Here is a 60,948-nt window from a genome sequence, read left to right as displayed (position 1 = left end):
ATAGAGAATTGGCTGGCTAACAGAAAGCAGAGAGTCGGGATAAATGGGTCCTTTTTGGGTTGGAAATTGGTGGTTAGTGGCGTGCCAGAGGGATGTTTACAATATACATAGATGCCCTGGAAGAGGGGACAGAGTGTAGTGTAACAAAATTTGCAGATGACACAAAGATTCGTGGGAAAGTGGGTTGTGTAGAGGACACAGAGAGGCTGCAAAGAGATTTAGATAGCTAAGCGAATGGGCCAAGGTTTGGCAGATGGAATACAATGTCGGAAAATGTGAGGTCATCCACCTTGGAAAAAATAACAGTAAAAGGGAATATTATTTGAATGGGGAGAAATTACAACATGCTGCGGTGCAGAGGGACCTGGGGGTCCTTGTGCAGGAAACGCTTTTAGAGTCTACCTGCAAAACATAAAACATTAAACCGTGCCACCCGACCTGGGTGACACACCAGACATTACAAGGCCCTTTTTTTCCTTTTTTTTTTTGTGTTTTTCTTTTTTTTTTTGTTTTTTTTTGGGCACTAAAATCACAATTTTCCAGTGCCCCCTATAAAAGGGAAGGGGACACTAAAAGCACAGGCATTTAAAACAAATTAAACTTTAAAACGTAAAATCAAATTAAAATTTGGTTGCCGGGCGTGATGATGCACTCCAGTCCCTCCGGTGCCCACCTCTCGCGGAAGGCCGCGAGCGTACCGGTGGACACCGCGTGCTCCATCTCCAAGGACACCCTGGACTGGACGTAAGAGCAGAAGAGAGGCAGGCAGTCAGGTTGAACGATCCCCTCGACCGCCCGCTGCCTGGACCGGCTGATGGTCCTTGTGCAGGAAACTCTTTTTGGAGTTTATCTGCAAAACAAAACACATTAAACCGTGCCACCCGACCTGGGTGACACACCAGACATTTACAAGGCCCTTTTTTTCCTTTTTTTGGTTTTTTTTTTCTTTTCTTTTTTTTGGTTTTTTTTTGGGCACTAAAATCACAATTTTTCCCCAGTGCCCCCTATAAAAGGGAAGGGGACACTAAAAACACCGGCAATTAAAACAAATTAAACTTTAAAACGTAAAATCAAATTAAAATTTGGTTGCCGGGCGTGATGATGCACTCCAGTCCCTCCGGTGCCCACCTCTCGCGGAAGGCCGCGAGCGTACCGGTGGACACCGCGTGCTCCATCTCCAAGGACACCCTGGACCGGATGTAAGAGCGGAAGAGAGGCAGGCAGTCAGGTTGAACGACCCCCTCGACCGCCCGCTGCCTGGACCGGCTGATGGTCCTTGTGCAGGAAACTCTTTTTGGAGTTCACCTGCAAAACATAAAACATTAAACGGTGCCACCCGACCTGGGTGACACTCCAGACATTTACAAGGCCCTTTTTTTTCCCCCCTTTTTTTTTGTGTTTTTCTTTTTTTTTGGCACTAAAATCACAATTTTTCCCCAGTGCCCCCTATAAAAGGGAAGGGGACACTAAAAGCACCGGCAATTAAAACAAATTAACTTTAAAACGTAAAATCAAATTAAAATTTGGTTGCCGGGCGTGATGATGCACTCCAGTCCCTCCGGTGCCCACCTCTCGCGGAAGGCCGCGAGCGTACCGGTGGACACCGCGTGCTCCATCTCCAAGGACACCCTGGACCGGATGTAAGAGCGGAAGAGAGGCAGGCAGTCAGGTTGAACGACCCCCTCGACCGCCCGCTGCCTGGACCGGCTGATGGTCCTTGTGCAGGAAACTCTTTTAGAGTCTACCTGCAAAACATAAACATTAAACTGTGCCACCCGACCTGGGTGACACTCCAGACATTTACAAGGCCCTTTTTTCCCCCCCTTTTTTTTTTTTTTTTTTTTTTTTTTGTGTTTTTTCTTTTTTTTTTGTTTTTTTTTGGGCACTAAAATCACAATTTTTCCCCAGTGCCCCCTATAAAAGGGAAGGGGACACTAAAAGCACCGGCAATTAAAACAAATTAAACTTAAAAAACGTAAAATCAAATTAAAATTTGGTTGCCGGGCGTGATGATGCACTCCAGTCCCTCCGGTGCCCACCTCTCGCGGAAGGCCGCGAGCGTACCGGTGGACACCGCGTGCTCCATCTCCAAGGACACCCTGGACCGGATGTAAGAGCGGAAGAGAGGCAGGCAGTCAGGTTGAACGATCCCCTCGACCGCCCGCTGCCTGGACCGGCTGATGGTCCTTGTGCAGGAATCCCAAAAAGTTAGTTTGCAGGTGCAGCAGATAATCAGGAAGGCGAATTGAATGTTGGCCTTCATTGCGAGAGGGATGGAGTACAAAAGCAGGGAGGTCCTGCTGCAACTGTACAGGGTATTGGTGAGGCCGCACCTGGAGTACTGCGTGCAGTTTTGGTCACCTTTCTTAAGGAAGGATATACTAGCTTTGGAGGGGGTACAGAGATGATTCACTAGGCTGATTCCGGAGATGAGGGGGTTACCTTATGATGATAGATTGAGTAGACTGGGTCTTTACTCGTTGGAGTTCAGAAGGATGAGGGGTGATCTTATAGAAATATTTAAAATAATGAAAGGGATCGACAAGATAGAGGCAGAGAGGTTGTTTCCACTGGTCGGGGAGACTAGAACTAGGGGGCACAGCCCCAAAATACGGGGGAGCCAATTTAAAACCGAGTTGAGAAGGAATTTCTTCTCCCAGAGGGTTGTGAATCTGTGGAATTCTCTGCCCAAGGAAGCAGTTGAGGCTAGCTCATTGAATGTATTCAAATCAGATAGATAGATTTTTAACCAATAAGGGAATTAGGGGTTATGGGGAGCGGGCGGGTAAGTGGAGCTGAGTCCACGGCCAGATCAGCCATGATCTTGTTGCATGGCAAGCAGGCTCGAGGGGCTAGATGGCCTACTCCTGTTCCTAATTCTTATGTTCTTATTTTTATGTTTATTCGCAGCTTCCTCTTCTTTGTCCTTGTTAGTGTTTATTGTAAAACACACAAGAGATTTGGGAGTGGGAAAGGTTCCTCCACTGGCGGGCAGCTTCCTCTTTGTGGTGGTTGTTGTTTATTGTGAAGTAGATTTGGGAGTGGGAAAGAAACATAGAAACATAGAAAATAGGTGCAGGAGTAGGTCAATTGGACCTTCGAGCTTGCACCACCATTCAATAAGATAATGGCTGATCTTTCCACAAGGTTCTGTGCTGGGGCCCCAGCTGTTTACACTGTACATTAATGATTTAGACGAGGGGATTAAATGTAGTATCTCCAAATTTGCGGATGACACTAAGTTGGGTGGCAGTGTGAGCTGCAAGGAGGATTCTATGAGGCTGCAGAGCGACTTGGATAGGTTAGGTGAGTGGGCAAATGCATGGCAGATGAAGTATAATGTGGATAAATGTGAGGTTATCCACTTTGGTGGTAAAAACAGAGAGACAGACTATTATCTGAATGGTGACAGATTAGGAAAAGGGGAGGTGCAAAGAGACCTGGGTGTCATGGTACATCAGTCATTGAAGGTTGGCATGCAGGTGCAGCAGGCGGTTAAGAAAGCAAATGGCATGTTGGCCTTCATAGCAAGGGGATTTGAGTACAGGGGCAGGGAGGTGTTGCTACAGTTGTACAGGGCCTTGGTGAGGCCACACCTGGAGTATTGTGTACAGTTTTGGTCTCCTAACTTGAGGAAGGACATTCTTGCTATTGAGGGAGTGCAGCGAAGGTTCACCAGACTGATTCCCGGGATGGCGGGACTGACCTATCAAGAAAGACTGGATCAACTGGGCTTGTATTCACTGGAGTTCAGAAGAATGAGAGGGGACCTCATAGAAACGTTTAAAATTCTGACGGGGTTAGACAGGTTAGATGCAGGAAGAATGTTCCCAATGTTGGGGAAGTCCAGAACCAGGGGACACAGTCTAAGGATAAGGGGGAAGCCATTTAGGACCGAGATGAGGAGGAATTTCTTCACCCAGAGAGTGGTGAACCTGTGGAATTCTCTACCACAGAAAGTTGTTGAGGCCAATTCACTAAATATATTCAAAAAGGAGTTAGATGAAGTCCTTACTACTAGGGGAATCAAGGGGTATGGTGAGAAAGCAGGAATGGGGTACTGAAGTTGCATGTTCAGCCATGAACTCATTGAATGGCGGTGCAGGCTAGAAGGGCCGAATGGCCTACTCCTGCACCTATTTTCTATGTTTCTATGTACCCCTTTCTCGCTTTCTCTCCATACCCCTTGATCCCTTTAGTCATAAGGGCCACATCTAACTCCCTCTTCAATATATCCAAAGAACTGGCATCAACAACTCTGCGGTTGGGAATTTCACAGGTTAACAATTCTCTGAGTGAAGAAGTTTAACATAGAAACATAGAAAATAGGTGCAGGAGTAGGCCATTCGGCCCTTCGAGCTTGCACCGCCATTCAATGAGTTCAAGGCTGAACATGCAACCTCAGTACCCCATTCCTGCTTTCTCGCCATACCCCTTGATCCCCCTAGTAGTAAGGACTATATCTAACTCCTTTTTGAATATATTTAGTGAATTGGCCTCAACAACTTTCTGTGGTAGAGAATTCCACAGGTTCACCACTCTCTGGGTGAAGAAGTTTCTCCTCATCTCAGTCCTAAATGGCTCACCCCTTATCCTTAGACTGTGACCCCTGGTTCTGGACTTCCCCAACATCAGGAACATTCTTCCTGCATCTAACCTGTCCCATCCCGTCAGAATTTTATATGTTTCTATGAGATCCCCTCTCATTCTTCTAAACTCCAGTGAATATAGGGCCCAGTCGATCCAGTCTCTCCTCATATGTTGCTGTACTGGCGGGCAGCTTGCTCTTGGTGTTTATTGTGAAGGAGATTTGGGAGGGGGGAAAAGGCTCCTGGAGGGGCGGAACCTTCAGCCGGAGCCCAGGGCGCAGCAGAGAGCGAGCGGAGCGCTGTGGAGGGACGGATCCGGAGGCGAGGGGGGAGGGGGACCGGTCGGGACAGACGGAACTTCCGGCGGACACGCAGACGGTAAAAAAAAAACCCGGTGAACGAGCTAAAATAATAATAATGATGTTAATTGTAAATATAATGACAGAAAGAGGAGAGAGGGGGAGCGGCGGGTTAACGCTGAGCGGTGTCCCTCCTTCCTCAGTCAGCGCCGCTCTCACACCGGGGCTCGTTCAGCAAACTCACAACTCGCCATTCATCCCCCTTGCATGGAGCGCAATCCTCCCTTGTTGAGTTTATTAATCCGTTGGATGTATTCGCCGCCTCTTTCACTCCAAGCCTTTCATTCCTCTTCTACATTTTTTTTATTTCACTTTAAATTTGCTCCTTTTTTCCATTTTCTCCCATTCTCTCTCTCTCTATTTCTCTCTCTCTCTCTCTTGCTCTGAAATGAACTCCCAAAGTCACAGTGGGATGCATTCTCCCTTAACCTCGTCCGAAGGATGCGTCCCCTTCATCATTTCAAACTTGAGGCTTTGGCTGAGTGGATTGCCTCTCTTTTTTGCCCGACCAGCTTCTGGATTTTTTATTTTTTTGCTATTTTACCCTCTCCCCACGTTTATGCTGCTGAATTTCATAAAGGTTTTAACGTCACTGGGCTTGCAAGGAGTGTGATTTGTGGTGATACGGAGTGAGGTAGTTAATTAGTTTATTTCCTCCTCTTACTTCCCTCCCTCCCCCGTGCAAAGATTCATATTTTATACATCAAAGTAGGAGAACGGTTTTAAACCTAATCATGGGAGAATTTTGCAGGGCTATGGAGAACGAGCAGGGGAGTGGTACTAATTAGATAGCTCTGTCAAAGAGCCGGCACAATGGCCTTCGTCTGTGCTGTAAGATTCTATGAATCTCACTGTAAATGCGCAAAACTCCTCTGCATGTTCCTGGTGCATCCCCTGTCCTCGTGCTGTTAACAACAAGGAAGTGTCCGAAACGAAATAGAATCAAAGTGCTGGAAACCCACAAGAGGCAAATTAGCATTTGAAAGAACCTTTTCTTTTTCACCTTGATTAATTTGTTTGCTCTTTAATAATTGTAATCACAAAGGGCGAAGCAGGTTATAAAATCGATTGAAGCAAATTGTATTTATTTTTCATGAAGTTATAAAATAGAAAGACATGGAAGTTCGACTATATAATTTTTGAAAGTGTGGGTTGATGAAGCTTTTTTTAAACAAAGGCCAATAACATTTTGTAATTTATAAATACTGGTGTAGATTGAAATAATAGAAAAAAAACAACTTGCATTTATATAGCGCCTTTTATAACCACCGGATGTCTCAAAGCGGTGGTCAATGAAGTACTTTTGGAGTGTGGTCACTGTTGTAAGTTGGAAAAGCAGCAGCCAATTTGCGTACAGTAATATGATAATGACCAGATAATCTGTTTCTGTTATGTTGATTGAGGGATAAATAATATTGGTTAGGACACCGGGGATAACTCCCCTAATTTTCTTCGAAATAGTGCATGAGATCTTTACATCCGCCTGAGAGAACAGACAGTTTAATGTCTCATCCGAAAGACGTCACCTCTGACAGTGCAGCACTCCCTCAGTATTGTACTAGTGTGTCACCTAGATTTTTGTGCTCAAGTTTCTGGAGTGGGACTTGAACCCACAACCTTCTGACTTGGAGGCGAGTGTGCTACCCACTGAGTCACAGCTGACACCGTGTAATGGTAAATTTTGTAAGGAAATGGTTTGGCCACAGTTAGAAAACTATGTGCAGTTTTGGCACCTCATTATAGAAAGTGTATAAAAGCCATTGAAAGCATACAGTGTAGATTCCCCAGGGTAATAGCAGGGAAAATAAACTAGTTATGAAGAGAGATATGAGGTATTGGGAGTATTTCCACTGGACTAGAGGAAGCTAAGAGGAGATTTAACAGGTTTGTAAAATTAAGAAGGGTTTTGATAGTGAATAGGAATAGGCTGTTTCTCTGGTTGAGTAATGAAGGGTCATTAATTTAAAATTGATGCTGGGAGAAATGTATGCAGAGTTGTTGGAGCATGGAATGCATTGCCACAGAGAATAGTTGAAGCAGCTCCAAAAGTCACTAAACATTTGCAGAATGATACAGGACTACATGGAGAGAGGAGGGCAGTGGAATTAGTTTTGGATTATTCTGACAGAGTTGCACTAGGACATTGGACCGAATGGCTGCTTTCAGTTTTGTAAACTTGGACGGTTTTATGTAATCTTCCAATAGAGTAGTGCATCAGGGTTTGAGCATGTGCAGACTTACAAGCCTCAGTACATTGATAAAATTTTGATTCAACAGCAACAACATGCATTTATATAGCGCCTTTAACTTAGTAAAATATTTCATGGCACTCCATAGAAGTGTTATGACAAAAAAATGTTTTTACACCGAGCCAGATAAGAAGAAATTACGGCAGAAACTTGGTCAAAGAGGTAGGTTTTAAGAAGCATCTTAAAGGAGGAAAGAGAGATAGAGAAGCGGAGAGGTTTAGGGAGGGAGTTCAGAGCTTAGGGCCTTGACAGCTGAAGGCACAGCCACCAATGGTTGAGCGCTTATAATCAGGGATGCTCAAGGGGGCAGAATTTGAGGAGTGTAGATATCTCGTATGGAGGGGGGGTTGTGGGGCTGAAGGAGGTTACAGAAATCGAGAGGGGCGATCCCATGGAGGGATTTGTAAATGAGGATGAGAATTTTGAAATCGAGGCATTGCTTAACTGGGAGCCAATGTAGGACAGCGAGCGCAGGGGTGATGGGTGAGCGGGACTTGGTGCTAGTTTTGGCTGACCTCAAGTTTACATAGGGTAGAATGTGGGAGCTCAGCCAGGACTGCATTGGATTAGTCAAGTCTAGCGGTAACAAAGGCATGGATGAGGGTCACAGCAACAAGTGAGCTGAGGCAGGGCGGAGATGGGCAATGTTACGGAGGTGGAAATAAGCGGTTTTAGTTATGCTGTGGATATGTGGTTCAGCTTGACTTTGTTGGGAGGCGAATCATTGCAGTGTGTCTGAGTGACTTACTTTAAGGGATACTGCAGATTCTACCAATATGCCTCTTGTCTCCTCTCCCGGGTACTATTCTTCATATATCAGCCAGTGCAGAGTGTTGGACAAGTCTTTCAATTGTCGGATGCGTCACACACAAACCCAGTCTGGCCTCGCCCACCATCCACAGCTGTGAATTTCGCAGCAGTACTGCTGGACAGTGATCATATTTTTCTCTCCCTTGTGTTCTTATTAATTTTTTTTGATACTATAGTAATCAAGGGATATGGGGATAGAGCGGGAAGGTGCAGTTGAGTAGAATTGAATTGCAGAGCAGGCTCGAAGAGCCGAAATGCTTACTCCTGCTCCTATTTTCGTATACATCCATCCCCCCAACCCCTGTCCTGTCAGGTCCTGGGGTACATTTGTAACACCCAGTGTTAGCTGGACTAAAATGAGCAAATCAACACAGACCAGGGACCTCACTGATTGGTATGTTTATAAGCAAGTGTAAAAACAAGTTTCAATTAAATAGTTTTGAAATATAATCACTATCCCCTGCATGGGGAAAGCTTGAGAGCTTGAGACCCTGGACATGGATATAAATGATTGAGCTATGGTAGCTTCTGACAATTCAAGTCAAGCTCAACCATAATTGTGGAGCATTGACTTATAAGTAGATCCAATTTCATGTGGCCCCGATTTGAGTCCTGTTTATGTATGCGAGGGAAGCAAAGTTTTCTGTACAGTTGTAAAATGTGTATTTAAGCACACTGCAGCTTCAAGTTTCAAATTGAGCAGTTGCATCGTGAATCCAGTCAGGTATGGGCCTGATTCCAAGCAAAGTGAAGTTAGGTGTCCTTGTCCAGTGAGTCTCACTCCACTGAAGATAGGTTGGGTTCAAAGACTTGCATTTATATAGCGCCTTTCACAACCATGGGGCGTTCCAAAGTGCTTTCCAGCTAATTAAGTACTTTTTGGAATTATAGTTGTAATGTGGGAAACGCAGCAGCCAATTTGCGCACAAAAAGCTCCCACAAACAGTAATGTGAGAATGACCAACTAATCTGTTTTTCAATGATGTTGATTGAGGGATAAATACTGGCTCGGACACTGGGGAGAACCAACCTGCTCTTCTTTGAAACAGAAGGGGAGGCCTTGGTTTAACGCTCATCTGAAAGAAGGCACCTCTGGCAATGTTGCGCTCCTTCAATAATGCGCTGGAGTGTCAAGCCTAGATTTTTGTGCTGAAGTCTCTGGAGTGGGACTTGAACCCACAACTTTCTGACTCGGTCAAGAGTGCTACCCACTGAACCACAGCTGACACCGTGACAAACTCCAGAATTATACTGCAATTATAGCATCAATGTGAAGTAAAGCTACATCATGTGCTCTGATAATGTAAATACATTCTATTGTTCCAGAAGTAGCTACGCTTTGATTCAACCTGTGTGTTTAAAAACCAGAACCGTATAACTTAAAAGCGCAGCAGGAAGAAGATTGGTGCTTGGATGCTTTTGAAAGCTCTGATGTAGCAAAAAGAAATGGTCTTTAACTTCTGCTCATCTCACCATTTATGTTCTGGGAAATCACTGGGAATTCAGTAAGATGTGATGGTTTGTGTGTGCCATTTCGCTACATGAATGGAGAAAAGTAGCCAGCGGGTACGGTTGCAGAATCATTTTTCCCAAAGAACATTTGGATAAAGCCAGTTGTTCTCCACTTACCCACCCTTCTGTTCAAATGCTAGAATTTTCACAAGGCATAGCTTCATTGCACAGCCCACTGACTGTCATGAATGCACCACACAGCCCAAGAATGATTAAATGCAGTTAGCGCGTTGCAGTGTACTCTGATTCTTTGTCCCAAGCGTAGTACAGTACCATTTTTTTTGATCAAAATTGGGACACTCGATTATCTGCTGGTTTCCATTATCTACCGAGGTTCTACTGTGTACAAGACCTGTTGATTACAGGCTGTCACTTGTGGTAGTCGTGGGATCAGATTGAGGCAACGAATTAAATATGGCACAGAATTTGAAACAAATTTCTACCCCCACCAATCCCAATTATGTATTGGAGTATGCTAAATGAACCCAATATTGGGAAATAATCTTTTTCCTGTTACCTTGGTCTATGGGCCTAGAATTTCCTTTTTTGCGAGGGAACTCTATGTATTCCATTATCAATGATTAGTTTTCACGATCCTGCGATCAATTCACATTGAGAAACATTGAGTAGTAAGGTTGTGAATTTCAATTAATTTAAGAAGAAATGAATTCTTGGGATGTAAACGTTGCTGGCAATTGCTGTCCATCCTTCGTTGCCCTTGAGAAGATGGCGGTGGAACAACTTCTTGAACCACTGCAGTCTGTGTACGAAGTGCTCTCAATGTTGCTTTGTCATGGTTTGATATAACTGAGTGGCTTACTAGATCACTTCAGTGTGTAGTTAATGGTCAACCTCATTGGTAATGGCAGGTTTTCATCACCAAAGGATATCGGTGAACCAGTTGGGTTTTTAGATCATTCTGACAACATCATGTCACTTTTACTGGCACCAGATTTATTTTTGTTTCTAGATGGTTTAATCTGAATTTTCAAACTGCCATAATGGGATTTGAACTTGCGTTCTCTAGATTATTAGTCCAGGCCTCTGCATTACTCGTCTAGTAATTTAACTATTATGCGACCATCGTTATCATAGGCAGTCCCTCGAAATCGAGGAAAATTTGCTTCCACTCTAAAAGTGAGTTCTCAGTTGGCTGTACAGTCCAATACGGGAATTACAGTCTCTGTCACAGGTGGGACAGATAGTCATTGGAGGAAAGGGTGGGTGGGGAGTCTGGTTTGCCGTGCGCTCCTTTCGCTGCCTGCGCTTGTTTTCTGCATGCTCTCGGCGACGAGACTCGAGGTGCTCAGCACCCTCCCGGATGCTCTTCCTCCACTTAGGGCGGTCTTTGGCCAGGGATTCCCAGGTGTCGGTGGGGATGTTGCACTTTTATCAAGGAGGCTTTGAGGGTGTCCTTAAAACGTTTCCTCTGCCCACCTGGGGACTGTCTGCCGTGTAGGAGTTCTGAGTCGAGCACTTGCTTTGGGAGTCTTGTGTCGGGCATGGGGACAATGTGGCCCGCTCAACAGAGCTGGTCGAGCTACCGTACCCAATTCTGGAATGATGTGTGGAATCACATCTTTGCCCTTCCACCCTCAGTAGAGATGCTCAATATAATCGCTGTGCTACAAGTTCTCGAGCAATGTATCTGTTTACAGTGGACATATACAATTATATATTGGTTTAAGATTAAGTTTTTATGGAACAGACCCAGAAGTATAGGGCATCCACTTATCCAGAGTCCATGAAACATTAGAAACACTCAGTTGTATTTGGTTGGTTTATGCAAAACCAGGCCCTGGCTCCACAAAAGTTCTTCCAGATATTCGAAGTTCTATGATATATTTTCTTTGAACAGCTCGTTTTTATTTTTACTGCATAATAGTCTTTGAAATGCATTTCAGAATTTAGAATGAAAATTTTGATGCGCTCAAATTAATATTTTTAACTTTTTTTTATTCATTCTATAGTAAAGCTTAACCTTGCCTGTGAGGATGTCCATATCAATTATAATAAAGTGGAGTGGGCAGGAATATCCAGTGACAAAACTGACAGAAGAGGATACGGTGCTGGACTTGAAGGAGACGATTAAAACTCTAACCGGGGTGCTTCCGGAACGCCAGAAGTTACTCGGCCTGAAAATCAAAGGTAGTGTTTGTGCGTGTTTACGTTCAAGTGCAGCTGGATTCAGCTCTGGTAGAATGCAAACGTTGTCAATGTTGAGTGAATCCAGCTTTTAACAAATGCTTCCTAAGCCTAACCCGAGTTTGTTCCAATTCGAGTTGGGAATAAATTGGAAAGCATCACTGCAGAGTGAAAGGGGCAAAAGGTTTCAGGGAATGTGAGACAAAGGACAGCAAAAACATAAATTACCGAAAGCCAGCGGAGAATAAAACCTTTTTTGTGAGATGGTCGGTGTGAAGCACTCGATTTTCAGAGGTATTGTGGAGCCTTCCTTTTATTAAAACAATAATAATTGGAGAGCATTTGATATTGAGTTCTAATCAATGGCTGTGAATGAGAAGTGGTTTATGTTGGGATTGCCCTCTGATCAAGTATATTATCCACTTATTCCATTACCGTTTGCTGTTTCTGTAATGTGCAGTGAAGTATGAGTTTCAGAGCAAAGTAGTGATATTACAAATCAAGATCTTTCGTAGATATCTTTTCAGGTTCATAGAAACATAGAAAATAGGTGCAGGAGTAGGCCATTCGGCCCTTCGAGCCTGCATCGCCATTCAACAAGATCATGGCTGATCACCCACCCCAGCACATCCCCCCCCCCCCCCCCCCCCATACCTCCCCGAACCCCCCAGCCGCGAGAACCACATCCAACTCCCTCCTGAACACACCCAATGAACTGGCATCAACAACTCTCCGAGGCAGGGAACCCCACAGGCCAACAACTCCCCGAGTGAAGAAGTCTCTCCCAATCCCAGCCCCAAACAGCCCACCCCCCCCATCCCAAGAGCCTGCCACCCCCCCCCGGCTCCGGTACCACCCAACACCAGGAACACTCCCCCCGCACCCAACCAGCCCTGTCCTGTCAGAATCCTTCCCAAATGCCAAACACCCCCGGATGTCGAGCCCCTGGAGCCACGCCCCCGCGACGCCAACCACACCACATCCACCAACCGCCATCTGCGCAGTCAACCCGTCCACCCCACTCCCCGCACCGAGGCACAGAGCCCCCAGGCCTGCCCCTCCAACACACTACACCCCCCCCCAGACCTTCGCTGCAATGTGGCCCCTCCTGTCCCCTGCCCTGGGTTTCTCCACCCCCCCACCTCCACCACTCTCCCCTCCATCCCCCGCCCTCATCTTCCCTCTGCCTCCCCACACAGGCTCCCATCTTGGGGGCAGTAACCTTCTTGGGCAGGGAATTTTAGCCCCCAGCGTGGAAGTCCTGCTCCTGCCGCAGAATTGACCTTACCACCCCTCAATGGAAGTGGAGTGCAATTTCCCACACTCCACTTCCTTTCGGGGCAGTTACCGGGGTACGACTGGATGCTTCTGTGACAGTTTGAACTGTCAGTTGCATCACTTTAAAATATAATCATAGAAATTTACAGCACGGAAGGAGGCCATTTCGGCCCACCGTGTCCGCGCCAGCCGACAAAGCTATCCAGCCTAATCCCACTTTCCAGCTCTTGGTCCGTAGTCCGGTAGGTTATGGCACTTCAAGTGCATATCCAAGTACTACTTAAATGTGGTGAGGGTTTCTGTCTCTACCACCCTTTCAGGCAGTGAGTTCCAACCCTCCCACCACTGTCTGGGTGAAGAAATTTCCCCTCAAATTCCCTTTAATCTTTCTACCAATTACTTTAAATTTATGCCCCCAGGTTGTTGACTCCTCTGCTAAGGGAAATAGGTCCTTTCTATCCACTCTATCTAGGTTCCTCATAATTTTATACACCTCAATAAGGTCTTCACTCAGTCTACTCTGTTCCAAAGAAAACAACTCCAGCCTATCCAATCTTTCCTCATAGCTAAAATTCTCCAGTCCGGGCAACATCCTCGTAAATCTCTGTACCTTCTGTAGTGCAATCACATCTTTCTTGTAATGTGGTGATCAGAACTGCACACAGTATTCTACTTGCTCTCTTGAACGATGTGAGCGTCTTACTTTTGAGAGTTGGCTCGTACATGATATTTTGACCCCTTTGTGACCTAAACTAGATAATCATGTCTTTTGTACAATTACCTGTTCGATCTCTCTGAACAGTTGGTGAGGTATGATACGAATCAATAAGCTGCTTTATTTCACAGCGAGACAAGAACTCACTTAATTCAACAATTGTGATCAGACTCACTTAATTCATCATTACAACTTATCTTTGTGTAATAATGGATACACTACGCATTCCTCACATCAACAGGTCATCTAGCTTAACTTAAAGTAAAATGATTTATGTTTGCTCTCTCCTACATTCCAAGCTTCTTGCAACCTATGCCTGGCTACCTTGTACCATTCTGTTTCAGAAATCTGATTGACTGCCTGTGTCTCAGTTTTGATTCTAGCTTTGCACAGTCAGAAAGGAAAGGTCTGCCAGATCCCCTGCTTAGTACCTGTGAACCAGTGGTTCCAACACAATGGGTCTGAGGTCTTGGCAATTACCGAGACAAACTACTAAGTTGCTTATTATTCACAGTCTATAGACAAATAATATCAAGGCCAGCTCATTAGCTATTGTCTCCGAGCCTCGTTTAAAAATCTTGGGCCAGATTTTCGAGAGGTTTGCGACTGGGTTTTCACCACGATTTGACCCTCTGCAGCAAAAGCCCGGGCAGGATCCTCGGGTACCTGTTTGTGATGGCGTTTCCAAGCACCGCCGGGGAGAAGTGGCCGATGTGCAACGACTCCGATTGCGTTTGCTATCAGGTTTCAGCACTCTCCCGACCCGTACACCGCACACAGAATAGCGACAGGTCAAACCCGTCGGTGCAGCCCTGTCAGCAGCAGTAAGTCAGAAAACCTGCAGAAAAGGTAAGTTAAAGTTTTTATTTTTAAATTTTTTTGCAGCGATTACTTAGTTAAGGGTCTTGTAAATGTTTTGGGGAATTTTTTTCCCCCTCCCAAGGCCCTTCTCGCAGTGCTCCCGGCTCTGCACTAAAGTTGGAAAGGATCGCTTTTTTGCGCCGAGAACACTTGTGCAATGCCTCACTTTGCGATGCCCAAAGGCTGAAAGTTAGGTCTTAAAACATTAGCGCAGCGAAAATGTTAATTTTCACTGATTGCTTGCGTTTTCGCTGAAAAATCTCGAAAGCTGAAAATCCAGCCCAAGCTTGAGTGAATGTACTATGCTATCAAACACAACGATTAAAGGTCTATGTTTTTCCCCCAAAACCTTTCTGGAAAAATGATCAAAAGATTCTAAAACATGATCAGTGATTCAATTGAAATTGTGTTCCAATAGCACAGCAGTGCACAAACTCTGGAGCATGGGCGATATGTGGCTTACAAACCCCAGACAACTCGGTCCTATTTGCGCTTATGTTTTTTACTCGCTGGTATGTCCTATTTGGATGTTTGGAAATGGAGTTTCTTTTTGTTGCCTTGTTGGTGGATAAATCTTAAATCAGAACACCAAGATCAGTTTGCATCCACAGCTTGAAGTAAATACAATTAACGGGCGTTAAACTTTATATGTGGCCCTGAGTGGCTGACAAAGACAATTGGACACTCCTGCAATAGCACAGAATTTCAGACATTTTTTTCCATCTTTATTTCCTGCCAGCTTTCCCCCCACCCCTTCACTAATGGGGTTGAATCTCCATTGGGTATGGTGGTTCTTCCATTCTTCATCTCTGAAGACATCTTCTAAAGCTTGCAGCTCAAAAACTGCAAAGTGATCAATTGCTGCGTCCCACGAACACGTCGTGCCTTCAGCTCTGTACACCGTTCATTTGGAATAATGGGGCACCCTTTATGAGAAATTGTGTTCAATTGGTCAAGGCACTGGAAGGCCCAGATTCATGCTGCTTAACAGCATCAAGATTTAAAAAGAGCAGGAGGGTAGGAAGTTGCTGGCATAGTGGGTTAGACACTGTCTTTTTACCTATTGGTTTTAAATCCAGACCAGGCTAATGACCTGCAAGTCTCCTCTGACTTCTGACTGTAAGGGCTCTCCGTGAAATGAGTTTTCTTGGTCTCATTTGAATGGGCTCACCATAGAGAACTGCTCCTAATTTGACAGCTTAAGTGAATTGGTAGTCTCGCTCAAAGAAGATATCAAGCATGGAGATTGAGGATAAGGCACCTTGTTGAGGCAGCATAGAGGGAGTTTATTAATCATCGATCCTGTCCCGAACATTAACATCAGGGGCTTGGATGAGAGCATAAAAATAAGAATAGGAGAGTTGTGATTGGATGACACCAAATTTGCATTTTAACAGCCCACAGATTGTAAGAGGAAGGGAGAGGCAAGATGTTCCACAGTATTGAGGCATTGGGAAAGATTGAGCTGGAGTAGGGGGCTTTATGAGAAACTTACTGAGGGAGGATGACCTCGCAGGGTGGCATGTTTGGCGTTCAGGAGGATCACCCGGGAAAAGCTCAGAAGGCCATAGCAGTACAGATAAAGTCAAGTATGCTCCATTTTGTTAATCGCTAGCTTTGTAATGAATCTGAGCTGATTCCTCTTCTCTCTGTTTACAGGTAAAGCTGCAGAAGATGACGTTAAGCTGGGCGTGCTTAAACTGAAACCAAATACTAAGATTATGATGATGGGCAGTAGGGAAGAGTGCCTGGTAGGGATCAGATCCAAACACAATTGACTAACAAAAACTGTAGTGACTAACATGTATATGTTTGTTTCAAAAAGGATGGATATGTCCAAAATCTGAAATTAAGAATGAATTTGCTGCATGTATGCAATAGCACTGGCAGGTTCTGGTTAAGGAAAAGACTGCTCAATGCTTTGGCTGGATGTGTTTTGTTAGAACTCATTCTGGGTTTCACTCTGAAATGTTAATCAGCCTTTTCTTCACCCAAGAATCACCAGATCTGCTGCATAGTTCAAGCACTGACTAACTCATTTCTTTCCGTACCAGAATCTTTAAACAGTTAAAACAAAAGCTTTGTTTTGCACAGTTTTCTGCGGATGTTAAATGCTAGCTAGCACGTTCTTCAGCAAAGTAACCTAGAAATAGCTGCGAGAGGTCTTTCCTTTCACTGACAGATCTGGATGGATGGTGCATGCTGGGGCCATTGCTAAGGCCCCAAGGGGAGGTTTATTGAGGCTGGAGGTGGGGGGCAGGTAGCGGGCAGCTGCTGCATGTGGGACCAAAGTTGCCCACTGGATGACAGGGACAGCTTCAGCAGTAACCAATGAGAAGGCATTAGCTGGGAACCGTTACCAATGAAAGTCGGTTCCTTTGGCCAATAATAGGAGAGTTAGAAGTAATATGGTTCATGTTGCTGGAAATGCCCTGCTTTTAGTGATTTCTGTACTTCGATCCCTAAATCTCTGTTCATCCACAGTTCCTAGCTTCTCACCAAATACTCATCTAACTTTCCTAGGTCCAAAGTGGATGACTTCAAACTTCCCCACACTGAACTCCATCTGCCACAGTTTTGCCCACTCACTTAATCTATCAATGTTACCGTTGCAACTTTCTGCTCCCATCTACACTATTCCTTCATCTAAGTCATTTCTACATCTAGTGAAAAGCTGAGGCCACAGTACAGATCCCTGTGGGGGGGGGGGGGGGGTCCACATCATCTCAATTTGAATAAATATCCATGATCCCTATTCTCTTTCTCCTACCACCTAACCAACACCCTACTCATGTCAAATGTTGCCTCCAATTCCATGTGCTCTCATTTTTGTTAAGTGGCTTAGGTGGAACCTAATTAAATGCCTTCTGGAAATCTATATAAATAACATCAATAGACATTCCTTTATCTACCACATCAGTTAGCTCCTCAAAAAATTCAACTAGATTTGTCTTGCCCTTTACAAATTCATGCTGGTCATATTTGTCCAAGTGTTCAGTCATTCGGTTCCTAATAACAGATTCTATTAACTTTCCCAACAGACGTTGGACTAATAGACCTATGATTTCCTAGTTTATCTCTCCTACCCTTCTTAAATTTATATTTATTCATTCATGGGATGTGGGCATTGCCAGCAAGGTGGTGGTGAGCTGCCTTCTTGATACACCTTAGTGGTTTGCTAGGCCATTTTAGAGGGCAGTTAAGAGTAAACCACATGTGGGTCTGGAGTCATATATAGGCCAGACCGGGTAAGGGTGGCAGATTTCCTTCCCCCAAGGACATTAGTAAACCAGATAGGTTTTTACAACAATCCAGTAGTTTCATGGTCACCATTACTGATACTAGCATTTAATTCCAGATTTATTTAATTGAATTTTAACTCCCTTGCTGCCCTGGTGGGATTTGAACTCATGTCTCCAGATCAATAGTCCAGGCCTCTGGATTACTAGTCCTGTAACATAAGAACATAAGAAATAGGAGCAGGAGTAGGCCATACGGCCCCTCACGCCTACTCCGCCATTTAATAAGATCATGGCTGATCCAATCATGGACTCAGCTCCACTTCCCTGCCTGCTCCCCATAACTCCTTATCCCCTTATCGTTTAAGAAACTGCCTATTTCTGTCTTAAATTTATTCACTGTCCCAGCTTCCACAGATTAACAACCCTCTGAGAGAAGAAATTTCTCCTTATCTCTGTTTTAAATGGACGGCCCCTTATTCTAAGATCATGCTCTCTAGTTCTAGTCTCCCCCATCGGTGGAAACATCCACCTTGTCAAGCCCCCTCATGATCTTCTACATTTCGAAAAGATAGCCACTATGCTCCCATACCCAATAAATAATGGAGTGCCATTTACAATTTTCCAATTAAAGGGAACAATTTCCGAATCAAGAAAGTTTTCAAAGATTATAACTAGTGCATCTACAATTTCCTCACCTACTTCTTCTAATTCCCTGAGATGGAAATTATCAGGTCCCAGAGATTTGTCTATTTTTAGTCTTGTTATTTTCTCCATGACCATTTTTTAACTTGTATTAAGTTCGTCCCCTTGATTTATTTTTATTTTTCCTAGTATCTCTGGTACTTTATCCTCATCCTGTACTGTGAAGACCGATCCAAAGCAAGTGTTTAGCAAGTCTGCCATTTCCTTATTTTCAATTACACTAATGCCTGTGTCTATCTTTAAAGGTCCCACATTACTCTTAGCCACCCTCTTTAATATACTTGTCAAAACCTTTAGTGTTGTCCTTGATATCTCTCTTAAATTTTTCCTCCTAGTCCCTTTTTGAAACTCTTACTACTGTCTTTGTATCCATTTGCTGTTCTTTATAGTTCTCCTAATCCAAGGGATCGCCACTATTCTTTGCATTTATATCAGCTCTTGTAGTTTCATACTATCTATCACTTCTTTCGTTGACTAAGATTGTTTCATTACACAAGTGGAGCTCTTGCTCTTTAGGGGCTTGTACAGGTCTTATATTCTACAAATACTTCTTTGAACACCTCCCAATGTTCAGCTCTAGTTTAATCTGTTAATATTTCTGCCCAGTGTACAATTTCTGCCTCTAAATTACCTACATTTAAAACCTTAGTTTGTGACTCACCCTTCTACCTCTCCAATCAAATACCAGTTTCAATCGTGTTCTGGTCACTATTAGCTAGATTTTCTAATACCATTAGATTGTTGAATAATTCAGGTTAATTACTCATCAATAAATCTAATGTGGCCTGTTCTCTTGTTGGCTCAATAACATATTGCTCCAGAAACTGTTTTGAATACACTTAAGACATTTGCTGGCTTTGGGACTCGAGCTGTTTTGCTTCTCCCAGTCTATAAAAATTAAAGTCTCCCATTATAACCACTCGTTCTCTGATCTCCATGTTTATGCATCCTGCTACATTATCACTGCTATCAGGAGGCCTATAGACAACTCCCATCAAAGTCCTGCATCTTTTTCTATTCTTCAATTCTAACGAGAGAGTTTGTAATGCCTGCTCACTCATACTGATATCCCCTCTTTCTAATGCTGTATTAGTGTCCTTTATCAAAATTGCTACTTTTTTTCCAATTTCCTGTCCTTTCTAAAGACCTTATAACGTGGTTTATTTATCACCCAGTCATGCCCAACTTATAGCCAGGTCTCAGTGATGCCACTACCCTTTAAGCTGAATTTGCACTTCTAATTCCCTTGTTTCATTCCTTTTGCTACATGCATGAGTGTATAGAACTCTTCTTTGCTCAGTTGAGCCGAGCCTATGTTGCCCTGATGCTGTCTTGCTCACACATTTTAGCTCATCACACTCCTTGTTTTTCATTACTCCTATTGTATTTTGATCAGTTCTTTTGTTAGAACATAAGAAATAGGAGCAGGAGTATATTTTTTTCTGAACCTGAAGATTCAACTTTCCTTTAACACCTTTGATGATCTGGACTTGGCTTTCATCCCTTTTTCTTTAGGTTATTTTCACTTTTATTTTTATTTCTGCCTAAGCTCTCCCCTTCCCCCACCACCATATTGGTTTATGGTCCTTTCGACCTCCCTATTTATCCTTTCAGCGAGGGCCTTGTACGCAGCCCGGTTTTGGTACAGCCCGTCGGAGTGATGCAACTCCTTCCTATCCCAGTACTGGTCCCAGTGTCCCATGCAATGGAACCCCTCTTTCCCACACTAATCCTTCAGCCACATGTTTACTTTCCTAATCTGTTAGTTCCTGTGCCAGTTTGCATGTGGCTCAGGTAATAATCCTGAGATTATTATCCTCAAATTCCTGCTTTTTAACTTAACTCCTAACTCCTGATACTCCCTCAGCAGGACCTCTGCCCCATTTCCTATGTCATTTGTTCCACATGATTCATGACAACTGGATCTTCCCCCTCCATTTCCAGCTGCATATTATATCTCTTACTCTGGTAGGCAATGTGCCCTTCGGGACTCTCGTTCGTGACTGCAGAGGATGCCTAATGAATTCCCTGTAACTACCATGTTTCTATTCTGCTTCTCGCCACACCCCCTCCCACCCTCCTCTCTTCTCTGAGGTATGACTACTCTGGAGAAAACTGTTCAGATATTCCTCTACCTACCTTGTGTGTCGGACTGTCTCGAACTCGCACCCACTTGAGGTTTAGATTGTATTTAGTAGATGGATTTAGCTTGATTTAAAACTAATTAGTTACTCTGATTAATTTAACTTTAAAGTTGATGACATTTAATAAAGTTTAAATTAAACACTTAGCTTGATTTCCTCCGGCTCGGCTGGATTGCTCGGGTATTGCCAGGGACTAGGGGTAACGGTTGTAGAGAGTGACTCGAGAAGTTAGAGGTTCTTTACATTAGAACTGAGAAGGTTAGGAGTAATTTAATACAGGTCTTTCAAATTAGGAAGGGTTGTGATCAGATAAATAGTGATAGATTGTTTCTGCTCGTAAGTCAGACATTAATGAGAGGGCATAATTTAAGGTAATCAATATAAGAATTAAAGGGGAAGATAGAAAACATGTTTTCACAGAAGTTAGTTAGAACGTGAAATTCTTTGCCACAAGCTAATGTTAAAGCAGAGTTCATAAATTAATTTACAAAGAAAATGAGATTATTGCTTGAAAATTAATATTGTAAGGTATGAAGAATGATCAAGAGAATGAGAGTAGACTAGGTGGAGAAAAATACTGACGCAGACTAGACGATTTGAACCGTTGGCTCCATAAATAATCTTCCATCCACAGTTGGATAATTTAATCAGGGAAATACTTTCAGTTGTGTGGGTTATTTTGTTTGGGACCACTTGTAGAGTGGAATTTTATCTCCGCTCATTTTTTCTTCTTAAGCGGACAGTATATTCAAGCTAACATGAACTGGGGGAGCCCCTGAATGTTTTTATTTTAGGGTCATGTTGTTAGTTGGAAATTTCTGAAATGTTCGTTTGGTGAAGGAAACATGAAATGAAAAGTGGAAAGTGTTTATAAATGCTGTACTTTGGCCCCTAAGCTCTGAAACTCCCTCCCTAAACCTCTGCCTCTCTTTCCTCCTTTAAGACGCTCCTTAAAACCTACCTCTTTGACCAAGCTGCCGTAATTTCTTGTGTGGCTCGATGTCAAATTTTGTCTTGTAACATTACTATGAAGCGCCTTGGGACGTTTTACTACATTAAAGGCCCTATATAAATAAAAGTTGTTTATATGGGTTTAAATTACTTTAAAGGGGGGAAAATTGCAGGACTATGACAAAAGAGCAGGGTAATTGGATAGCTCTTTCAAAGAGCTGGCACAGACACGATGGGCCGAATGGCGGCCTTCGCTGCTGTATGATTCTATGAGTGGCCTGTTTCTGTGTTGTAACTCTCTCTGATTTTCTGTTCCTGTCCCCGAAATCTACAAAAGCACACTTTCCAATTGGAATCATTGACTAGCCAATGAGAGTAGAAATGCTGGCTGATTCTGCACCTTCCTCACTCAGGGGTGCAAAGCTAATAACCCAAATCCTGCCTGGGTGAGAGAAGCAAATTTGGTACCGATTTGGGGATAATACCAGGGGCTATGTCATCTGTTGCATAACTGTTAAGGTCTACACCAGGGGAGTCACCAGGGATAAAGTGGCTTTTTTAATGCTTTTCATGTGAGAGTCAAATTAGTGAATGTTGACAGCCTATTCCGCTATCGGAGGCATTGCAGCCGAGCTATCGGAGACCCTGTTGTGCACTATTGCCTGGCTGAATGGGTAAGCAGATATCAGTTGCCAGATCCCAGCCAGTGCCAATTTTGATCTAACCGCAAAGAGAAAGCAACCTGGGATTATTCAGATGCTGAACTTTTTTTCTCATTCCCCTCCCTGCAGGGGATGAGTCCTACTTCTGCCTGGTGCCCTCAGAAGGCACCTCAGACATCAGGACTTTCCACGTGGGGAATTGTTTGTTAGAACCTGTGGTACAACACTTTATTGTCGGATGCTTTGTGTATTAATGTATGTTTATGCTGATTTATAGCTTTGTTAATAGTTTGCACAGTCCCTTCTGTGAGGAACTTACTTTGGATATTCTTTGTGAATAATGCATTCCTGTTCGATGATGCCTGTGTTTCTCCTTTTTTTTGGTGTATTTTCTTCCCTGAAGGCACTGGGCACCTTGCCTAAGTATCAGTCTTCGTGTGTGAGCCTAGTCAGTGAGTGTTGGGCTAATCAGCTGTAGGAAGTGTGGCAAAAATCTAGTGTTTGGAATAAAAACAGAAAATGCTGGAAACACTCAGCAACTCAGGCAGCATCTGTGGTGAATGAAACAGATTTAACGTTTCAGGACCTTGCATCAATCTGAAACGTTAACTCTGTTTCTGTTCCCACAGATGCTGCCTGATCTGCTGAGTGTTTTCCAGCATTTTCTGTTTATATTTCAGATTTCCAGGAATAGTTCCCATAGGTTGAAAATAATTACCCGACAGAGTTTACAGCTTGTTGGGACCCCACCGCGCCCACATGAAAGTTACGAATTTGGAATAATCTCGAGTTAGCAGAGTATAATCCTTAACACTGACATTGCATCCAAACTGATCTTGTTCCCGCCCCATGTCCAAATAAATGCACTTTCCAGCGGTGCGTGTGTGGTAGGGGAGGCAGTCACTGAATAGCAATTGTGAGTGGGAACTCTGGTTAATTCCCCTCTTCACTCCACCTTCAGCAACTTTGGGACCACAGCTGTTGTTTTGGCTGAGATCAGATAACTCAGCATAGACCAGAAATTGGAGACTGGGCCCTTGCTGGCTTGTATGGCTCCATATCATGTGAGGCCGTGCCTTCACCCACTTGGTCATCAGAGCACTATAACTTGTGGCCTTGTATATATCTAAATCTCTTCGATAGAAGTTGTAATAAGAAAATAAGAAATAGGAGAAGAAGTAGGCCATTTGGCCCCTCGAGCCTGCTACGCCATTCCATTTAATAAGATCATGGCTGATCTGATCATGGGCTCCACTTCCCTGCCCGCTCCCCATAACCCTTCACTTCCTTATCGTTCAAAAATCTGTTTATCTCCGCCTTAAATATATTCAATGACCCCACAGCTCTCTGGGGCAGAGAATTCCACAGATTTTCAACCTTCTGAGAGAAGAAATTCCTTCTCTTCTCTTAGATCAAAAAGGACGACCGCTTATTCTTAAACTATGCCCCCTAGTTGTAGATTCTTCCACAAGTGGAAACATCTTCTCTGCATCTACCTTGTCGAGCCCCCTCGGTATCTTATAAGATCACCTCTCATTCTTCTGAACTCTAATGTGTATAGGCCCAACCTATTCAACCTATCTTCATAAGTCAACCCCCTCATCTCCAGAATCAACGTAGTGAACCTTCTCTGAACTGCCTCCAATGTAAGTCTATCCTTCCTTAAATACGGAGACCAATAGTGTACACAGTACTCTAGGTGTGGTCTTACCAATACCCTGTATAGTTGTAGCAGGACTTATCTGCTTTTATACTCCATCCCCCTTACAATAAAGGTCAACATTCCATTTGCCTTCCTGATTACTTGCTGTACCTGCACTAACTTTTTGTGTTTCATGCACAAGGACCCCCAGGTCCCTCTGTACTGCAGCATTTTGTAATCTCTCTCCATTTAAATAATTTGCTTTGTTATTTTTCCTGCCACAGTGGATAACCTCACACTTTCCGACATTGTACTCAATCTGCCAAATTGTCTGTCTATATCCCTTTGCAGGTTCTTTATGTCCTCCTCACAACTTGCTTTCCCACCCATCTTTGTATCATCAGCAAACTTGCCTACATTACATTCGATCCCTTCATCGAAGTCATGAATATAGATTGTAAATAATTGAGACCCTAGCACACCACTCATTAACATTTGCCAACCGGAAAATGACCCATTTATCCCGACTCTCTGTTTTCTGTTAGTTAGCCAATTCTCTATCCCGGCTAATATATTACCTTCAACTCCATGAACTCTATCTTGTGCAGTAACCTAATACATCATCCTTACAATTGCTCAGCTGAACTTAATGCTCTGCACAGTTTTTACCAGATTGAGGGGATACTGATGGTCATGTGTATGTTAGTATTACACCACTATCCTGTTTAAAAAGCTTTAAATAACACTATTTGTGCGTGGTTACTGCTCTTGGGTGAAAGCCACCCGAGTTAGTAATCTGGAAACGGGCGTCTGGTGAATAGTTGCTGCTTCATTGTTGTTCTCCTGCCATGGAGAGTGTGGGCACCTTTGGAAACTGCTGGCAGGGAGGCCATTCTGAGTCTGTCATCCTGAGCACAATACCCAATGGCAGTGACCCGGGTGGATATGAACTACACAAACTTTATCCAGCTGCACAAGGGGAGGACAACATTTGAAGCTTTTTGAATATATAGGTTGCAGTATTCCTCTTGGTATTTGTTTTTGTTTGCCTGTTTAAATATACGTTTCTTCCCACCCACCCCCCCCCCACTCAGGAGGAAGTACTGGCACCGCCCCCCGATAATGACGATGTTATCAATGACTTTGATATTGAGGAGGACGTTATAGAAGTAGAGAACAGGTACTGCATTTTTATTAACTTGTCTGGGCAATGGTCCCATCCTGGCAGTCAGTGTCTCTGTTGGTTTTAGCTAATGCTGGTCAGCATTTTCACTAGAATTTCCATGAAGTGTAATGGTGGATGTGTGCAATATACCTACAGTATCCACTTGAATAGTAGAAAATACACAACAGTACAATTACAGATTGTGCCCTTCCAAACTATGTCATGTCTGGAGAGAGCATTTTCAACTATGCAATATCAGTCGAGTGAAGGTTGTAGCTTGGCACTGGTGTCAGTAGCGGTCCAGACAGTTTAAGATGATGAATTAAAAGTATTGCATAAGAAGCAGAGCATACCAGCAGTAAAGTGTATTGATTTAAGTGTCCTTTTTCCAATGGTGTATCGATACCAGCATACTAATAAGATCAATCTTTCCTATTTAAATGTTTAAAGAAAATGATTACGATGAATTACTAGGAATCTTCAATGCTAGATGCTTTCTTTCAGGTGAGCATAGCGTTTTAAAAAATACATCCAGTGAAAGTCTTTTATCTGCTAAATGGACACACACACATTGGGTTATGTTGACTGAACGGGTGCGGAGGGAGTGGGAGGGGAACTCTTGCCATTTAATCAGAATCATTAGCCCCTGTTTATTTTCACGTTGACCTCTTGATCTGATGTTTACCAGTCAAATTATGTATGTTCATGCGTGACCCCAACAATGTGCCTCAGCCCAACTCGAGAAAAAGTAACCCTATTGCACAAGTTTGTCCATTTCCCATGCCAGCCTTCCCGTGGCGCCTCTGTGTGTACTTGCCAGTGAGCGCCAGGTTCGAGGCGTCTTTGTGTTGTGGGCAGGTGCCCACTTGAATCTGGATTGAGGCTGTCCAAATTTGTCCCATCACTCTGGGCTGGATTTGAACCCAGGCGTGAATGTGCAGCGTGTAACACACTGCACCATCCAGTTCCCCTGCCAACTTTAATATAAAAATTGCTTGATTATGCTGTTTCTGTTGGTAATTTACCAGCTTGCAAGTCAATGTTCGAGAGAATGTACCTGCCGCCCCGTGGTTGTCTACACCCCACAGCGGGTGTGTCCTGCGTCGGCTTGTGCGCCACTCAGTTCGTTTTTGCCAGCTTCTTCTAGTCCTCCCGGCCAACGGTGGCAGCAGAGACCCTGCCTCTGTTGACCGTGGCGTGTGTCAATTAGCATAGACCAATGGCTCTGGGGAAGGGAGATATATTAAGATCCTATTCCTTTCGGCGAAGGTTTCTTAACCATAATAAACCCCAATTAGGTAGGAGATTATGTACAATAAACTTACTGGCAACGTCCTGTGGCTTTTGGTGGAATTAGCAGTAATTATTCTCTTATTTATTTTATGCTAGGGAAGAGAACTTGGCCAAAATCGCACGCAGAGTAAAAGATTACAAAGTAGAGATGCTAAACCAACCTCGGGAAGGGAAAAAGCTGCTAGTTTTAGATGTCGACTACACGTTATTTGGTAAGTGCACTTGTCCACTTTAAAAATGGTACACTGACTGTAAATTAGCTTACCGTCGCAGCTTGAATTTGAAATTAAGCTGACTAATCATTTCAGCAATGTGATTTTTCCAGCTTTCAAAAAGCATGTATAATTTTTCATGTAATATCTGTAAATTTCTAATGAAAGTAAAGATAGACCATTGTACAGGACATTGGTTTGTTGTATATAACTTTTAATCGTCTGACCTCTGGTTCGCAAAGGGTTAATAGAAAATAGCGGGCAGTTCATTGACTGATGCTTTGCTCTATCTCATTCCTCAAGATTTTCCCTCTTTCAGTTTCCTCATCTTAACTGCTGCTCACCTGCAGATATAATCTACATCAGTGCACTTTGCCATGAGCTGCAATGGTCCTCTAGCACCTCCTACAAATATACGAAAAGGACGAGCAAGAAAAGACCCTCTGGTCCATCAAGCCTGACCCACAGATGGCTGGTGCATCACAACTAGACAACTTCCTCCTCTCGTCCCATTCTGCATTCATGTAATCTCTTGCAAGCGGCAAAATGCCCAGGGCCAATAAGGGAAGAAAAATGCTGGAAAATTCCTCTCTGACCACCTCAGACAATCAAAATCAGACCAGGTTGACCAAGTGGCTATTCTCCATCATGCCAGCAATAGGTTCAGATTAGAAATGGAGGGAGTGTGGGGGGGAGGGTCCTCCCTCAGGCCTCAGGTAATAATTAAATCTCCTGGATTGAAATTAAGCTGGTTATTTCTCTCAGGCCTCACTGCCTAGTGATGTGAAGCAGGAACTCTGCTCTGGCAGTTTTAAAAAAAAAAATAGCATTATTACCTTTCCTTGCCTGGAAAGACTAAGCACAGCCGAGCATCTCTACTGCAAACTTACCCGAGGTCAGATAATTTAGTAGAGGCTGGGTATCTTCCTAGTCAGCAAGGTTCATTGGCTGTGAGTCCTGCTCCTGATTGTCATTCAGTGAATACTGGTGGAAAGCAAGTGCATGCATGGATGTCGGTTGAGGTCAGGATTCATCTCTGTTATAGTGTATTGTACAGTTAAACAGACTGCTGACCCCCATTGTCAGTGTTTACCTGAAACACTTGTAGGCAATGTACCAGAGGGCTAATACATTTGCCACTGAGTCAGAAGGTTGTGGGCTTGAGCCCCACTCCATTACTTCAGCACATGATCCAGGCTGACACTCTAATGCTGATATTCTATGACACTAAATGGAGCTACTGCCTGCCTGTTGCTGGTGGTTCAGTTGGACAGTAACGACTCTGTAGCACTATTCGAAGAGCAGCAGGGAGCTCTAGTGTTCTGGGCGAGATGCATGACAAAGCTCTATATTTGCAAGTCCTTTTGTAACAATGGAGACTTGAGTAATATTCTACAGCAGCATGCTTTTGCTTTTATGACACATTTCTTCCTGCATATTTTATGGGTGAGACTTTCCACTCTGATCACTAGGGCCCAAAAAATGGGCGATGTTCCAGCCTTAGCGATGTTTCAGCTTTCAGGATCGCTGGAACATCGCCCATTTTTCAGATTGCTACATTTTAGTTTTCTTTTCCCGGCGATAGCTCAGTGATGTGGATCGGGCCTTAGCGATGTGTAAGGCAAGGCTTCCCTAGCAACGGCCTTCTGCGCATGCATTTTTTTTTTGCAAACAAGTTTTCTCGCGATTCGGGAGGTCGGGTCATCCACGCATGCGCAGAAGGCAGAGAGAGAGAAGAGAGAGAGAGAGAAAGAAAGAAAGAAAGAAAGAGGAGAGCCAAGGAAGAGAAATAGAGAGAGAGAGAGACTATGAGAGAAAGCGAGGAGAGGAGATTAATAGTTATATCATAATCATAAAATATGTCTAACCTGGAGCACGAGTTGGCGGAGAGTGACCAGGATGTGGAGGGAAGGAAGAGGGACAAACCCTTCTCTAACACGGCCCTCGTCCAGGAGGTGCACTCCTGGTGGACCCAATTAACCCAGGGTGGGCGTGAGAAACCTCCACCCCGGGCCTTCAGGAAGATTTGGGGCGCGATCGCCGACATGGTCTCGTCGGCATCCCATGAGGCAAGGGAGTCCGACCAGTGCCACAAGCGCTGGAAGAGACTGGTTGCTTTGGCAAAAGTAAGTATGAAATAGATTTTAAATTGTATTGATCCACGTAATATTTAAATCTCCCGGATTGAAATTAAGCTGGTTATTTTTGCATATATTCCCTGCTAAGATCTGGACAGGGCTCGGAACCTGCGCCTTTTTTAAGTCTTATTTTGGCACCATCTCATTTTGGGTTACGTTGGTGGATGGAGCACGACTGAGCACTGAGGTGTCCAATCACCTTTACCCAGACTGTGTCAGTCTTTCTGGCTGCTGTCACTTACACAGTGAGCCAGCCTGGACTGCCCTGGCTCACTGTCTGCCCTGGGACACTTTGGGACATTAGCTCCTGTCATTGACGAGTTCATGAGCTACCCTGATTCTCATCACCCCCTGGGGCCCTTCAATGGAGATTGTTATCGAGATGTTTGTGTCAAGCATTCGATCCTAAACACGATCTTTGTTATAACCGTGCATCAATTGTGGATCCAAATCCTTTTAGCATATGACGTTGGTAACTGGTATCTTTCCATGATATTACCTAGTCAATTAGCTTATGCCATGCTCTTGTCACGTTTGTAGAGGAAGATATCTAAGAATCGAGCTGAGTGCAGGTGCACAGGAGGCGGCCCTGCCCAGCTCAGCTTACTGACCGACCTTGTGTCACATGAGTAATGTGTAAAGCAGTGTTTATTCAAAGTAATGTAATGGCAATTCATATGCGAATTATGTCATGTTCGGCATGCAGCTTCTGTCCTATTCTCAGGTTAACAACATAAGATATAAGAGCAGGCCAACTGGCCCCTCGAGCCTGCTCCGCCATTTGATAAGATCATTGCTGATCTGATATAGGGCTCAGCTCCACTTCTCTGCCCACTCCCCATAAACCTTCACTCCCTTATCATTATGTGTCTCTGCGACTGATCCAGCCTCCACAGCTCTCTGGGGCAGTGAATTCCACATAGATGTACTACCATATGATGCATTAATATAACGTTTCTCGGTCACATTTACTGTAGTAGTGCTGCTCGTCCTACGTATGCCAGCGCAGTGCAAGAATCCCTTATGTTCTAGTAAGCTCAATTGTGTTTTCCAGGTCCCATAACTCCGATGGCACAACACAGGGAGGCCACACCTGCACCTGTCAACGTGCAGGTGGTCATCACCATGGGTGCAGAGGAGGCAGACACCTCGGAACCTGAACCAGAGGAGGAGAATGTTATGGAAAGGGAGGTGGAACACCCTTGCATCCAACTGCAAGTCGTACCTGCGGGCCACTTCGTCATCGTCATCTTCGATAGAAGAAGTAGCGGGACCAAGCGGCTTGCAGCCGGTGACTCCGAGGCGTATATTAGTGCTCAAGCCGACCCCACGGAGGTCGAATCAGTGAGGTCAGCACACGCTGCCATTGGCAGATCGAATTGAGGGCATGACCAGACTGTGCATGGAGAGTGTCACGATAAGTCGGAGCTCCTCCGGGCGTTTGGTGTGTTCACGGGGAACATGTCCCTGATGTCCGCTCGCATATCGGAGGATATGCAGCAGATGATCCGGGAGATGCGTGAGCAGACCGCCACCATCCACGCCTTGCGGCATGCGAGACTGGCGGGAGACGGCACTGCACTCCAAGGTGCCGTCCCACCAACCGCCAGCACAGTTGCGAGTCAAGAGGAAGGACTTCGGAGGTATCGTCTTTTGGATGAGACGTTCAACTGAGGCCCCATCTGCTCCCTCAAGTGGACATAAAAAATCGCAAGGCAGTATTTGAAGAAGTGCGGATAAGTTTTCTCTGGTGTCCTGGGACAATATTTATCTCTCGGCCCACATTACCAAAGCAGGTTATCTGGTCATTTATTTCATTGCTCTTTGCGGAAGCTTGCTGTACACAAATTGCCTGCCGCGTTTTCCACATCACAACAGTGACTACACTTCAAAAGTGAAGCTTTTGGCTGTGAAGCGCTTTGGGACGTCCTGAGGTTGTGAAAGATGCTATATACATGCAAGTTCTTTCTTAAATCCGAGTGCTTCATGGGGTCTGCTGACTTTGTTAACTTTGATTTAAGACCACAGATCCTGCGCTGAGAGTGGACCTGAACTAATGAGGCCGTACCTGCATGAGTTCCTCACAGCTGCATACGAAGATTATGACATTGTTATATGGTGTAAGTAATGAGGTGGAGTAGAGTTATCTGATTAGTTTCTTAACATTCTGCAAGAACAGCAAAAGAAGGAAGTGTGCAACAGACTGCATATTCTGTGGTAAAACATACTTGGCCCCACTTCACTGTGCGCTAAAGAGCATAAGAACATAAGAAATAGGAGCAGGAATAGGCCACCTGGCCCCTCGAGCCTGCTCCACCATTCAATAAGATCATGGCTGATCTGATCATGGACTCAGCTCCTCCCTGCCCGCTCCCCATAACCCTTCATTCCCTTATCACTCAAAAATCTGTCTATCTCCGCCTTAAATATAGTCAATGACCCAGCCTCCACAGCTCTCTAGGGCAGAGAATTCCAGAGATGAAATTCCTCTTCATCTCAGTTTTAAATGGGCGGTCCCTTATTCTGAGACGATGTCCCCTAGTTTTAGTTTCCCCTATGAGTGGAAATATTCTCTCTGCATCCACCTTGTTGAGCCCCCTCATTATCTTAGATGTTTCGATACAATCACCCCTCATTCTTCTGAACTCCAATGTGTATAGGCCCAACCCCCTACTCAACATATCTTTGTAAGTCAACCTCCTCATCTCCGGAATCAACCTAGTGAACCTTCTCTAAACAGCTTCCAATGCAAGTGTATCCTTCCTTGAATACGGATATCAAATCTGTACGCAGTACTCCCAGGTGTGGCCTCGCCAATACCCTGTACAGTTGTGGCAGGACTTCTCTGCTTTTATACTCTATCCCCCTTGCAATAAAGGCCAACATTCCATTTGCCTTCCTGATTACTTGCTGTACCTGCATACTAACATTTTGTGTTTCATACACAATGACCCCCAGGACCCTCTGTACTGCAGCACTTTGCAATTTTTCTCCATTTAAATTATAACTTTCTTTTCTATTTTTTCTGCCAAAGTGGATAACCTCACATTTTCCCACATTATGCTCCATTGCCAAATTTTTGCCCACTCACTTAGCCTGTCTATATCCCTTTGCAGATTGTTTGTGTCCTCCTCATAATTTGCTTCGCCACCCATCTTTGTATCATCAGCAAACTTAGTTCATTATACTTGGTCCCTTCATCCAACTTGTTAATGTAGATTGTAAATAGTTGAGGACCCAGCGCCAATCCTTGCAGCACCCCACTAGTTTTTGTCAACTGGAAAATGAAGCATTTATCCACTCTCTGTTCTGTTAGTTAGTCAATCCTCTATCCATGCTAATATATTAGCCCCAACCCCATGAAATTTTATCTTGTGCAATAGCCTTTTATGTGGCACCTTATCGAATGCCTTCTGGAAGTCCAAATACACCACATCCACTGGTTCCTCCTTATTACACTGCTCATTACATCCTCAAAGAACTCCAGCAAATTTGTCAAACATGATTTCCCTTTCATAAAACCATGCTGACTCTGCCTGATTGAATCATGCTTTTCTTGAAAAGGGTGCAATGCCAGTCCCATTTGACGATGCACCTCATCTAAGGGGAGAGGCAGGAAACTGTCCGCTTCTTTCAAGTAATATATAACAAGAGCGATCCTAAAGTGTCAGCTTTGTGTATATGCGTTTTCTTTTCTGCATTGTTTTATTTGTATAGTAATTTTTTTAAAGCATCACTGTATAATTATCGAAATATTGTAGAAATTGTTTTCCCTGAAATTAATAATCTTTATCTATTTAAAATATATATAAATTGATTTCATTTTTTAAAAATAAAGGCTTAGACTTGATCTTAAGGCCATTGATCTGTAATTCAGACCTATGCAGAAACTGGCACTCATCATCACCTCTGGTACTGGGATAATAAATGGTGCTAGCCAATGTTCCCTTTGGGTGATCCGCCCCTTTCTCGGGCTGCACAGCCCATTCAAATTTCCGCGCATGCACAGTTTTTCCATTGTGAATCCGGCAAGTGGCCGTGGAGCTTAACAGGAATATTGGTGCTAACTCTATTTTCCTGAGAAAATGGCGGTGGTCCTTGTTTTTGAACCGCTGCAGTCTCTGTGGTGATGGTGATCCCACAGCGGTGTTACCGTCACGCACCATCTCATGAGCTTCTACACTCGTGCAGTGTGATTCGCTTGTTCGAGTCCCACACTTTTGCATTAAAAAGTCTCGGAGACAGTGAGAACGGTGGTTTCTGAACGTAAGCAAATTACTTGCCTTTATTATTGAAAAAGATTTCAAAGTAAATTTAATGAATATGGCTAATAAGTTAATTCAATATTATCGAAAGGTCAGTGACAGTAGCTGTTGTCATTTAGTCCAATTCTGCTTGGCTTTGGCATTGCTATAGTACGTCATGGCTCACATCGTTTCTCTAAATTTTATACACAGCTGCAACCAGCATGAAGTGGATTGAAGTAAAAATGAAAGTAAGTAGTGTCCGAGTGTCATTTTGTTTTGTTGCTCACTATGGTTAAAATGGCACCGTTCAAATTATTTTGCTTTGCTTTGTATCCAGTGACAGTATAAGCACTCCTCGTGCAGATATGGTACAAGCCAGTGTCAATGGTAGGTATCTTTATGTTGTACTGAGGGCACCGTCTCAGTCCCAGTAATCGATTGTGTTGGTGATTTTTTTTTTGTTCTTTCTATGTTGCATTCAGTTTTTCAAACAATACCTGAGGGGATCACTCCCATTATTCTTTTCAAGCACTCGCAGCTGAGACAGGTGACGCAGGGACGGATACCTCATTTACACTGTGACATCGATTCATTCAACATCCTGGTGGTAGATGCCGCTTCATTTATGCTCCGGGGTAGATTCGGCAACAGCGGAACAACTGCTTGCATGTGTGCAGTTATTCGGGACTCGCTGCTCCAACTTCAAAGCCAATCTTGCACAAGTACAGTAATACATAGTTGGGTTCCTAACTTGACCATTCCGGCTGGAACCTCCTGCAGTGTCAGGCGCGAGTTGCGGGGCAGATCGACGATGGTGAAAGTGCCACCAGCAGTTTATTCCGTTGGAGGCACCTGGGAAACCCCTTCAGAGGGCTTTGGTGCTCCATATAGAACTGGTACCGAGTCATCCCTGATTGAATCCACCTGATGCACGAAGCGGGAAAATGGGGTCCGTATCTAGATCTTATGCTGTGACCTTGTTGCCGCTGTCCCAGATAATGACATGAGCTACCTGTACCCTGTTCCTTAGAGTGACCTTATAATAGTTCACTATCCCAAAGCTGCTTTGGATAATCCATTTTGTGTCATCTACCATTTGGTTGCTATAATCATGCTATAATTTCACTGACCTGCAACATCTGGCTTGTGTGCGCACTTCATAAGCATGACATGATGCAAATTTAAATTGCAATGACTTGTGAGCTGAAGAATTTTTCTCACGTTCTTTTAAATGATGGAATGGTGTTGTGCTGTGGTTTGACCTGCTGAAGTAGTTCCCAACCTTATCTGGGCTGTAAAAGGCTTAGGTAACTTAGAGCGGGGTAGTGGAACATTGCTGGGAGTTACTGGGCATGTCTAGGACAGAGCACCCATTTTTTTTCCCATCTGGGATTTTTCAGAAGAAAGGAAATAATACTCTTTCAAAGTTGGGATACCCAGGCGAAAGGCCCAGTGCTGTAGCTCAGGCCATCACCAAGTTTAAAGAGAGTGAAGGAGGAAACAAACCAAATCAGGTTAACTTTTGAAAGCTAGTAGAGGAAGTGAAGAGCTCTGTAATTTTGAGGTTCTAGGATAGATTGAGTTAGAGTAGGAGATGGTGGAATGAGTCTGAATTTCAACACCTTGAGGGTGCAGGGAGGGAGAACAGTATAATTCTGATGGAGCGGAGCAGGCTCGAGGGCCCGTATGGTCTGCTCCTGCTCCTATTTCTTATGTTCTTACCGAAACCATTGTTATTTCCACGACTGAAAATGATCAATTCTCAAATTCTCGGAAGTTTTGAGGTGGAATTATTACTTGCTTCTTTTAACCAAGATATTCCGCCCTCAATCATGTTTTGGTATGAGCTGCCTTAATATTATAATTCATTGGGATGAAGTCTCAGTGAATATTCTGTCCAGTTGAATTTTTAATGAATGGATATTGCAAGACTATTTGCCTGCCAATTTGTAAAATCAAGTGTGGTACCCTTCGCTAGTAATGCACTACCATATGAGAGTTTACATCACAGACCTAAGCATTGGGCATCATCTGCCTTTCAGTCTAAGCTGTTGTGCACCTTATTACCTGGTTTGAAAGGTTGGGAGGGAAAAAGGAATCCTTACAACTAGCAGAGCAACAGGTCAGAGAGCTGTGGAAGCTGGGACATTGAATAAATTTAAGACAGTTTAAGAAACTGTCTATTTCTGTAAGGGGTTATGACGAGCGGGCAGGAAAGTGGACCTGAGTCCATGATCGTATCAACTATGATCGTATTAAATGGTGGTGCAGGCTTGAGGGGCAGTATGGCCTACTCCTACTCCTACTCCTATTTCTTATTTTCTTATGTAATGTCAGACTTGAGCAGCGGTTATATTGCAGAGTAGAGCCATCAAAGTTTCATTGCTTGGTTGTGGTTTTCTTCTATCCAGTAAACCTTGATTAAGTTTACAAAGTACCTGAGCATTCCTTAAACCTGACTGGACACCACACAGGAATTCTACTCGCGTGGTGTGAGATTACATAGGATCCTATGCAATGGGATCTGACACCACTGCGTTCTGCAGTCAGATAAAGATGGTATGGTGGTGTAGTTATGCTACTGGATTAGTGATCTAAAGGCCTGGACTAATAATTCAGAGCAACATAGAAGATGGTGCTATGAAGCTGAATCTCTCCTACCTCTTAAGTTCGGGAGCTGGGAGAACTGAAAAGTAAGTAGGATGTAAGTATATGGCAACTATAAACTTAATACTCGGGCATGATGAACGAAGTGTGACCTGGCCACCTGGTAAGTACAGAAAATGCATGTATGTGTAAAAGTTTTAAAATATTCTCGGTACATAAAAATAATGGGCACCTGGGAATGATTTAAATGAAAATTCTGCCTCAACACTGAGGTGATTGTTTCCTTCTTGCATCTAATAGCCAAGCTTTGCACAATATTTGCTAACTTTACAACCAAGTAGCAAAGGACTATCATGCTAATATCGGAGTTAACACATTTTGAAATTCTATTTGCCTTTGTTTGGCTTTATATTTAAAAAAGCATATCTAACTTGCTGGTGCTGAGAAGAAATAAATAAGCAATAAAAATTATTCTTTTGTTTCTCTTTTTGAGATGCAATTCAAAAAGTGCCGTGGAATTTTATCAGTGGCAATCAGAATGGAACTTTGTTTTATATAATGCAGATAATATTACGTATTTATGTTTGGCAGTGCAATAGTCACTGTACCTCACCAGTATCTCATGGTGTGAAGCATTTTCTAAGATGTTTTAGTAAACAGCATAATGTGAATGGAATTATTTTCCTACTGTAAAGTGACGTGGTGGTACATTGCTGGGCATGTCCAAGGCTGGAGCAGAGCACCCATTTTTCCCATCTGGGTTTTTTTGGAAGAAGGGAAATATACTCCATTTTATGCAAGTTTTCGCTTTGTGTGATTTTTTTTTCTAGTTTTTTTTTGTTATTTTTTGCTGAGCATTTTGTACATTTTTCTTAATCTTTTCAGGAACTAGGAGTCACAACACACTCTAACTACAAAATAACCTTCATGTTGGACAGTGCAGCTATGATCACAGTACATACACCTAAGAGAGGAGTGGTGGAGGTGAGTGCAAAAGTAGATGTTTAAGCAATGCTCCTTTGTATTTAAGTACAAGTACTTATGAAGAATTAGATCAGTCAGACTTTTAAGCAATGTGTGAGGAGGACACAAAAAAACTTGCAAAAGGACATGGACAGACTAAGTGAGTGGGCAAAAATTTGGCAGATGGAGTATAATGTTGGAAAGTGTGAGGTTATGCACTTTGGCAGAAAATCGAAGAGCAAGTCATTATTTAAATGGAGAAAAATTGTGTAGTGCTGCAGTACAGCGGGACCTGGGGATCCTGGTGCATGAAACACTAAAGGTTAATCTGCAGGTACAGCAAGTGATCAGGAAGGCCAAATGGTATCTTGGCCTTTATTGCAAAGGGGATGGAGTATAAAGCAGGGAAGTCTTGTCACAGTTATACAGGGTATTGGTGAGGCCACACCTAGAATACTGCATACAGTTTGGATTTTCATATTTACAAAAGGATATACTTGCTTTGGAGGTAGTATAGAGAAGGTTCACTTGGTTGATTCCAGAGATGAGAGGGTTGACTTATGAGGAACGGTTGAGAAGGTTGGGCCTCTACTCATTGGAATTCAGAAGAATGAGAGACGATCTTATCGAAACGTATAAGATTATGAGGGGGCTTGATAAGGTGGATGCAGAGAGGATGCTTCCACTGATAGGGGAGACTAGAACTAGGGGACGTAATCTTAGAATAAGGGGCTGCCCATTTAAAACTGAGATGAGGAATTTCTTCTCTGAGAGTTGTAAATCTGTGAAATTCGCTGCCTCAGAGAGCTGGGAAGCTGGGTCATTAAATAAATTTAAGACAGAGAAAGACCGTTTCCTAACTGATAAGGGAATAAAGGGTTATGGGGAGCGGGCGGGGAAGTGGACCTGAGTCCATGATCGGATCAGCCATGATCGTATTAAATGGCGGAGCATGCTCGAGGGGCCAAATTGCCTACTCCTGCTCCTATTTCTTATGTTCTTATTGGTATTTGATCAAAGATTCATTTCCTCAAACATTTTTTCTGCAAATTTTGTGCTGATCAAGATGAAGGATGTTGGTGCTGGAATACGGAACACTTTAATGTTCAGGCACCTGGTTTCAGTACCATGCACTCCAAGGTCAGGTGCAGAATAAAGCTTCCTCTACATTGTCCCATCAAACACTCCTAGGTCAGGTATAGCTTGGTTAGACACAGGACAGCATGGTTAGACACCGAGGAAAGTTCCCTCTACACTGTCTGGTTAAACATTCCATCATCAGGTACCTCGCAAGTTAGATGCCGTTTGTGCGTTTTCTGGTTAGATGCAGCAAAAATCGATGCAGAGTAAAGCTCCCTCTGTCAAAGCGAGCACTTCCAGATCAAGTATAGCAGGGGTAGATGCAGAGTAAAGCTCCCTCTACACTGTCTTAGCAAGCATTCCCAGATCAAGTATAGTAGGGTTAGATGCAAAGTAAAGCACCATGTACTCTTTCCCCCAACAAAAGTGTCTTGGCATCCTTGCTGCACCAGTTGTGGCCTTTTTTTTATATATCCAACACCAGCTATACTGTGGCTTCTTTGTGTGACATTGCTGATTAGTGCTGAACTATAAGCAGTCTTATGCTTTAGGAAGGGGCTTGAGATGGAGCCAGGCTCATTTCACCCATTCAGCTCTTTTTTTAAAAAAAAGACTGGACTGATGTCCCTTTTGGTGCAAGTGAAACTAAAAGCTCTGGTAGCTTCTTTATGTAAGATAGGTTTGTATCAGTATTAATAGTCCAAGCTGTTTTGATTAAGATCGCCCTCCTCAACCCCCATGCTACAATTTGAATGTGGTACTGATGTTCTTGGAAGATATTTCACACGTGCTCTTGTTCACAGGTCAAGCCACTGGGAGTCATATGGGATAAATATCCAGAGTTCTACACTAGAAAAAATACAATAATGTTTGATGACATTGGTCGAAACTTTCTGATGAACCCACAAAACGGGTTAAAGGTAAGGGCTGTTCTCACGTTACAGTATATGCTCTAGATTCAGTGCACTTCCTCTCTTAGAGTTGCGTCTGTAGTAGATACCTTGGGCTCAATTTTCCCCAAAGCTGTTTTTTGGTGTACTTGGAAGAGTTACGCCTGTTTTTTTGGGGCCCAAGTACAGCAAAAAAAAATCTTCCAAGTTTCCCCGTTTGATTTCTTCATTTTGATGCCGCCGAGCCTGTCGTTTACTTTAGGGGGTGGAGCCTTGATCTGCGCCAAAAAGATCTGGTTGCCACGGTAACCAGGGACACAATGCAGGCTGAGGCTAGAAAGTGACACAGCAACCAAGTACAAGCACATTACAGCAACATTAAACATTGCAGCAACTTACCTCCATTAGATTATTACAGTCTCCCCCCCCCCCAAAATCCCGGTCCCAGCACCTATACCTGGCCATATGGCCTACCGATGCCAGTTCCTGCACCTATCCCTGGCCGATGGCTTCCTCCCTCCCAGTCCCCACACCTATCCCTAGCCGTATGATCTACCGATGCCAGTCCCCACGCCTATCCTTCGCCGAATGGCTTCCTGGTTCCTGCACCTATCCCTGGCCGAATGGCCTTCCAATGACGGTCTCCACCTATCCCAGGCAGAATGCCCTCTCTCCTGGTCCCCGTACCTAACTATACCCAAAAGGCTTCTCCCCCTTCCACCCCCCCACTCTCATCTCTCCTGCATCTGCTGCGCTGATTTACTTATCTGCGTGATTTTCTTAAGTCACCGGAAAGTTTTGTCACAGAGGCCACATAAGCCGGCCTAAGAAGAACTGGAGTAACTCTGAGCGAGCCAAACTCACCTAACTGGCCAGAATTGGCGCGGATGGCAGGTTATGCCCCCTTTGACTCAAAAAAATACCTAACCTAAATAAATCGTAATCAGCTGAGTTATGCTGGTGCAAATTGATTGGGGAAACTTGTATTTTTTAAACTTTGGCCCAAAAAAAGTGGCGCGCTAAAAAAATGGCGCAAATCACTGGGGAAAATTGAGCCCAATATGCGGTACAGGTGCAGTGTCCCGAATCCGGAACTGAGGACGTTCTGGATTTTGTGTTTTGCCGGATTTTGGAACGCCTTTCTGACGTCACGCATCCGGAAACACCCGAGCCCGGGTTCGGGTATTTCCGGATTTTGGAACGTCAGAAAGAGGGGTGGGGGGGGGGGGGTTGCTCGTCGATGAGCTGTTTGAGTGTTCGGGCGGGGCCTCACCGCCGTGGAGATGTTCGCGTGGAGCCTCTCCGGCTGGGCCGCGCCGCCGAGGACCTGATTGGGCGGGGTCCGTTGCCATGGAGGAGTTCCTCGTTGGGCCCGAGGTCGCTGGGGTCGGCAGCCGAGGTGAAGGGGAGGGAGGGGGGCGAGGGCAGGGGAGTCCGGATATTGAAACATTTTCTGGTTTCCGGACAACCCCGCCACAGATTGGCCCGGTGTCCAGATTCCGGAACTCCAGATTATGTAGGTCGAACCTGTATCATGTTATCAGTCGTTACCGTAAACGGTCAAATTGTCAGATTGGCTGTTGACGTTTTTCGATATCTACTTGTGCAATACTGTAAAGTGGATGTAACAATTATACCCCTTTGTGACCCGAATCAGATGTTTGTGTCTTGTCCATATATTTTCTTCAATTTTTCCGGTGGACTGAACAAAAGTTTTGTTAAGCTGCTTTATGTCACAATGAGCAAATATACAGTTATGATCAGATTCACTGAGTTCAATCATTACAACTTATCTTTGCATACAAATTAAAGAATGTGTCATCAGTGGCTTGTCTTATATATATATATATATTGTATAGGAAAAGACCAACTGGTCCAGCTAGCCTGTCCCATATATACTTGACTTAAACAAAGAGGCATGCCAACTATCCTCCAGAATTTTAGGCTCCTTACCTCAGCAAAGGCACTCTCAGCTTTCCCTTTAACAAACCCGACTCAGCCCTCAGTCGGTGTGTTTTAAAAGCCTGATTGTCTGTGTCAGTGTCTCCCAGAGGTTGAGTTTCTCATCTTGGGGCAAGCTGCTGTGGAGGATACTTCCCCACGAGGATTGAGGGGAGAATGGGGCAGAGGGTCTCTTCAGCCCATTATTACATACCCCTCCCAGCCATTTCAGTCCTAGCCATGTAGTCACTCTCGGTCTTAACTGGGGTTCTGCAGGTAGAAAAGGAGTAGTTGTGTTTATATGATACCTTATAACATTGTCAAAATCGCTCAACACACTGAATCAATTCTTTGCTGACTGTTAGCAGACAAAGAAACAGATTCTAAACTTTGCAATGGGGATAAAATAATAATGAGTGTAGGTCATTTGACTAGAGAGAGTGTCACTGCTGAGCATCATCCTTTTCTCACCCAAATTCCACGTGCGCATAATGTAAAAGGAGTCACTTGATAGCAGTCAGAGGTGAGAACCCTTAGCTCAGGGGTGCTGTCATGTCCCAATTGCTGCTCTAAATGGGATTGACTAAGCAGAGCCTGGGAATCGAACCTGAGACCATCTGTTTGGAATGGCTTTGTCCTACTTTGGGCAGTGCCATTGTACATTAAGCCATGGGCGGAGTCTTTTAAAGTTTGAGAGAGAGAAATGTCTGCACTTGTCAGTAGGGTTAGTTTCAAGTCGTGGGGTGTTACTGTGGCTAGATGTAAACGAAACCTGTGTTGTACTGCAATTTGTTTCCAGATTAGACCTTTCATGAAGGCTCATCTCAACCGAGATAAAGACAGAGAGCTGCTTAAATTGTCTCAGTACCTAAAGGAGATCGGCAAGCTAGATGACTTCACGGACCTTAATCATAAACACTGGGAAAGGTAAGGATGTCGTCGACCTCCCACTGTGCACACTACCAAACAGCAAGAGCCATGCTTCAGCTGTCAGCATCTGCGTGTGTGTTCCAGTTGTTGAATTATGTCAACAGTACAGATGTTTTCTTGGGCAGGGAGACTTGCGTATGTACTTCATCCAACTTTGCCACTTCATATCTATAGAAAGAGCATGTTTATTTCATACTTCAATATGTTAATTTCTGCTATCTGCCCTGCCCTCTAGAACTTCCTGTTTAAACCATTCCACCTGGACACTTTCTTTCCATCCTCTAAAAGCCCCCTTAAAAACCTCAGTCTTCGAGCATGGTTTCAGCCACCCCTCCTAAGTCTTCTATTGCTGCTCCTCTGTGCAATGTCTCTGGATGTTAAAGGTGCTGTATGTTTACTCAGCACGTTATGATCTGGAATTCATTGCCTGAAAGGGTGGTGGAAGCCGATTCAATATCAACTTTTAAAAGGGAATTGGATCTCTATTTAAAAAGGAATCACACATGCAGGAGTATCGAAAGAGCAACCATGGGACTAATTGGTCACTCTTTCAGAGAGCACGATGTGCCGAATGGCTTCCTTCTGTACTGTGATTCTAAGTTATTCTTGCTTTACATGGGTTTAGCACAATTCTTTCACTTCTGGCACCTTAATTCAAATCTGACCTGGACTGATGATATGAACAGCTCCCTGGCTATTAGGATTGTGGGTTAGGGCCATCTCCAACAAGTTCCTGGTGTGCATAGCAGCACAGAATAGCCTAAAACGGTCCTTAGATTTGCACACATTAGCAATCTCAACCAGGGAGGCCCAGGATGGCTGATGTGGGTTATTGCACATTGGTGCAATTGGGTTGGGGGGGGTTGCTCTTCCAAATTTGGGGCTGAGACACATGATTGGGGACAGAGCAGAGGGAGTTGCCCTCAACATTCAATCGTGCCCAACGTTAACACGGGGTTTCTGAAATGGGGAAAAGTTCTGTTCCATTCCCGAGCACTGACATCCCTTTCAAAATGTTTCATGTATCAATTAGCTTTCAGTTTGAGGCCAGTATCTATATCCTCTGCTGCCATTTAATATCATAGAAAAAAAATAGTGTACAGGTGCAGCGTCGAAAATCTGCAGTTTCAGACTCCGGGACGATCGGTGGCAGGGTCGTCCGGAATCTGTAAAATGTTCCGCAATCTGGCCCCAACCTCGGGGCCCCACCACTACCCAACTTCAGGCCTCGCCTTACCACCGCTCACCTAGCCCCGCTCGCCTCGCCGCCGCTGCCCTTGCCTCGTGACCTCCTCGGCGGGGCCCACCCGAAAGCCTCCTCGGCGGGGCCCGCCCCAGCCCGAACGCCGGCTCGGGTATTTCCAGATTTGTGACATCAGCAAGACGTTCCGAAGTCCGGAAATACCAGGAATCTGGAACAGCCTCGGTCCCGAAGGTTCCGGATTCACGACGCTGTATCTGTATTCATTTCATACTGAATTAGAGATATTACTGTATCTGATAATGTTGTGAACTCTGAAAAGGAGCCTCGCTCTGCTCAGTGCTAAACTCTTGATCTACCTACCAATTGCCAAACAATGCTACATTGCATTAATTTACTATTGTGCCTAAATTCAGCGTTACAAACACATACATCATTCCTATCTTTCTGCTGCAGGAAATAAGACTTCCTGAGTGATGAGATGTTCAATGGATGTGCTGCAGTTAAAAGGCACTGGACATTAGCAAATGTTAATAAACAGTTTTAACCGGGCATGGTGAAAATAGGGGGTGGGGAGAAATAAACTCCAGTCCTGTCTCCGCCATATTTCACCGTTAGCCACGAGGATTATAATGTCTGTGACATGCAGCTCGAGACAGTGGCTGTCAGCACAGTTGCCTGCAGGAGATGTGTTCCTGGGGGTCGAACTGACCCTGCTGGCTTGTCGTTTCCACCTCAACCATGTTCTGCTGAATTAGAAGTGCTACGTGTGCGTGTAACATTCCTTTACCAATGCAATTCTCACAGTTAATATTATTAGGAGTTTTTTACCTACTAGAAAGGGTGATTGATCACACTGTAGCAATGTTCCCCTAATTTTTTCTTTGGCTGCGCGATCCCTTTAATGGGCTGTGCGGCCCAATTCAAAATTTCGTGCAAGTGTGAAAACTCCCATTGAAAAGCCGGTAAGCAGCCTCCGCACAGCTTAGCAGGAACATTGCACTGCAGAACACCATCTAGATAGAGGAGAGGAGAGGAGAGGAGGTGCTGGGGAATATAGGAACATGAGTAAGCATTCAGCCCCTCGAGCCCGTTCCGCCGTTCAATGAGATCATGGCTGATCTGCGACCTAACTCCATATACCCGCCTTTGGCCCATATTCCTTAATGCCTTTGGTTAACAAAAAGCTATCAAACCTCGATTTAAAGTTAACAATTGATCTTGTATCAATTGCCATTTGTGGAAGGGAGTTCCAATCTTCTACCACCCTTTGTGTAAAGAAGTGCTTCCTAATTTCACTCCTGAAAGGTCTGACTCTAATTTTTAGACTGTGCATCTAGTCCTAGTATAGAATCCCCAAATAGCAAAAATAATTCTGTTCCCCGTAATATCTTGAAAACTTTGATCAGATCATCCCTTAACCTTCTAAATTCTAGGGAATACAACCCTAATTTGTGTAATCTCTCCTCGTAACTTAATCCTTAAAGTCCAGGTATCATTCTTGTAAATTTATACTGCACTCCCTCCAAGATACATCGTTCCTAAGGTGTGATGCCCAGAACTGCTCACAGTACTCCAGGTGGGGTCTAACTAGGGTTTTGTGCAGCTGCCACATAACTTCTACTCCCTTGTATTCTGGTCCTCTAGATATAAAGGCCAGCATTCCATTAGCATTCCATTTTTGATTATTTACTGTACCTGTTCATGACATGTGATAAGTCAAGAAATGACTTGACTTTTAGCTAACAGCAAGTTTGGGTTTTAAGAGCCTGTAGATAGTAGGAGGAAGGGAACACTGGGGTCCCACAGTTTTGGAAGTCCTGGGAAAGCAGGAGTGTGATGGTTTCAACAGAGTGAGGATGAAGTAAGGAGGAACAAGCGAAGGAAGGTCAGAGGAGAAAGGACGATAGTAGCATTGATAAAAGAGAAAAGGAAATGGCAATAAATTAACTTGACAGCTACCCCTGTGAGACTGAAGAATCCAAGTTTCTTTCCTTAAATTAATATCCTTTAATTTACTTCAATGTTGTATTCCTCAATTTTATTCTTTTGCAAGCGTGATGTGCCTTCCTTTTTAATTGATCATACCGTCTCTTCTGCAGATATCTCTCTAAGAAGCACGGACAATGAGCCCCGTGTGGATCTTTCTGCCCTAGGTTTGTGCACACTTCAGAAGGACGTGAGAAAACTTTAACTGTGATTGAACTCTGAACAAGTGCTGAGCACTGCGACAGTCAGAAACAAAACAAACAAACACACACAACGCCAAAGGGACTTATTAACTGACGAGCTACCTGCAACTTTCATTATCCTTCGGTCCTCGCCACCGCTGCTCCTTCAATGGGGACAAGCGAATTGAACAAAGGACAATTTGCTTCAGCAAAACACTGTCACACCATGTGCATACATAGGAACATAGGAACATAGGAATATGTTCCCTCTGCATCGCCATTTATCTGCTGTACGTCTAAATGTAGCTTTCTTGCTTTGTCGTGAAGTTGGCTAAAACCAGAAATATGTTAATTGCAGGTTACTCCGTACAAGAGTAAGTTGCTCCCATTTCTTTCGAAGGGCAGCCCTTCCCTGTGTGCTGAGTTTGGACCATCTAAGTGATAGAAGGTCAAATCCTTACGTGCGCAATTTCAGTTTGACCCAGGTTTTAAGAGAGGAAACATTTTAAACTTGCCTCTCAGTGGAATGAGCTCCTGTGTATAAGCAGCGTGCTGGCAGATGTACTGCAGGCCTGCAATCCTATATCCCACTACAAGCTCCCCATTCCAAAGTCCTACTTTCAACTTGTGCTAGGCTGTATGAATATGCCTGGTGTTTAAGTACAGCGATTGCCCCATGCTGGCTGAGTTTTGGGCCGGACATGGGTTAGAGGGTACTGTGCCACTTTGCAGTCCATACCTGGAGGATCTGTCTCCTCCCGTTTCACCTTCATTGCTCGTTGCTTACTGCAGTTTCACCACAAACCATCCATTACTTTGCTTGCCATCAGGTGCTACAGATCTTTCCCAGAAGGTTATTCAAAACGAACTGTACTGTAAATTGGCTCATTTTCTGGGTGCTACATATTTTGTGTGTGTGTGTGTTTGAGATCCAGCTTAATGAAAAATCGACATGGCTTTAATTTTATACCCAGCCACCTTACGGCAGAACACTGGCGATGGTTTACTCTCACAGCAGAAATAGGGCCCAGGTGAAAACTCCTCGCTACTCGGTATGGGAATAGCAAATCCTAGTAACCTGTGCCAAATACAACGGTGCGATCTTAAATCCTATTCCTTTGTGGTTTCTTGTAGCTAACTAGTATTACAAATATAGATAGAAGCGTACAAGAGTGAGCAGTACCAGATGTTCCAAAGCCTTACGGGATTTATTTTTACCAATTAACTGCAATCGGTAGCAGCAACATGGGTCTCCTGCTGCAGACTGCCCAACAGTATGAAGGAGGTGGCCAATGCTTGGTGTCCCAGGCCTATAGAGTGGCCTTTGGAGGTGTGGAAAGAAGGCCATCTCATTCCCACTGACACTCCAAACGTGCACACCAGCCATCGGGGGCACCCTGCAAAGACTAAAAAGGAGATCCATGCTCGGGGAACGTAGCTGTATAGTGACGCTCTCTCATCACCCTAGTGCTCAGTACAGCAGAGCTGGTAAACCAGCAGTTCATGCAGTGTACCTATATGTAATAGTGCTTCAGACCTACAAAGGCAATCAACCACTTCCTCCACTTCCTTCCTACTACACCTCCCCCAATGCAACATAGAACAGGCGAATAACAAAACGTGTGTTCTATAGATCAGTACAGGTTACCCTGCTGGGAATTGAATAGAGGTCAAACTAATCTGTTTACAGTTCAGCCTGGTCGAAAGGACCAGAAATGTCCTGGAATTTTTGTGTTGGTTTCTTCATGTTGTGAGTTTTCATTCATTACTGCTGTGTGCTTATTTTCATTCTTTTAAATAAAGAAAACAGACATTCCAGGTTGAATTCTGTATTTAAAAAAAATAACGTGATTCTCAGTGGAGCATATCAAAGGTGTAAATATTAAATAAAATACCTGCTGAGGTTCTTTGGTCCAAATTGCTTTTTATCATTTGAAACCGAGGAGCAGTTTCTACTTACTCTGAAAATCTAGAGCGTGGGTTTCACTAGTGTGAATATAATTTGAGTGATGTGCGCAGAAAACAAACTTAAAACTTAGTTAGGCAACAGCTCTGTCTACTTGTAAACTGAAAGCTCACTAGACTGAAATATGCTGACAAAGATCTGTACAGTGGCTGTGGCATGTTTCACCATCGTGCGCGCCGTGCAAAGCTAAAATGCAAAGACTGGCTCTAAATGCGCCCCCACTTGGCCATACTGTCCAGGATGGTTACCGGTGTGTGTAACTGGGCTATGGAGGGGTAAATCAACCACAGTTCCCCCTCTTGATTATTTCAGTGAGTCATGTTGGCTTGTCTTAGTGTGTGTGTATAGACATCAATTGAGGACTGGATCAGTCTTGGCTGTGTGCCCCCCGCAGTTGAATAGCACTCATTGTGGCCACTTGGACAAGGCACTGGAGGATGATTGGTGAGTGGAACCATACCCCAGCATCCTGGCGAGGGAATGGGGGGAGAAACATTTCAGGACACGGGTTGGGAGGTGCAAGGAAAATAAATCTCAACAAAATTTGTGTTTAAATTTCATCAGTCAGTGGCGTTTGGGATCTGTCTTGCTTTTAAATTTAAAAACTGGTACTGCATCCTCATGCGTAACTATATATCCTTTTCTGAAAAGTTGATCCTTGTCTTGGGTATTTTTCCCTGTGGTCAAGAAAGGCTCGACAATTCACTGATCCCTTGTCTTACTGAATTTGTATGCGTTGTATGGGTTCGGTAGTGTAGTGATTATTTTACTGGACTAGTAATCCAAGGAACATGGGTGCAAATCTCACCAGTGGCAGTGTAAGAATTTGAATTGAATTTTTTTTTTAATCTGTAAATAAACTGGTATTAAAATTGGCCACGAAGCTGTCAGATTATCGTAAACACCCATCTGGTTCACTGATGTCTTGGGGAAGGAAATCTGCCCAAACCTGGTCTGACCTTTATGTGACTCCAGTCCCACACAACTGTGGTTGACTCATTACTGCCCTCTGAAGTGGCCTAGCAAGCCCATCAGTTGTGTTAAACCACTACTAGCGGTTCAAGAAGAAGGCTTACCCACCTTCTCACAGGCAATAAATGCTGGTCTTGCCAATGACACACCACATTCCCAGAATTTAAAAACAGAATTTCTGCCAGTGCAGTGTGTTGGGATGGGGAACTATATAAACGTTCTGTGTGTATAGGTTTCACTGCCTGAAAATAGCATTGCTTTTTCATATTTAAGTGTGCAACATGCAATTTAATAAAAGAAAGTAAATACCAATATTGCCACCACTAGATGGCAGTCAGTGCAAGCTAACTGGGTCTCATTGAATTCTTAAACAAGGATGTGTAGGCTGGTCAGGCAAAGCAGATATCGAGTTAAATCATTATCACGTTTGGCACAAGTGTCTTGCTGAGCCTTGCGGAACAGATGTCTGATTTGTCGGGAGTTATCTGATCTCAACTGACGTAAAGGTGTTAAAAATTGACTTCAACATCGAATGGCTAAAAAGAGGAAGATCAGCCAGTGATTCCTGTTGGACAGTGAATGTTGGATGAGGACAGCATCTGGCTTGCCTGTAGTTCCCTTCTATAGTCAAATAGCTTGCCAACACTGACCTCCTATGTTTATACTTGGGCAAGGTATTGGAGGGCTGCTGACACCCAAGGGGCTATATCCCAACAAGGATGTAACGCCTTAGTGAGAAAAAGTGTCAATTTCTCCTTGTTTTAAGCTGAATGTAAGTAAGAACCTTGACAGGAATCGGCAGCAGCTTCCTTGAAGGTAGGAAAAAGTCCATAGCTAGAAAGAAAGAAAAAAAGACTTGCATTTATATAGTGCATTTCATGACCACCGGACGTCTCAAAGTGCTTTACAGCCAATGAAGTACTTTTGCCTAAGACTGGGACAACTAGCAGGTCACCAGATGTTTATTGAATATATATATGTGGTCTACGGGGCTGCGCTCTCCTGCGTGACTCTGAAACATGGACCGTGTACAGTAGACACCTCAAGTCTACCAACGATGTCTGCAAGATCCAGCAAATCCCCTGGGAGGACAAACGAACCAAAGTTAATGTCTTCGACCAGGCCAACATCCACAGTATTGAAGCACTGACCACACTTGATCAGATCCGCTGGGCAGGCCACATTGTTCGCATGCCAGACACGAGACTCCCAAAGCAAGCGCTGTACTCTTGAGCTCCTTCACGGCAAACGAGCCAAAAGTGGGCAGCGGAAACGTTACAAGGACACCCTCAAAGTATCCCTGATAAAGTGCAACATCCCTACTGACAGCTGGAAGTCCCTGGCCAAAGAGCACCCTAAGTGGAGGAAGTGCATCCAGGAGGGTGCTGAACTCCTCGAGTCTCGTCGCCGAGAGCATGCAGAAAACAAGCACAGGCTGCAGAAAGAGCATGCGGCCACCCCTTCCCTCAATGACTGTCCCACCTGTGACAGAGACTGGTTCTCTTATTGGACTGTACAGCCACCGAAGAACTCACGATAAGAGTGGAAGCAAGTCTTCCTTGATTTCGAGTGACTGTCTATGATGATATGTGGCATTAGAGAGAGAGAAAGCATTTTTCACAACCAAAGCATTTTATAGCAAATGAAGTAATTTTGAAGTGTAGTCACTGTTGCAATGTACGAAAAGTGGCAGATAATTTATACACAGCAAAGCTCCACAAACAGCAATGTGACAATGACCAGATCATTTGTTTTAGAGGACAGACCAGTATATAGCACCAAACATCAAACCATCGTTTCCCAGATTGTCACTGATCTCATCTCTGGAGATCTTTCCTCCAACCTTATAATCCCCCAACCCTGCAGACCTGGTTGTCCTATCGTTTCAGCCTGTTCTTGCCCTATGAAATGTATTTCTTCCTATCTTGTTTCTTTTTTCTCCCTTGGTCCAGTCTCTTCTGACCAACCCCAGCGACTCTTCCGGCGCCCTCCTCTATTTTAAGTTTCCAGTTTCATGGCCTTAACCATCTCCTTTTCACTATGGGACATCCAGTCCCTCTACATCTCCAACCAGGACAGCCTGAGGGCACTCTGCTTTTTTCTTGAATGGAGGAAGACTTGGATTAACATAGCGCCTTGCACGACCACTGGACGTCTCAAAGCGCTTTACAGCCAATGAAGTACTCTTGAAGTGTAGTCACTTGTAATGTGGGAAACGCGGCAGCCAATTTGTGCACAGCAAATTGCCACAAACAGCAATGTGATAATGACCAGATAATCTGTTTTGGTTATGTTGATATGGAGGCTCAACCAGTCCTCATCCACCACCACCCTCCTCCACCTGGCTGAACTTGTTTTCACGTTGAATAACTTCTCCTTTGACTCCTCACTTCCTCCAAATAAAAGGTGTAGCTATGGGAACCAGCATAGGTCCTATTTATTGTTCTCGTCCTACTCGAGTCCCCACCCCAAATCTCTTTTCCTGTACATTGATGACTGTCAATGCCATTTCCTGCTCTTTCCGCAAACTGGAAAATTTAATCAACTTTGCTTCAAATTTCCATCCCTCCCTCGTCTTCACGTAGTCCACCTCCGACTCTTTCCTTCCCTTCCCATTTCTGGGGATTGGCTGTCAACCAATATCTATTATAAGCCTGCTGACTCCCACAGCTACCTTGATTACACTCCCATCCCGCATCCTGTAAGGACTCTCTTCCATTCTCTCAGTTTCTATGTCACCTTTGCATCAAGTCTGACAATGCCAAGTTCAACACCAGTGCTTACAAATATATATTTTTCCTCAACCGAGGATTCCCCTCCGTGATAGACATGGCCCTCGTCCGTGTCCATCCCATTTCCCATGCTTCTGCCCTCCCTCCCAGAACCACGTTAGAGATCCCCTTGTCCTCGCCTTCCAACCCACCAGCCACCACCAAACACATCTTCCCCTTTCAGCATTCCAAGAGACTGTTCCCTCCGCGCTTCAATCACGCCAACACTCGTTTCCCTTCCCACAGCACCTTCCCGTTCAAGCGCAGGGGATGCAACACCTGCATTTTCACCACCTCCCTTCCCACTGTCCAGAGCCCTAAACACTTCTTCCAGGTGAAACAGTGATTTACTTGTTCTTTCAATTTAGTATACTGTATTCGCTGCTCATGATGTCTCCTGTACATTGGAAAGACCAAACGCAAATTGAGTGATCGCTTTCCTGAACACCTCCGTTCAGTCCGCAAGCGTGACCCTGAGCTTCCGGTCGCTTGACATTTTCATTCTCCGTCCCACTCCCTCTCTGATCTCTGCCTCTTACACTGTTCAAATGAAGCTCGATGTAAGAAAAGACTACTGGACGTCTCAAAGCCAATGAAGTACTTTGGAAGTGTAGTCACTTTTAATGTGGGAAACGCGGCAGCCAATTTGCGCACAGCAAACTCACAAACCGCAATGTGATAATGAGTAGGTCATCTCTTTTTTTGTTATGTTGATTGAGGGATAAATATTGGCCAGGAAACCGCGGATAACTCCTCTACTCTTTTTCAAAATAATGCCATGGAATCTTTTAACTTCACCTGAGAGGGCAGACGGGGCCTCGGTTTATCATCTCATCTAAATGACTGCACCTCCAACAGTGCAGCACTCCCTCAGCACTACACTGGAGTGTCAGCCTAGATTTGTGTGTGGTCAAGGAACAGCATCTCGTCTGTCGATTAGGCACTTTATAGCCTTCTGGTCTCAATATTGTGTTCAACAAATTCAGATCATAACCACTGCTCCCAATTTTTTCAGACAGCGGGTGCGGGTAATGATTGCTACTTACATCTCTAGACCAATCTTTTGTTTCTCTATTTGTCCCATTCCCACCACTTTTGTGAAATAATTCCTGCCTTCCACCCTATCACAGCCCGTTGGGTGAGACATTGCCATTACTTGTGGATGTTATCGACTATGAATCATCAACTTCAAGACAGGTAAAGAGAGAAAAATGTTACATTAATGCCGTCAGTCTGGAGAGAGAATGGCTCTCTGCTGAGCACCCTACCAGCCCTCGCTAGTTCAGTCTTCTCTCCAATCTGATACAAAAAAGAATGAGGGCTCGAGATACATCACCAAACTGACCAGTGCTTCACCAGGGCAGCGCTTTGTTCTGCCAGCAGTTAATGGACAGATTCCAGTTCATCTGCAACAACATTTTTGTGTCATTCTGCACATGCGCATGGTCGGCCTGCCCCTTTTTCTGCATGCACACCCTGCATACGCGATGTGACCAGGATTCGGCCTCGCAGGTGTCGTATCTCACAGTTAACAGAGGATCAAAAGGGAGATCGGGGAGGCGAGGGGGGAGAGCAAGAGAGAGGGAGCGGAGAGAGGGGTGAGAGAGATGGAAAAGGGAGGTTGGAGAGGGGGATTGGAGAGAGGGAGGGGGGAAATGGGGGGGGAGGGGAGATAGGAGATCAGGAAATCTGGGGGGGTGGGGTGTAAAGAGTACAGAGATCACAATGGGGATGGTGAAAAAATGTGATCCAGGTCTAAAGAGGTGGAGGGGGGGGGGGAAGAGAGGGGTCGAGAGCGTGATCCAGATGGCAAGACTGTCACTGTTCACTTCTTGCCCAGTAAACCCCTTAACAATCCATGATCCATAAACAATGCCCCCTCTATGGTGCGGGGGGGGTGATGGTCAGGAACTTGATGGGGGAGAAGGTCATAAATCCGTAGGGTAGGAATGTGGACGGGGAAGAAGATAAGGATCTGGTGTGTGGGGGGCGGGCAGTGGTGGAAGAAGGTCAGGAACTTGGGCAGTGGGGGTGATTAGGTCAGGAACTTGGGCTGAGGAGGAAAGTTGGCCAGGGACTTGGGCTGGGCGGGTGATGAGGTCAGGAACTTGGGCTGGGGGGGGATTACTCGAACTCTGGTGGGGGAAGTAGGTCAGAAACTTGTGCTGGGGGTGGGTGGGGGATTCGGTCATGAACTTGGTCAAGATAGGTGGGGCAGCAACTTGTTTGGAGAGTGGGAGTGGTAGTGAGTTCTAATCTGTCTGGAGTCGGCAGTCAGAATGGCTCAAATTACACTTTGCAAAGTCACTGAGTACATAGGCAGGGCAGTTCTAATTACACATTCTAGAGAATCTGCTGGGTGTGTCTTATCATCCAAGGGAACCAATCAGCAATCAGTCATGTGATCAAGGGGACCCAATCAGAGCTTTTAGGTGTTACAAATAAACACGTCTCTAAATTAAATCCTTCCTCCAGGACCCAGTAAGGTTTCACAAACACCACTAAGAACGGCACATTCACAATTTCAGAAATACACATAAACACATGGCCACCCTATAATGTCGCACTCACTTTCACACCAATAGAGTCCATAGAAAGCCCAAGGGAGCAATAAAAAAGACTTGCGTTTGACATAGAGGGGCCGAAATTGCCTCCCCCCGCCAAAAACACGGAACATCTAATGTGTTTCGATTGTTTTCATCGCCGCGATAGATGTGGTGGCCTCTTACGTGATATTCCACTCTTTTTTGTCGAGCAGCCCAGAAGTCGACCATAATGGGGGCAGAAGTTCGGTAAGTAGAGGGGCGGAAGTGGGGGGGGGGGGGCGTAGCATTGATGACGTCATCACGCTGGCGCGTCACCACATCTCGCCCCTTCACTTAAAGTGCAGGGCTGCTGCGAGCTCTGCGATTCTTTAAGTTAGGTTCACTGGGCCACCAGGGAGGGTTTCGGCTGGGCCAGTGGCCTGGCACCCAAGATGGAGTGCCAGGTTGCCTGTGGGCGGCCCGGACGAACCCAGGGGCATAATTAGTGGCCCGACAAAAAAAATAAGATGGCGGCCGCGGCAATGCGCCCTCCACTTTAATGGCAGCCGCCCCACTCTTTTACAAGCACTGCAAGCACAGTGCACCGACAGGAAAAGCTGTCGGTGGCACCGAGCGGCAGGAGCAAGATTTTCAGCATAGAATTTCGCGTTCAGGGGGCTTACATCGGCGGTGAGATAACGCACTTAGGACGGATTGGCAGCAGCGGAGCGGAAGTAGGGGGAGCAGGTCACCATCAGGATACTGCAGCAGGGAAATTTTCAAAATGACAGCCATTCCACGATTTCTGGCAGTAACAGACCTTAAGGGAAGGGGCAATTTCGGCCCAGAGCATCTTATCATGTCTCTCTCAGACCTTTCGGACCATCCTGCTAGATCTACACCTGGCACGGTCTATTCTAATCTCATTTCCCTGCCCTTTCTCCTTACCTTTTATATTCTTCGCCAAGTTCCTTTGCTTATAGCTTGTACTTCAAAAGACACTTGTTACATTCATATCTTCGCACTCTTCCCTTGGAAGATAGTGTAAAGTAGTGAAAGGATTCACAGTCTGACAGGCTACGAGCTGAACACTCCTTCCATGGTCAACTTTATACCAGCCAACAGGATGGCTAGTCCTATATAATGGGAGGATTTTATGGGGTCCCACAACCCGGCAGATAAAGAGGGGGGCACCCACACCCACTGGACGTATCCCGCTGGTTGTTGACCCAGAATTCAGAGCTAGCGCTCCGATTTGCACTCGCCAGGACTGTCTTATTAGAGTGAGGTTTGAACACTGCACTTTCTGACTCACAGGCGGTGACACTATCACTAAGACAAAGGCTCAGTTTAGCCACTTGTGGTACAGCATTCCATGTTCTTGTAACCCTGTGTGACAGCCCTTCTAACTATTCCCTTCTAGTGATAGTCCTGATTCTATCCCCCAATACTGCATCAATCTATTCTAATCCTATTTCCCTGCCCTTTCTCCTTGACTTTTATATTCATTGCAAGTTTCCTCTTCAAAGGTCTCATAGTCTGTACTTCAAAAGCCTCTTGTTATTTTCACATCTTTGCACTCTTCCCTTGGAGGATAGTGCAAAGTATTGGAAGGATTCACATAATCTTTCACTATTTACTGACAAAACTCTTCATAATTTTGAATACCTTTGTTAGGCCCACCTTTAACCTTCTCTGTCCTAGTGAGGAAAACCCCAATATTTAGAGACTTTCCTCTTAACTAACCCCTCTAATTCTGTGAAGATTTGTTATGCCCTTCAGTTAGTATTTCGTTCAATTAATTGCAAGAACTCAAACCATTGTCCATAAGACTGTTACAGATTCCACACCCCCTCCTCATTCCGATGGAGAGGAATCAGCCAGATTGGTAAGATCGTACACACCATCTGGCCTTCTCCCCTAGTGCAACCTTTCTGGGAAGTGATCCAGGATGCCACGAAAGCCCACTCTCCTGCCTGGTGAAGTTCAACACTGGCACATCTTTTGTTGGTAGCAATGAAAGAAAGAAAGACTTGCAGTGAGAAGCCCCTGTGCCCAACAGATGCATTAAGCACCAATGGGGCATATGCCAGCCTGAACCCATAATATATAGCATCCTCCTAGGGCTGGTATAATACCACCTGCCTGAGTCCATAATATATAGCATCTTCCTAGAACTGGTATAATACCACCTGCCTGAGTCTATAATATATAGAACCCTCCCACAGCTGTATAATATCACCAGTCTGAGTCTATAATATATAGCATCTTCCTAGAGCTGATACAATACCACTAGCTTGAGCCCATAATTTATAGCATTTTCCTAGAGCGTCGACAATGCCTCCTGTCTTTGTGGGGGCCCATATAAGGCCCTACACCTCTTTGCCAATCGCGGTGCATGGGTGGGGTGGGGGGATGACGGACTGATGCGAGATGGAAGACTTCAGTCCACAACCTACTCGGAGGGTCCACAGGAATAATGTTGAAACCCGGATAAGATAGGATAGTCGCTGTCTAGCGAAGACCCTCTGACCCTTGGGCATGTACAACTAATCTACCGATAGGCAATGTTATGTCAAGAGAATCATTCTACTGAGTCTGCTGCTGTAAATGCCATGTGAATAAAACATTGTTCAACTGCACTAAGATGGGCCACAGTGTATATTGTTTAATTAAAACAATTCTGCTTCTTTCCCAAAAATCCAGTCCCATTGGACTAGTTTACTTTTCCAATTTCAGTTTTGGCCATTAATGGAGAATTTTTTGATTCCCCCTATGGTTACACAGCAGTGAGCTGCTTTCTCCTGATCTCAGTTGGTTGCTAGGCAGTTGTATCCCCTAAATACCCATGTATTGATGTGGATAGAGAACTGGTTGGCAGACAGGAAGCAGAGAGTCGAGATAAACGGGTCCTTTTCAGAATGGCAGGCAGTGACTAGTGGGGTGCCGCAGGGCTCAGTGCTGGGACCCCAGCTATTTACAATATACATCAATGATTTAGATGAAGGAATTGAGTGTAATATCTCCAAGTTTGCAGATGCCACTAAGCTGGGTGGCGGTGTGAGCTGCGAGGAAGATGCTAAGAGGCTGCAGGGTGACTTGGACAGGTTAGGTGAGTGGGCAAATGCATGGCAGATGCAAAATAATGTGGATAAATTTGATGTTATCCACTTTGGTGGCAAAAACACGAAAGCAGAATATTATCTGAATGGCGGCAGATTAGGAAAAGGGGAGGTGCAACGAGACCTGGGTGTCATGGTACATCAGTCATTGAAAGTTGGCATGCAGGTACAGCAGGCGGGGATCGGTGCTGGGACCACAACTGTTTACAATATACATAGATGACCTGGAAGAGGGGACAGAGTGTAGTGTAACAACATTTGCAGATGACACAAAGATTAGTGGGAAAGCGGGTTGTGTCGAGGACACAGAGAGGCTGCAAAGAGATTTAGATAGGTTAAGCGAATGGGCTAAGGTTTGGCAGATGGAATACAATGTCGGAGAATGTGAGGTCATCCACCTTGGAAAAAAAACAGTAAAAGGGAATATTATTTGAATGGGGAGAAATTACAACATGCTGCAGTGCAGAGGGACCTGGGGGTCCTTGTGCATGAATCCCAAAAAGTTAGTTTGCAGGTGCAGCAGGTAATCAGGAAGGCGAATGGAATGTTGGCCTTCATTGCGAGAGGGATGGAGTACAAAAGCAAGGAGGTCCTGCTGCAACTGTATAGAGTATTGGTGAGGCCGCACCTGGAGTATTGCGTGCAGTTTTGGTCACCTTTCTTAAGGAAGGATATACTAGCTTTGGAGGGGGTACAGAGACGATTCACTAGGCTGATTCACGACATGAGGGGGTTACCTTATGATGATAGATTGCGTAGACTGGGTCTTTACTCATTGGAGTTCAGAAGGATGAGGAGTGATCTTATAGAAACATTTAAAATTATGAAAGGGATTGACAAGATAGAGGCAGTGAGGTTGTTTCCACTGGTCAGTGAGACTAGAACTAGGGGGCACAGCCTCAAAATACGGGGGAGCCAATATAAAACCGAGTTGAGAAGGAATTTCTTCTCCCAGAGGGTTGTGAATCTGTGGAATTTTCTTCCCAAGGAAGCAGTTGAGACTAGCTTGTTGAATGTATTCAAATCACAGATAGATAGATTTTTAACCAATAAGGGAATTAAGGGTTACGGGGAGCGGGCGGGTAAGTGGAGCTGAGTCCACGGCCAGATGAGCCATGATCTTGTTGAATGGCGGAGCAGGCTCGAGGGGCTAGATGGCCTACTCCTGTTCCTAATTCTTATGTTCTTATGTTCTTATGTAAGAAGGAAATAGCATGTTGGCCTTCATAGCTAGGGGATTTGAGTATAGGAGCAGGGAGGTCTTACTGCAGTTGTACAGGGCCTTGGTGAGGCCTCACCTGGAATATTGTGTTCAGTTTTGGTCTCCTAATCTGAGGAAGGGTGTTCTTGCTATTGAGGGAGTGCAGCGAAGGTTCACCAGACTGATTCCCGGGATGGCAGGACTGACATATGAGGAGAGACTGGATCGACTGGGCCTGTATTCATTGGAGTTTAGAAGAATGAGAGGGGATCTCATGGAAACATATCAAATACTGACAGGACTGGACAGGTTAGATGCAGGAAGAATGTTCCCGATGTTGGGGAAGTCCAGAACCAGGGGACACAGTCTAAGGATAAGTGGTAAGCCATTTAGGATCAAGATGAGAAGAAACTTCTTCACTCAGAGAGTTGTTAATCTGTGGAATTCTCTATGCAGAGAGTTGTTGATGCCAGTTCATTGGATATATTCAAGAGGGAGTTAGCTATGGCCCTTATGGCTAAAGGGATCAAGGGGTATGGAGAGAAAGCAGAAAAGGGGTACTGAGGTGATGATCAGCCATGATGTCATTGAATGGTGGTGCAGGCTCGAAGGGCCGAATTGCCTACTCCTGCACCTATTTTCTATGTTTCTATGTTTCCATCCAAATCACTCCACGTACCTTCAAATAGTAATGTGGTTCAAGTCATTTATTTTAAAGGAGGTTGAAAATAATGTTACAGAACACCATGCTCCGCGGATCTTATTCCATGTCTCCCCTGACTCTGGTCTTGTCAAGTGTCATAATCACTTAATATAAAACTAGACAAGGTTGCTTGTGGTATGCTCCCTTTCCTGTTGCTCTCAGTTATAAGAAAGCAGCTAGAATTGACCTCTCTGCACATTAACTGTTTAATGGTATCAGTGGCATCTTCATGCAAATGCATACTAAAATACCACAGTATCTCCCTTCTGAACTAACATGGCCATACCAGATCTATAGGAAGTATTTTGGGATTGATACAGATGTATCATAGATTGTCCTATTGGACTGTTTTTCCTGTCCTCTCCCTCAAATTTCTAATGCTTCTTTTTCAATACCTTTTACCTGTGACCTCTGATATTAATTTGGTTTGTCTCTTCCCTTTGTCCATTTGTTGAAAGTTCCACAGATAGATTTGGACATAGAAGGCTCCTTCAGACTACTTGATCTACTCCTTCCACTACACAAACTCTACCATCTCAACGGCAACAACTTATATCCCCTTGCAGATTCTTTGTGTACTCTTCACAACTTGCTTTCCCACCGATCTTTGTATCATCATCAAACTTGGCTACATTGCACTTGGTCCCTTCATCCAAGTCATTAATATAGATTGTAAATAGTTGAGGCCCCAGCACTGATCCCTTTGACACTCCACTAGTTACAGTTTGCCAACCTAAAAATAACTCATTTATCCTGATCTCTGTTTTCTGTTAGTTAGCCAATCCTCTATCCATGCTAATGTATTACCCCCAACATCATGAGCTCTTATCTTGTGCAGTAACCTTTTATGTGGCACCTTATCAAATGCCTTCTGGAAATCCAAATACACCACATCTACTGGTTCCCCTTTATCCACTCTGCTCATTCGTCCTCAAAGAACTCCAGCAAATTTGTCAAACATGATTTCCCTTTCATAAAATCATGTTGACTCTGCTTGACTGTATTATGATTTTCTAAATGTCCTGCTACTACTTCCTTAATAATGGACTGCAGCATTTTACCAATGACAGATGTTAGACTAACTGGTCTATAGTTCCCTGCTTTTGAAGGGGGGTGCAAAATTCACAAGAACCCCCCAGTGTTTGGAATTTTGGACTACCTACTGAAAAGTTTGGAACCTTAAATTGCTTATGGAAGAAACTACGAACTTTAATCGAATTTTGGATTTTAAAAGACAAGTTCAAGGCTGTGGACAGGCCTAAGAAACTAACAGGAGACAACCTGATTAAGTGAGACTACCTGGGTGTGAGGACTAAAGTTAACCTGTCTGGAGAAATGGGTATTCGAGAATCTTTCTCCACAAGAGACATTAACATTACAACATGACTCAGAGATAGCTAACCATCAACTTGAAACTGCAAAACCATTTCAGCATATACATCATAAAGGAGGCCCAAGCCAGCCTGTATGCGAAAACTAAGCACAAAAGGATATTCGCAATTACCAAACTAATATTTCATCAGGAAACATCAACCCACCCAAAACATAACAACTTTTAACGAGCCCGCCAAGATATTACAAAGAAGAGCCAAGCCCGCCAAATTTAAACAAAGAACTCTGAACAGATTTGGCGGCAAGATTAGAACCACTCAAATCGTATAACTGGCACCTGTTTTCAACAGAGGTTGGGTTGCTAAGTAGCTACAAGGTTGCAACTACCTCATCAAGACAAAGAGAGAAACCAACGCGACAGTTGTAAACTAACTTCTCCAGCCTCGAAGTCCTGAAGTCCTGAAGGAAGGAAGAACATCACCATCGCTGCACAACCGACCACAACCAACATAGTATCAACGAAAAACCACCGCGATCGACCAAACTCGAAACAAACCTCCAACGGGGAAAAACTGAAGAATCGAAAAGTTTTCACTCTACAATCTAATTCTGACCTACCAACAGGTAAAACATTACCTAAAAGACTGTAGAAACCTATTTCTAACAAAGAAAACCGATACTTACCCCATAGATCCAAAATGCGCCTTACCACATCAGCGGACTCAACCCAACTAAAGATTGCGCAGCAAGAAGTCTTCTCCGACGTTCGGGTTACAGCAAGCAGGCCCTTCCGCATCCAGCGAACCCCGAAACTGCGATCTACCGCTAACTGTCAACAGGATTGGTAATCATAGTCCCTGCCTGCCCTGGAGTCCAACCCAGCTAGAATTAAGTATTGGGAGGTGGGAGGTGTAATTCTATTGCAACCCCTTTGAATGTAATGTGTTGTTCTCTATTAGACTCATTATAAGCCATTGTAACCCCCTTTGGGTGTGTAAGGTATTGTTCTTTACTAAGTTTGAATAAGTTCTGACATTGTACTTTCTAAGTTTGTAATTTCTTGACTGTAATAAAACCAAAGTTCTTTTGCATCAAACCAGTGTCCTTTGCACTTTGTCACATCCCCCAAATAAATCCAGAGTCGAGAACCCAAGGGAGTGGGAGCGATTCGAACCGCTCAAGTTGGTCAGAAGGGAACCTGACCCCCTCATAGAGACCACCCCCTTACACTTTCTGTCTCCCTCCTTTCTAAATAGGGGTGTTATATTTGCAGTTTTCTAATCCGCTGCGACTCTCCAGAATCCAAGGAATTTTGGTAGATTACAACCAATGCATCCACTATCTCTGCAGCCACTTCTTTTAAGACCATAGGATGCAGGCGTTCAAGTCCAGGGGACTTGTCGACCTTTAGTCACATTTGTTTGCCTAGTATTTTATCTCTAGTGATAGTGATTGTTTTAAGTTCCACCCTCTCAATAGGCACTTGATTATCAATTATTGGGCTGCTTTTAGTGTGTTCTATACAAAAATCCGATACAAAATATGTGTTGAAAGTCTCTGCCATTTCCCTGTTTCCCATTATTAATTCCCCAGTTTCATCCTCGAAGGGACCAAACTTTACTTTGGCTACTTTCTTCCTTTTTATATACCTGTAGAA

At 44.3% G+C, this 60,948-nt stretch overlaps 1 protein-coding gene across 2 annotated transcripts; it reads left to right on the top strand.

Moving 5' to 3' along the window:
• The first annotated feature begins 4,909 nt into the window (after positions 1-4,909).
• Positions 4,910-46,603, top strand: ublcp1 (ubiquitin-like domain containing CTD phosphatase 1). 2 transcript variants are annotated; one of them, XM_070878579.1, is made up of 11 exons: positions 4,910-4,967; positions 11,490-11,667; positions 16,178-16,269; positions 24,956-25,041; positions 26,416-26,531; positions 30,691-30,789; positions 33,127-33,164; positions 36,409-36,507; positions 38,370-38,486; positions 41,197-41,324; positions 44,631-46,603. In XM_070878579.1, exons 2-11 carry the CDS (start codon positions 11,514-11,516, stop codon positions 44,656-44,658), a joined length of 957 nt encoding a protein of 318 aa, XP_070734680.1. In that variant the 5' UTR covers positions 4,910-4,967; positions 11,490-11,513; the 3' UTR covers positions 44,659-46,603. The 2 variants fall into 2 exon arrangements, with proteins under 2 accessions (XP_070734680.1, XP_070734679.1); XM_070878578.1 differs by lacking the exons at positions 38,370-38,486; positions 41,197-41,324; positions 44,631-46,603 and adding an exon at positions 33,446-33,865 and having other exon boundaries at positions 36,409-36,439.
• Positions 46,604-60,948: the final 14,345 nt, after the last annotated feature.

This window comes from Pristiophorus japonicus, chromosome 4 (genome assembly GCF_044704955.1).
Source record: "Pristiophorus japonicus isolate sPriJap1 chromosome 4, sPriJap1.hap1, whole genome shotgun sequence".
NCBI classification, from domain to species: Eukaryota; Metazoa; Chordata; class Chondrichthyes; family Pristiophoridae; genus Pristiophorus; species Pristiophorus japonicus.
This window is presented reverse-complemented; position numbering and strand designations above follow the sequence as displayed.

Coding starts and splice junctions, on each gene's coding strand:
- ublcp1 (XM_070878578.1), top strand. CDS start 11,514: ATGTCCATATCAATTATAATAAAGTGGAGTGGGCAGGAATATCCAGTG. Junction 30,790..33,126: donor TTATGACATTGTTATATGGT/GTAAGTAATGAG, acceptor TTTTATACACAG/CTGCAACCAGCATGAAGTGG. Junction 33,165..33,445: donor GGATTGAAGTAAAAATGAAA/GTAAGTAGTGTC, acceptor ATTCTTTTCAAG/CACTCGCAGCTGAGACAGGT.